Genomic DNA, 72,089 nt, shown 5'->3' on the forward strand with positions numbered 1-72,089 from the left:
TGCTGAACACGAATACGTGATCACATTGTGCCGTAGACACAATGTGATTCGTGGATCGGATCTGATAGTGTATGCATGTTTAGCAACCCCAAAAACCTAGGAGTAATCCATTTGATTCCTCCGAAACTCCAGAAGATAACCTGTCTTAGGCACCAGGTGCTCCTGTGTCTGTGCTGATCACGTATTCGTGTTCAGCAACCCCAAAAGCCTATAACTAATCCGTTTGCATTAATGTAGTACCAAAGACCCTCGAAACTCCAGAAGCCCCTTTCATTGACCTTGGAAATCAGGTGCACCGGGAGTCGTTTCTGGTGGCATATTCGTGTATAGCGACCTCAAAAAACCCTCCAATAATTCATTTGCATCAATTAAATGCCGAAAACCATCGAAACTCTAGAAGATGACGCCCTTGCAGAGGCCCTGGCCACCACGTCATCCGGAGGGCAATTCTGATGGCATATTCGTGTTTAGCGATCTCAAAAACCCACGAGTAATCTGTTTATATCAATTGAATGCCGAAAACGCTCGAAACTCTAGAAGATGACGTCCGTTGAAGGTCAAGGTCAAAGTAAAGGTCGCCATTGGATAGCTAGGAAAAAATCCTAGACTACTAGTACTTTTGCTTGATCCAAACTTCTACATGTTGCCAAATAACCAGTAAGTCACGGAATTGGAATACCCCGTAAAGCTTAGAATTTTCCGAGTTTGGACCTTTATATCTTGAAAATCCTTCATACGATTGAGTTGTGCCCATGAGAACTTTTTATCAGGATGCTTCAAAGAGTGTTTTCATAAAGTATGAACGAAATCCACTGGGACCTATTTTCCATAAGGTTTGTGCGGGGTCCTTTGTGCACCCCATACAAAATTTCTGGGGTTTTGTTCCCTTGAAACCTTCCCTAACATTTGTGTGTTCCAATTAAACTATTATTGTGGTACTATTAGTTAAACACGATGTTTTTAAAACTTTATTGTCTCTTGGTATTTTTTGGATAAGCCAGTTTTTATCGACATGGGGCTTCTTTTTCAATATGTTTACATAAAAATTTTATGGGGATTTTGTTCCCTTAAACCCCCAAATGTTTGTGTACGTTCCAATTAAATGATTATTGTGGTACCATTAGTTAAATACAATGTTTTTAAAACTTTTTGTCTCTTAGTATTTTTTCGATAAGCCAGTTTTTATCGAGATGCAGCTTCTTTTTTAATATGTATCAAAATACATATACCTAAAAATTAAATATTATTAAGTACCAGGTCTCTATAATCTTACTTTACCATTTACAAAATATGTGGTGGATTTACAAATTTTTATAATCTCGATAAAAAATGGCTTACCGAAAAAGTACTAAAAGGCAAAAAAGTTTTCAAAACATTGTACTTAACCTCCATTTTCAACTATTGTTTTATTCAAATCTCATAAAATAGTATTAATTAATTTAGTTTTATGGTTCAGAAAATAGTTGGAGAGACAGGTTTGTTTGCTTCTTTCATTCTTCTTCTTCTTCTTCTTTGTCTTCTTTTTTTCTTCTTAGTTTTCTTCTTCTTTTTCGTCTTCTTTTCCTTCTTCGTGTGCCATGTTCAATTATTGTGCGTTGGCTATCAAATTGGCTATACTAATTATATTGACGGTAGCTCGCTAGAGGAATGCAGAAGATCTGTTAAACCATTCCTTCAGGTTTCTTCTTCGACCTGGTCAATCGAGTTCCGCCTATTTTGACTTGTATTATCAAAACTAAAGTATATTATTTATCTCTGGGTGACGCCTAGCATGAAAAAAATATTACAACTTCACTATAACTCTTCGTTTCCTCTATTATTTGTAACTGTTACTCCAAGGTACTCCAATTCTGTTACCTGTTCAAATTTATACTTTTTCTCATTCGTCCTTAAACATTCCCCAACCCCACCTTTCATTTCCATTTTGTTGGTTTTTTTCTTGATTTATAGTGCGACCATGTTATATCTATGTAGCTTCTTCAAATTCTGTGAATATTTTTTATCTATATCTATAATTAGTATATTATTTATCTCTGGGTGACGCCTAGCATGTAAAAAATATTACAACTTCACTATAACTCTTCGTTTCCTCTATTATTTGTAACTGTTACTCCAATTCTGTTACCTGTTCAAATTTATACTTTTTCTCATTCGTCCTTAAACATTCCCCAACCCCCCCTTTCATTTCCATTTTGTTGGTTTTTTTCTTGATTTATAGTGCGACCATGTTATATCTATGTAGCTTCTTCAAATTCTGTGAATATTTTTTATCTATATCTATAATTAGTATATTATTTATCTCTGGGTGACGCCTAGCATGTAAAAAATATTACAACTTCACTATAACTCTTCGTTTCCTCTATTATTTGTAACTGTTACTCCAATTCTGTTACCTGTTCAAATTTATACTTTTTCTCATTCGTCCTTAAACATTCCCCAACCCCCCCTTTCATTTCCATTTTGTTGGTTTTTTTCTTGATTTATAGTGCGACCATGTTATATCTATGTAGCTTCTTCAAATTCTGTGAATATTTTTTATCTATATCTATAATTAGTATATTATTTATCTCTGGGTGACGCCTAGCATGTAAAAAATATTACAACTTCACTATAACTCTTCGTTTCCTCTATTATTTGTAACTGTTACTCCAAGGTACTCCAATTCTGTTACCTGTTCAAATTTATACTTTTTCTCATTCGTCCTTAAACATTCCCCAACCCCCCCTTTCATTTCCATTTTGTTGGTTTTTTCTTGATTTATAGTGCGACCATGTTATATCTATGTAGCTTCTTCAAATTCTGTGAATATTTTTCAAAGTTATATTCTTGACTCCTCTAATTATCTTTTCTAATTAGTATAGTTTTCTCCTAAGTTTTGCAACCGCGATATTTTTTTCCCTTTTGACTCCATGTTGCAAATGTATGGGTCATGGGTACAAATAATCTCCGCTTAAAAATGATAGTGTTATACATAGTCACACGTACGTCAATAACAAAATTCTGCATTTATTCCTGAACTGGTTTTATACCAATCAATATTTCGTCGTAATTGTTATGGAGCACTCTGTCGTCGGTTTGTCTAGGACAAACACAAATTGGTGATAGCTCTGAACTCGCAACTTTGCCATAAAATGTTTCGTGTCACAACAAAACTATAAAACGGCAATATCCAGTGGAATGGGTTTTATTTAATTTCAGTCTTTAAAAATGCAGAAACACCGTTCCCTAACATGTAGTACAGATATTGATAACTACTGTAAACTTCCATAGGCGACACGTTACAGAGGGAATTTTTAGGAGTCTGTAATATATCGGGACGCTCTATTGCAATCAGCGAGCAATAGTAAGAATTGAAAAGGAAACATCTGAAGAAACGGAAATAAAGAGAGGAGTCAGGCAACGCTACATACTATCACCTCTATTATTTAACGCTTATTCTGAAGAGGTAATTCGAGAAACTCTGGAAGATGAAACAGTCGACATAAGAGTAAATGGAATCTTAGTTCACAACATCAGATATGCAGACAGGAGCGGTTTCTCCATTGGTTCACTTGTGCAGTGAACACCCAATCAAATTTCAATAAACTACATATTTTTAAAAATCTCATAAATATCATTAAAATATTTTTTCTTAAATCTCATAAATATCATAGTATCATTAAAATATAACTGTATTTATTAATCACATAATTTGTTTGCACAACACCGCTACGCTAGATGCACGTGGTAAGTGCAGAATTCAAATTGAACCCAGCCACTATACAGTAACCCTATAGAAGAACGAGAGCTCTTAAATCCGTGAACCAGGGATTCTCCTATCTTAAAACATTAACGATTTGTGCACTGCACACAGAGACCGGGGCGCGTATTTCCGTTTACGTGTCCATTTCAAGACATTGCGGTTTTGAAACGGACACCGAAACGGTGATACATATCTAGTTCCAAAAAGGTGTTGATTTGAAAGCGCCAACCCCCGAAATGTGCACGGGTTTGTACCGAAACATGTGGCGTTGAATTCTACAAATAAGTGCATAGAACTAATAGGTCTATTATCATTTGCCGTCTAATTTGTCGCAACTAAAAACTCCATCGAATATTATATCATTTATTTGTGAAAATAATATTATAAGATCTCGAAAAATCCGTGTATGTACTAGTGATGTAACGAATATTCGTATTCGCATTCGCATTCGCGAATATTCGCATGTTTTTGCATATTCGCATTCGCATCCGCATTCGCGAAATTTGTGCGAATGTTTTGCGAATATGAAAACCAGAAAAAAAAATAATTTTAAGATAATATTAGGTTAATAAAATAAAAATCTATTCACTTCTCATCTTTTTTATTAAGAAAAGGTAACTTAACCTCAAACATGCAGCTACTCTCAATTGGAAATATGCAGGAGACAACAGCAGACAAAGAGACGGAAGATGGAATGAAGCGATAACTCACTGGAGACCTTGGGACTACAAAAGAGGAAGGGTCAGACCACAGACGAGATGGTCGAATAACCGAAAAAGATACGCAGGGACCAGATCGACAGCATTAGCACTGAACCGAGAAGAGTGGAAAAATAAGGGACAATACGTTCCAACGTTCAACTTTAGACAAATGAAGGGCAATAGATAGATAGAACTTAACCTTGTATAATCACATTATCAGCCTTCACTTTTTTTTATTATTTGGTATTATCTAATAAAGCTTCAGATTGATTTATACTAAATATCAATTAACTTTTCATTATAAATTTAGGAAACATTACAAAAATAGAAACAAATTTAAAAAAACTGCATATTCGCATTCGCATCCGCATTCGCGAATGTCGGTAGCAGATATTCGCATTCGCATTCGTATTCGCGAATGTTCAAAAAATGACATTCGTTACAACACTAGTATGTACAGCCTACATCGATCGCTCGACGCAAAGATAGAGGCTTACCTTGTAGTGGAAGAATTCAATCAGGCAGACCTACAAAAGCAGAATCCCAAAAAAGGAAACATAATATTTCATTAAACATTAAAAACAATGAATCTGTTGCAAGAAACATTAATACCATTGTTATAATGTACGTTTGCAAAAAAAATTACTTTCAAATAAATGTACCTATTTGTGTTTCATACTACATACTTCAAACATTTTTACACCATTAGGTATAACAGACCGACTCCTTACTACCAATACCTCCTATATACCAATTTTATGCAAAATGATATATTTACATAAAAAAATTATGATTTTTCCCTCGATATCTAGCCTTCCTATTGTATGTTGCTTAGAATTAATCATGAACTTGGTTTTCTTAACGTTCATTCGTAGTTCATATTTTATACTGACGATGTAATATATTTAGGTACTAATCGTTGCAGTGCTTTTAAACTGTCTGCAAAAATAGCGGTGTCGTCTGCGAATCTTATGTTTTTCAAGATTTCTCCGTTTATTGATATACCCTGTTCTTTCTCTGATATTCCTTCATTAAAAATAGCTAAATATATGTTTGCTGAACAATAATTGTTTAGCTGAAACTAAAATATGTTTTTAATATAACACTTTTAGTACCTACTTATATTGTTGTGCATTACTACAAAATGTATACGTATCGTAATAGTTTATTTTGACAGGATATTTTGGCACTACTTTGAGTTTTTTGAACAATTATAAAGAAAAAAAGAAGGTAACTTTGGTAACAAAAAACAAAATTGTTTTATTTCCACAGATCCAATGAATGATAATTTGTTATTCTGCAGATAGGCGCTATTTGTGATAAACAGTTCAAATAAAATACAATAATGTTACAACTTAACACGTATTTGTGATAATTTTACGCGCGAAGTTCTTTTACAAACCAGTGCGCATTTCAAAATTAAACGTCTTGAAATGGACACGTATTTGAAAGCAGATATGCTCCGCCGTTTACGTGCCGATTTCAAAACTACCCGGTCTTGAAATGAACACGGAAACGTAAATACGCGACCGGGGCGAAGCGTTTCGATTCACAGTTTGGCATTTTCTTTTGTGGGATTTTATTAAATACAATATTGGTAGGTAGATTTTTTAGGATGGTGGAGCCTTATTCAGTGAAGTTTATAAAAGAAAATGCAAATAATTTTGAAAATCGACTTCTTATAAAAAGAATGGACTAACTTGGCCGGAGATAAACTTGGTACAAGAATGTGCAATAAGAAACAAAAAGTTTAAACATTGTTTTAAAGTTGAACAATATAGAAAAACTTAGTGATTATGTGGGTGTGATAAACTACATTCTTTATTTTGTTTTCCATGTTTAGTATTTTCAAAGAATAAAACTATAATTACAATCTCGGTCTTTGGATGCCGTTAAAATAAACGGATTTTTAAACAGTTTTGACAAAGCCATTTCATTATTCGTAACTTCTGCCTCCACCTTCACCACCGAAGAAGCGCCATCATTCAGTAGGTATCATATTCTGCACAAAACAAAAAAAAGTGTGTGACATCCTGACTAATCGGGTCAAAGATAGGTTTCATTTTACAGAACATCTTTTGGCGAGGTCCCAAAAATTTTTCGCCTGCGGCGCTTATTCACCGTTTGTATAATTACATTCTTTAATTGAACACCTTCCTTAAACTACCACGAGCCGCCACTGTATGCAGATGATACAGTAATAATAGCCGATAGTTGACAAGACCTGGAAAGACTCACGAGTAAAATAGTAAGGTGTAGTAGGGAGTACGGACTCTCTCTCATCATCATCATCATCATCATCAGTGGCGTTACAGCTCTTTATGAGCCAAAGCCTTCTTCAGAACAATCCTCCATTCGCCCCTGTCTCTGGCAACTCTTCACCATGCTCTAATTCCAATAGATTTTAAAAAGACTAAGTTTATGAAAATTAGTAAAAACAACCATAATACTAACGAAATCTTGATAGTAGTGGGCCAGCAGATCGAAAGAGTAAAAAGGTACACTTACCTAAAAACACTTATAACAGAAAATAATGACTACACTGCAGAAATCAAAGTCAGAATCGAAAAAGCACGGTATAATTTTATGAAAATGAAAAAGGTCCTATGTATAGTAAAGATTTAACATTAGCTCTTAAAGTACGCCTAACAAAATGTTACGTATACAGTGTACTCTAGTATAGAGTGGAATCATGGATGTTAAATATAGAGACAATGAGACGACTTAACGCCTTTGAAATTTGGACCTATAGAAGAATTGTGGGGGTGTCATGGGTAGATAGAGTTACGAACAATGAAGTATTGAGAAGAATAGGTAAAGAGAAGGAAGCTGAACTTACAATTAAAGAAAGAAAGCTACAGTATCTCGTCTCGGACATGTGATGCGAGGCGAGAAGTACGGCATCCTGCGACTCATAATGCGAGGAAAGATAGATGGCAGAAGTAGCATCGGAAGAAGACGAATTTCATGGCTGAAGAACCTGAGAGAATGGTTTGGATGTAGCTCAAAACAACTATTTAGAGCTACTTCCTCAAAAATTAAAATAATAATAATAACAATGGAGTTTATTTGTAGCAACTAACAGCATAATAAATAAACCCAGTTTCTCACTGAAGTTGTCACATAGACTACAACTTGTGCGTGAGGGTTAAATTTTGATTAAGCATATTAAATAACATTAATTTATCTTATAGGTTAACAAAAAGGAATAAAATATAATAAAATAGCTATGATGATTGCCAAAAAATAATTATGTCTTAATTGTTCCAAATGTTCACCATTCATCTCAATACATTTCAAATTACCTTTTTCGATTGAATTAATAATGCGAGCAAACATCGAGAAACCGCAATTGTTTGAGATTTTGAAGTTTTGGATCTTGGCGAAAAAATTCTGTTCAATAGCATGTCCCAGATGAATAAATCCATAGGAGTAAGGCCTGGCAACCGTGAAGGCCGCGGTTTGTTTCCACGTCTACCGATCCATCCAGGAAGCACTGGTTTAGCATAATCTAGCTTCGTAATCGTGACCGTAAAACTGTTTTAATAAAAACACAAGTTGTTATAGTTATAACATAAACGTAACTTTCCGAAAATCACGAAATAAGAATGCTAGTTTACTTAAATTTTTTTCTTTCTTATGCAGCTAAAGGTTAAATCAGAAGTGAAGTTACAAAATAAATTTGAAGCTAAAATTATTATTATTATTATTATTATTAACATTCAATAAGAATAGAGGATTAGAATCCTATTATACTCTAAAAGCTAAACAAATTTTGGTACTTAGCTGTTTTACACTTATGCTGACTTACATATAATTAAATTAAAAATACAATCAATTATTATCGAGTCTATTCTTAAAACTATTTGTACTAGGCGCCATAGCGACATAAGCCGGTAATGAATTCCAAGCATAAACAACCCTATTTGATAAAAAGTTTAACCTGATGTTGGTTCTGCAGAGTTCTCTTCTTAGCTTTCTGGGATGGCCTCTTAACCGCTCATCTGTATTTATTGTAAAGAAATTTCTGAGTGAAGAAGTTTCGTAATGAAATGAATTGAATGTTGTAATTAAGTCGCCTCTAAGTCTGCGGGCGGATAATGGAACTAAATCCATGATCCTTAAACGATCTTCATATGAGGGACGCACCAATGAATACGGGATCCGTGTTACTCGTCGCTGTACATTTTCCAGCATATTTACGTCACGCTGAAGAACCGGGCACCACACTGAATTAGCAAATTCTAATATAGGTCTCACATAAGTTTTATACAATTTTGCTAAGGTTCGACTGTCACAGGACGAAAAAACTTTACTAATAAGGTATACCATGCGATTGGCTTTATTACACTGTTGCAACGTTTGAGGAGTCCAGGACAATTGTGAGTCTATCAACACGCCGAGATCAGAGTGACAATCGGTCTTTTTTAAAACGGTGCCGTTAATAAAATAATTTAACCGAGGGTTATTCTTGCCGAGATGAAGAACGACACACTTTTCTATATTAAGCGGTAGCAACCAGTCAGTACACCATCGAGAAATGCTGTCCAAGTCTTTTTGCAAACACTGAGAGTTTATTTTAGGATTGTTGTACAGCTTTGTGTCATCCGCATAAACCGAAAACTTTGATGAAATGATGTATTTTAGCTCCGATGTAAATATATTAAACAGTAGTGGCCCTAAAACAGATCCTTGGGGGACTCCACTTATCACGTCATATAGGGGGCTACTTGAAGACTGTATTCTTACTGAAAATTTTCTTTCACTTAAGAAGGCTGAAATCCAGTTTAACAGTTGCCCGCGAATTCCAATTCTGTTTAATTTTTTCAAAAGCCTTTCCCTTGGAACTTTATCGAAAGCCTTGCTAAAATCTAAGTAGATAATATCAATATCCTGTCCCATATCTATTTCGGCAGTCCAGTCATTTAGGCAACACAACAAGTTGGTAACAACCGATCTTCCACTGGTAAAGCCATGTTGTTCGTTCGGGATTATTTGATGCTGGTTCAAAAATATGTGTAAATTATCCACAATAATTGATTCCATAACTTTGGATATAACTGGAGTGAGACTAATAGGCCTATAATTTTTGGGGTCGAGTTTATCTCCTTTCTTAAAGATTGGTTTCACCCGTGCTTCTTTCCAAATAAGTGGCAGAGTAGCAGAGTGGAATGATTGTTCCATAAGCAAATGGAGTGGATATTTCAGAGCATTTGCACATGATTTCAAGAAAGTAGGAGAAAGATCATCTGGTCCTGGAGATTTGTTGGTGTCAAGTTCTTTAAGTTTTCTAAAAATATCATCAGGAGAAAATTCTATTGAGGTAATAGAACTATGATTTACGGGTTCATAATGTAAGTCTGGGAGCGGGCCATCAGGTTCTAAAGTAAAAGATCCGTAAAAGCTCCTAGCAAAAGTTGTAGCCACTTTCAAATCATCATTTGTAATATCACCTGAGTCTGTTTTTAATTGAGGAACAGAAACTTTTGTGTTTATGGAAGTTCTAATATACTTATAAAACTTCTTTGGATTATTGCTGTCTATAATATTTTTTTCATAGTTTCTCCTAGCATTGCAGATTTTTGTTTTCAATAGATTGGCAACATTCCTATGCGTAACAAAATCATTCTCCAAACGCGATCTTTGATACTTTTGCCAAAGAGCTTTCTTTCTCTTAATCAATCTTTGAATATCCCAATTAATCCAGGGTTTAGAAGGAAATGTAGTTATAAGCCTTGAGCTTGTATTCTTTTTTATGATGTTGCTACATTGTTCATGAAAAATATTCCAGTTTTCCTGTACATTTGGTAACGACAGGACGGAAGCCCAGTCAACCAGTGACACATCATGATTAATACCTCTATAATCAATAAAATATCTTGATGAGTATAGTTTTTTTGGATCAGTAACAAGAATTAACTGCATTTGGAACTGAAGAATTGCATGATCGGATTTAGCAAAAGGGGGATAGTATTCTAGATTGTTTATTAAATCATTATCAGAAGTAATAATTAAATCCAAGATGGAGGGTTGCTGCCCAGAACGGAAACGAGTTGGTTCAGTAACAATTTGTTGGAGATGTGAATCTTGTACAAAATCAAGAAGAAGTCTAGATGAAGCATTTTGAGGTACAGGATGTGGCCATTTTAAATCTCTATGATTGAAGTCACCGGCAATAATTAGGTTTTTGTAAGTTGAAGCTAGAACGGATAAAAAATTAATAAGTTGAACATAATTATTATAAGCAGTATCAGGCGGTCTGTAAACACAGCAAATCGTAAAAGATAAGTGTTTATTATGAAAGAGAAGACATATTGCCTCGAAGCCAGGAATATTGGAAGGTAAAACAGTTACTGTAAATTGAGAAAAAACAGAATCTAACACATAAATGCATACTCCACCTCCAGTCGAAAGCCGGTCGTTGCGGAATATAGTATAACCTTGTACATCTATGATAGAATTAGGTATATGTGGTTTAAGCCAGGATTCTGTTATAAGCATAATAGCAGGCTTCTCTAAATCCATATAAGGAACAAATTCATTGAGTTTTGCCATTAAAGAATCAATATTAGTATAAGATATAGAGAAATTAAGAAAATTTGACTGTTTCAGTTTTTTGATGGTACAATAGAGGGGGTTCCTCTGATGAACTTTATAGTAATATCAGTCTCGCCTTTAGCCTTTCGATCATTTAGCTCCTTTCTCAACTGATCCAAATACTCCATTTGCTTAGGTGTTTTATCATCTCTAATAATAAATTTATCAAAACGGGTTCCCGTTAATGAGTTCTTGCGTTTAAGAATATCTTTTGCAATTGATGCATTGTTAAATGAAAGTTTCATTAATTTTGGTCTATTGGGTGAAGGTTTGCCAATTCTGGTTATGCTAACAGGAATATGTGGGGTTGAATTCCCACACACTACCCCCAAAATATCGGATGCTAATTCTTCATCATGCTTTTTACGTTGATCGATAGTGCCTGTACTTTCTGGAGCACCAACAATAATTATATTCTGAGCTCGCACCATCCTCTCAGTTGCCTCCGAAACAACTTCTTCAAAAGTTTGTGGTGACATCTTTTGGTTTGTAATTTGTGTGCTTAGATCATCAAACTTTTTATTTAATTCTGACATTTTAGTTTCAAACTCATTTTTAAAGCCTTCAAAAAAAGATTTTAATTGATCAAGATTACCAATATTTCCTGAACAATTATTACAAAGAATCTTAACGCTTCGTGATTTATTTCTAGTCATTCTAACGTCTTCGGCGGATTGCATTCCAACACACTTCAAATGAACAGTAGATCGACATCCGTCACACATTGTTGTTGGCGTAGACCCTAAAGCTGATCGACAATTCTGGCAATCACTCATATTTAAAGCTGTTTGACCTTGGTAACGATAAACAATTATTGACTAACCTGTTTATACGGCAGAACAGCTTCCAGATATCTTCTAATTACTCGCTTAATTTATGTTGCACAGATTTTAATTTTTCACTAATATTACCACTATAATTAGACGATTAAATTGATGCCAATTAAACAATACAAAAATAACTATTTCCTTGCAAAAATAGCAAATAACTACGAGCGATTTTAAAAACGTTCTACACAGTACCGTGTTTGGTATTTCTAACAAATTATTAAATTATTAAATTATTATTAAAAATTATTAAATAATTATTTGTTTTTAATCTTTATTTAGAAATAGAGGACTTCGTAGTTTTACTAAATAAACCACCTCCTTTGAAAAAGCAGTTTTGAGAAAAACGCGTTTAAAGTTTTGACACCTTCTACTTTTTTGTCTGACAAATCGTTAAGTGATGCACAAGGGAATCTTTTTTTGGATCGCGGAGTAATTTACAAAAGAGAAGGGGAACAGTTGTTTAACGTTTCTCACTACGCTTAAGCGTGCTGGCGCGAAATCGCGGCAAAGCGTGTCGAAGATATTCAACATGCTGTATCTCCGGTAATTTTAATCCAATCAATGTCAAATTTTCAGAAAGTATTCTAGAAGGTATGAACTTTCATTTGAAATATAAAAAAGTTGAAAATCAAACCATACCCCCTTTAAGGGCTCTCAAGAGCCAATATTGATAGACAGAGGGACAGACAGACAAGGATACGGTTTCAAGAAGGAAATGTCCTTAATAAAAAATAGTAATATTTTAAGAATAACCTGAAAAAAATTGTGTCTCCAGCAAACCTCTAAAAACAGTTTTTCTACGTCTGTGCATATAAACAACAATAATTATTGCGAACATCAGTTCCACGAAACTTTAACCGAAGTTAACAACTGTACAACACGAAATCGGAAAATATCCATAATTTTGAAATGTTTACGACTTCTAATCGTCGGTGATGGCGCCACTTGCCAGATGAGAACCGCGTGGCATCGTGGCGTCGTTGCTATGGAGATTTCGTCGGCGTCTATCGATTCGACGTTGTGGACTGAAGGCGCCAGCCGGTCGGCCGCAAGTCACGTGACCTTGCCTTTTGCGTCGCAACAAACACACGATGGAACGTTCGCCGGTTGTGTCGCTACCTTGCCCATAAACGACGCTTCCTCTCTACGCTCTTTTTGGCTTTGATTAGCAGATTGTGTCGTCATATTTTTCGGGTCAAGGCTGCTGGCTACAATTAGACTAAAAAGCTTTCTTATCATGGACGAAATGGATCGATGTTAACAGAAACCGTTTTGGTTTTTCTTATAACTTACGCTTTTGTGATATAAACTACTATACAGTACTATACATACCTATTTTCTGGTGAAGTAAATCTAACAAATTTTTAATACTTTATGTAATTAACTTCTTCCAGAAATGTATTAGGAACCTTCGGTTATTAATATTCTGACGAGATCTACTTAAAACTCAAGATTTACGTTAAAGAGAGTCTTACCAGGATTTTCAGAAAAAAAGTATTCAATTTTAAGAATATTTTATATATTTTAAGTATTCCAAAGTTTATTCATTGCTTACTCAAATACAAAGATTAGCAAATAAATGAACTACAATACGAAAATCATTGGTGAAATAAACTAATCGTCGTTCAAGAAACAAACTTTTTCACATAACTCAGACTCTGCATTAATTATTAAGAATCCAATATCTCGAGCTCAAACAATGAAGATTAGGAAAGATACAAAAATAGCTGCTGAGACGTGAACCAAAGAAAACCACACAAAAAAACCAGAAAACAAAATAAGCAAACTAGATCATATTATAGCAATACCAAAATAGTACTTGGCGGTAATATACAGACACCGTCCGGATACCTAACTAGAGTTAAGGAAAATTAAACGGAAAATTATCGGGACAACAATAATAATTTATACATTAGTGGAGACTAGTGCACCTTGACTAGCGACAACATACCTACAGAAATGTTAAAGCTCATAAATGAGGAAAACATTGGAATACTAGTCAAACTTTTGAATGATGTTTATTCAACTGGTGATATCCCTGAATATTGGTTAAAGTCCGAATTTCATAACCCTACCAAAAAAACAACGTCCGAAAAACTGTAGCGATTATAGAATGATAAGCCTTATGAGCCACACCTTGAAAATCTTTCTACGTATCATCCACAGTAGAATCAGAGATAAATGTGAAGAAGACCAGGATGAAACACAATTTGGCTTCAGAAATGGGAACCCGGGACGCACTCTTTGCACTAAATGTGTTATTGCAGAAATGCCGAGATCAAAGGAAAGACGTCTTTGCTGTATTTATTGACTATGAGAAGGCCGTTGATCGAGTACAACATCACAAATTTATTAAAGGATAAAGGAGTTGATACTCAAGATGTACGAATCCTAGAAAAATTATACTGGCGTCAAACAGCGACAGCTTGCATAAATGGAAAATCAACAGAAATATGCAAAATACAAAGAGGTGTCAAACAGGGTTGTATACTGTCCCCACTGTTATTCAATTTATATTTAGATAGAATATTTAAGGAAGCGCTGCATAATTTGGAATGGGGTGTGAAAGTTGATGGAATTCTGATAAATACAATCAGATATGCAGATGATACAGTTATTTTAAGTGATGATATGAATGGATTACAACACCTTTTAAATGCCATTGACACAGTGGGAAGAGAGTTTGGCCTAAATATAAATTGTTCAAAAACAAAATACATGGTATTTAGCCGTTTGGCCCATCAAGATTCACGGTTATATGTTGATGGTCGTATAATTCAAAGAGTACCCAGTTTTAAATATCTTGGTTGCCATATTACTAAACAACTAGATCCAGATAAAGAGATAAAATGTAGAATCGAGATAGCCCGCACGACATTTTTAAAAATGAGGTCATTCTTCTGTAATGATACCTTGTAACTGTAACTTCTACATTTGGTCAGTCCTCTTGTATGGTGTCGAAGCATGGCCATTAAAAATATCCACCATTAACCGTTTGGAGGTCTTTGAAATGTGGCTGCACAGACTTATTCTGAAAATACCATGGACGGCTATGCTGACAAATGTGGCAGTCCTTACGAGAGCAAATGCTACCCACGAGCTGCTTGATAACATAGAAAGATGGCCTATTTTGGACACGTAGTAAGGGGAGACCGGTATAATATTCTTCAACTTATTATGATGGGTAAAATCGAAGGACGCAGAGGAATTGGTAGAAAGCAGGCCTCTTGGTTGAAGAATATCCGTGAGTGGACAGGAATAAAGAAAGCAGAACACCTATTTAGAATAGCTCGAGACAGAGACAGTTTCGCCATGTTAATCGCCAACGTCAAGGGGACTTGATAGGGCACGTTAAGAAGAAGGAGACTAGTGCAGAGAAGCAGAAGGGGCACCCAAGAAAGGTAACAGAGAGCATTAGACAAGCTATGACCGAAACTCATCTACAGGTTGATGACTGGCGAGATAGAAAGCGTTGGTAAGAGAGAGACCAGTTGCCGATACCAGCATCTAGTTCTAGTCCCGACCAGTTTCCAAGAAGAACTATATCTTAAGGATGGGTAATTTTACGTTAGCTACCTGTCAATGACCCACTAGAGAATTCTATTATTGGGACTCCAATGTTATATAGGGAAATTATATAGTATATAATTGGGAATATTTCCTATTTTAACGAAGCCTTGGAAAAAAAGAAAATGACCAAACAATTGGAAGATTTGGAGAAGACGTTGGAAACGACAATGGAGAAAGACTTACAGAACTATGTGAGATTAACGGCCTCAGAATCACCAACGGCTTTTTTGAACATAAAGACATTCACAAGTACACATGGACTCAAGAAACAAGAAACCTTAAGTCGATAATAGATTACGTCATACTGAAGAAAGAAACCACAATGCGAATAAGAGACGTAAGAGTACAAAGAGGAGCAGAATGCGGCAGCGACCATAGACTACTGATAGCAAGATTAGAACTACCATGGGTACACCAAAGTGCACAGAGTAACCAAGAACCACATAAAGAATTACCAACAGAAAAAAGACTGAAGATACACTTACTTCAGGACGACTCCATAAGAAACTTGTACCAAAGAAGATTAGATCAGAAGCTAGTGGAATTTCGTTTTGAGGAGAATATCAACAGTACATACGAACACATAAGAGAAAGCATAATACAAGCAGGTCTGGAAGCGCTAGGAGAAATAGAAAATACAAGAGATAAAAATTACAAATGGGAATTCCACGAAGACACCTTAGAGAAAATAAAAGAAAAAAAAGAACTATACGGAACAACAGAAGCAGAAATAAAAAGTAGATTGGGACAAACAAGATCTTGCATCAGATAACTCCATAATGTAATCTGGAATAAAAACATCAAGGGAAAAACAAAAAGAATGATATACCAAACAATAGTAAGAAGCATCATGACATATGCCGCAGAAATTTGGGTCATAAACAAAAAAACCCAAAAAAGCATTCTGGCAACCGAAATGGAATACTGGAGAAGATGCTGTGGTCTCACCAGAAGAGACAGAATAACAAATGAGGAGATAAGGAGAAGAATGCAAGTGGAAAAAGATGCCCTGCAATATATAGACGAGAGAAGACTGAAATGGTACGGCCACGTATGCAGAGCAGAAAACACTTGGATAAACAAGGTTGCAGAATGGAGCCCAAGAGGAACGAGAAGAAGAGGACGACCTAGAAGATCTTGGAAAAATGAAGTCGACGAAGCCATGTCTAAGAAAGGATTGGAAGACGGAGACTGGGAAGATCGAAAAAAATGGAAGTCCTGGCTGACGGAAGGGAAACGGCATTAGCTGTAGACAACCCTTTATATATATATATACGAAGCCTTGGAAGGGCAATGTGGAGTTTGAATCGAGGGAGAAACTATTACTATCAGGTATGCAGCTGACACCGCGATAATGGCTGAAAGTAACTCACTTGCCATTAAATCGTTGTAATGTAACCAACTCAATTTACATCAAACGTGTTGGGAAGGTCCATACCTTACCTAAGGGCATTATTCTTTTTTATTTATATCCATCCTATGGAGTTTTAGTCAAGTATGCACCTTTAATGCAACTACATAACATTTAAAGGGTGTTCAACCTAGTATTTCTTTGGTGGCTCAGCTGGCATTCAACCTGTCTAAAAAAACACTGATGATAATTTTTTTGAATAAAATCAAAAACGTGCTGTGATATAGCCCTTAAAAGGATTTTAATAAAATTATATACCTTTTACTAAGGATTCTTTTACAATTTTTGAGAATAATAAATCTTATTGTTTGCGCGCTTTTAAGTTGAGAAATATAAATGTATTGCATAAATTAATTGTATTTATTTCAGCAATTATTTAGTAATTATTAGTATTAATTATTTAGTAAAATTAAGCGATTTTTAATCTGAAGCTGAATTATAATTATAGTGGAACTAATGTAAATTAAAAATCGATTAATAGGGTTTTTTAAACAAAATTACAAAGAAATGAACGAGAGAAAGTTGCGACGAACTAAACTAGGAAAATACTGTAATTGGCTCATTTCCTACTTCATTGGAACTATTCCAAAACGCTAATGGCGCAACTTATGGCCCGACAATTTTTCATCGTAACGATTTTCAAACTTAAAATGTAACTAACTTGAAGACGTTTAAAGTAACGCGTCAAATCAAGTCGGGTGGACTTTTTGTTCTCCTTTTTCTTCCGTGTTTTACTGGAGTCTTTTAAAGCAATAATGAAACGATTTATTCACTAAAAAAGTTTCCAAAGAAAATATACATCCTGCTTGCTTTATAATATTATTAAATCGTATTCTTATTTTTTCCTTCGGTGTCATATTAGGCCCCACTAACGTTAGCAATTACATTGGCGAGATTTTCACCATCTTCAACACTAATCGAAATAGTTGTTGGGCACTGCGTTTTAACACGTAAAATTTCATCCAGTTGGTTAACGAAAACAGGATTGACAAAAGATGTTAATATGTCAGAAAGGGATGAAAATTTGGGCTACATGGAATAAACAAAGTCTCCTTTGCTCAGAATCGGTGGATATGTGGGGGTGGTTCTTTATGCGGTGTTTCTTTACATTTTATTACTAGCTTGGAAATAGATGATATTGAAATGACAATAGAAGTACTGAATAAAATATTGGGCGCCATCATCTTAATACCAAGAAAATGGAAGACAAAACAAAAAAACTTTTGAAAATAACTCAGGTAAAAAATTAATAAAAGACAAATAATTATCGCAAAATACTGTTATGCTCTGTATTTCTCTCTTTTATGAAATTTATGAACAAATTATTAATTTAATTAATTACTCAATTATTTTAATTACTGCTTATGTAAAACAAAACCAAATTAAAATTAAATTTTCTAATAAACTTTATTCTCAGGGCTATTTTATTTTTGATGCTTTACCTTTGGTTTGTGGCTTCTGGTATCTCTAGTTGCTCACTCCATCCAGAAAAAAACAGGGAAATTAAACACACTCAATGTCATATAAATGTTAAAAAATATTTATTTATCCAATATACCATAAACATAGAATTTAAAAAATATGCTAAAATCTAAATTTTTTGCAGCTATTTCTCATCTACTAAATTAAGCTTTAATTCTGATATCTCCTGTTTTAACAAAAAAAAATTATTTAAATAATTCGTTATTTATTCTTACTAAATTTAATAAATTTACTTTTTTCTTTTTGAATTGATTACTTATTTCTTCTTTAAAATTTGGAATGACTAATTATGTTATAGAATTGTTCAGTACAAAAATTAAGCAAATATGGTGTGGATATAAACAAACTCTCTCCGTTTCACAAATGATTTGACTAACCTTTTTCTTTCTTCTCTACTTCTTTTCCCCGGCGTCGTCCTCGATTCTCCCACACATACTCTTAGGATGTTGCGAAAGGTCCCTCTCGTCTAAACTGCTTCACAAACAAACAAATAGGACTCGCTCGATTTCTCGACTCAGTTTTCTCTCTGCTCGATATCTTGTGCAAATAGATACCAATCGGCTACTCGTTCTAGACAGAAACAGAAATCTTCATCGGACACAGGAAAATTATCTTCTCAAACCAGTCAACGATCTCGTTTCAACTTGATTCTGCTCGTAAAGGCCAATTTTCACCTATTTTTTCTCTCTTCAAAATCAGACTCAACACTCTCATTCCTTCTATCCATCGTTTTCTACCAATCACAAAACATCCTTTTTACCCACTACCCATATTAACATTTCTTAAGAATCGATTTAATTTGTATACAACTTTCCAATTTGTTAAATTCTGGGAGACATCAAATTACTTTCCTTGCTAAACAAAAAGTCTTACATTCTAAACTCAATAAATTTGTTTACCGCTTAACCTTCTTCGAATTTTTTTATAAAATGTCTTATTGTCCATTGCAAAGCGAAATAAAACTGTATTGTCTAATCTGACCGCACCATTGTTTTAGTCCGTTCAAAAACCCATTAAGAAAACCACCTTCTTAACGATTTCACTTTTCTGCGAAAACACTGATTACCAACTAAATTATCCTATTACAATTTTTGGTCATATACAGGGTGATGAAAATCTATAATTTCGTGGTCCCTGATATAAATTTATTTACTAAATTTTTCCCAAAAAATTATACAACAATGCATATAAATTTACATGGGTAAAGATAAATAGCTTACCTTATTCTCTCTTAGTTAGTTGTTGATTAAGGAAAGGGAGTTAGATAAATAATAACCAAACATTATAACAAATAAATCAAATAACTCACAAACGGCATTTGCTCTATTTGTCACAACTTCGTTGGTCTGTCTGTATCGCTGTCCAGGGTATTCGGAGAATTATTCTCTGCAACCACATCTCAAAGGCATTCAGGCTCGATAAGAATCTTAACACGCCTGCCTACATTCCAATAAAAAAAAAAAATAAAAAAATAAAAATAAAAATAAAAATAAATATAAAAATAAAATAAAATAAAAATAAAAAAAAAAAAAAAAAAAAAAAATAAAAAATAAAAAAAAAAAACATGGCGCCTCAGAAGAACGGTCGTGTTTACGACTCGGAAGTTAAGTGTTGTAAAAAGTGTTATAAAGTTGCACAAAGTGGTCTATTATGTGCGAATTGTGGAACGTTATCCCATAGTGGCTGCCTGAAGCAACTAAAATCGATCAAATATATCGATGATGAGACAGTTATATGCTGTGAGGAGAGTGTGAGGTTAAGTGATCCACCAAACAAAACCTTGGATAGTGAGGCTGACGATGAGGATCCGAGACAAACTGAAATAAGGTACTTAAAGAAAATTATTAATCAGAATGAAACAATAATATCAAATCAACAAATTACGATAAATTTATTGAAGGAACAACTAGATTTATTTAAATATATGCAAATAGCTGATCAGTCGCCATCTACAAAACAAAATACGAATTCAATCAACCATTCAAACAGAGACCCAAATTTTGAACGACCGAAACAGTCTAGCAGTAAAATATATCCAAAAAACGAAAACACTACACCCGCAAAAAATGTTGCTGTAAATGAAAGTCTAGTTGTTGATAAAGAAAGGAGTTCCCCAACAAAAACTCTATTTAAAAATAGTACCAATAAAAATAAACAAGTTGTTTCCTTAATCGAAAATAATAAACAATTATCAGCTGATATTTTAAGAATACAAACGGAGGCAAAATGTTCAGATATCATTAATTTAACAAACGATGAGAATTTGATAAATACTGAGAGTAAAAATTCGGTTCCAGTTCCAAATAATAATGGGCAAGAATGGAAAACTGTTAGGTATAAAAGAAGGAATGGACCTATTGTTATTGGCAATAATGAAAACTCTGAAATCAGTGGTGTCCCAAAATTTAGTCATCTTCATGTTACTAGGATAAACCAGCATACAACGGCAGATAATCTTAAGAAGATGTTAGAAAAACACTTTCCAGAAGTGATATGTACGTCCTTAACGGCTAAGCATCCCAACATATATTCATCCTTTAAAGTCTCAATTTTTGAACAACATTTTGGTTTAGCGATGGACCCAAAACTATGGCCCGTAGGCTCTTATGTAAGCAGGTTTTTTGTGAAGCGTCCAACACATACTCAAATAAAATGAAGGATGAAGAAACGACCGTTAACCCTCCATCAAATTTTCAAAATAACCTAATTCAACAAGGCACGGTAAGCATGTTTCATGTCAATTTACAGTGTATATCAAATAAAGTCGATATGATCAATGCTTTTCTTGCGGATAAAAAGTTCTATGACGTCATATGTTTTTCAGAGCACTGGCAAACTGAAGAAAATCTAAAATTAATTAACATCTCCGGCTTTTCACTAGCTAACTTTTTCTGTAGGGTTGAAAAGAAGCAAGGTGGCGTTGCAATTTATGTAAAAGAAAATCTTATGTACTCTTCTCTTAATCTAAATGAATATAACGTAGAGCAATCTTCAGAGTTTTGTGCAATTTATATACCTTCAATGAGAACCAATGTTTTAACTGTATACAGATCAGGTAATGGTGACTGTGACTTGTTCTTGGTGAATTTTGAGAATGTTATAGCATTCTTACTTAACAAAGCAGACAAACTGATTATACTTGGGGATTTTAATATAAATTTTAAAATTAAATCTGACTCTTCTTATGATATTCAAAATCTGTTAATGTCTTTTGGTCTAGAAATAACGATAAACGATTATACTAGAATCACATCTCAATCCAGTAGTTGCATCGATAACATTATGACTAACTTTTCTGAAAATATCTACAGGGTGGGCGTATTTGAACCTTGTTTCTCTGACCATCGAGCACAATTTATATCTATTGATTCTGGTCTTAAAGTTGTTGACACTAATCAATCACTTCAACGGTCTATTACTTCTTCTGGTTTGCAGAAGCTTAAATATGCACTAGCTAGTACAAAGATGGACTTTTTCTATGACACCAATAACGATCCCGATGTCTTGATGTTCTTTTTAACTGAAACTTATAACAACTTAATATTAAAGTTTTTTCCATTAAAAAAAGTACGACAAACTGCTAAAATAACACCCGTGCAATGGTTTAATGACGAATTAAGGTCTTACAGATCTAATCTTTCTCTCATTAAACACATTGCAGATGTCACTAAGGATCCCGATATTTTCAAACTATATAAACAACAAAAATATGAATATAATCGGCAGTTACAAAATGCTAAAAAGTCGGCTTACTCTGGTTTTATTGCTAACTCCAATAATAAACCTAGAGACTGCTGGAAAATATTAAACTTCGAAAGAGGCAATACAAGATCCAGTTCGGTACAACCAGATCTATCTCCAGACGAAATAAATCAATTTTTTATTACAATCGCAGAGAATATAATTACATCCCTTCCCACTATTAATAACGATATCCTCTTCAGTTACAGAAACTATCCTTCCCCGAGTAAGTCCTTTTGTTTCCGACCCGTTGTGGAAGATGAGATCTCTCAAATAATTAAATCTCTTAATAATTCCAATTGTAAGGACGTTCACGAAATTAATAGCAAAATTTTAAAAGAAACTTACCAAATAGTTTTAACACCTTTCACTCATCTTATTAACTTAATTTTATCAACTGGAGTATTTCCAGAAGCACTAAAGTACTCAAAGGTACTACCTATCTATAAAAAAGGTGATTCCTCGAAAGCTGACAATTACAGACCCATAAGCATTGTTTCTACATTCGGGAAAGTGATTGAAAAGGTGATCAAACAACAATTATATTCTTATTTTGAGTCTAAAAGTTATTTTAGCAACTCGCAATATGGATTCAGAAGTGCTCGTTCTACTACAAACGCGGTATATAATATTGTGAGCGAGGTGATTGAGGGGCTTGAACGTGGCAATCGCATAGCAATTTCTCTCTGCGATTTGTCGAAGGCTTTTGACTGCGTTTCACATGACATTTTGCTCCACAAATTAAACTATTATGGAATCAGGGGTATCCCTCTTAAGCTTATCTCTTCGTACCTATGTGGTAGACACCAGGCTGTAGTGTCTAAAGGTTATCTCTCCGATTTTCGACCCGTAAAACATGGAGTCCCACAAGGTTCGGTCTTGGGACCTCTTTTATTCATTATATATGTCAACGATTTGCCTCATTTCATATCTCCGTACAAATCAGTACAATTTGCGGATGATACGACATACATAATATCAGGTAATAAAAATGAGGATTTAAAAATGGCTTACGAGGAAGTCTCTGATAAATCTAGCACATGGTTTGCTGCGAACAAACTAAAACTCAATACTGAAAAAACGCAGGACTTGATTATATCTGCAAGTGGTTTACATGGCGATCCAGATGACAAAGACACTGCTAAACTATTAGGAATAACCATAGACAATCGATTGAACTGGTCGGCTCATATTTCACAAGTAAAGGCGAAGCTGTCTAGTTCATTGTTTCTTATTCGTCAACTAGCAAGGGTTGTCAACTTTGAGACATTGAAGGTGACATATTTTTCTTTATTTCACTCACACCTAAGCTATGGATTAATCTTATGGGGCAATTCAACAAATGCTCTTCAAATTTTCAGGATGCAAAAGAAAGCTATCCGGATTTTAGCAGGGGTTAGTTATCTGGAACATTGCCGACCTCTCTTCATCAAATTAAAAATTATGCCGCTACCTACTCTGTTGATATATCAAGTTCTGACTGAAATTCACAGAAAAAGGTCCCATTTAACAAAGCAGTCTGATGTTCACGTTCACAATACGCGATACTCTCACTATTTACGAACAAATCGCTCTAGATTGCGTCTTTCAGATAAAAATTGTCTTAATTATAACTACTACAATATTTTACCAAAAGATATTAAACAGCTAAGCTGTAACAGTTTCAAAAAAGTAATAAAAAGGTATCTGTTGAAACATTGCTTTTATTGCTCGGAAGAATATATGACTCATTGCAGAACATCTACTGAAATGCTTACCGTGACACAAAATATTTTTTGTTAATCTATATTCTTGTTTGTGATACATATTTATAAGTTGTGTTTTATATTTCTGTTTTATATACCTTGTGATTTTATATACCTTGTAATTTTTATATTCCTTATTTTGACTTTGTAATTTTGACTTGCTACAAACAATTTTTTTTTGTAAAGTAGTTAAATAAATCTATCTATCTATCTATCTATCTATCTATCTTCCATATTTTATTTTCTTGCTGAGTGTTTTATACATTCGGCGAGTCAGATTTTGCATGGGTTTTTTTGTAAGGTTCATTGTCCATTATAATTATCGATCCCGGTTCTACAAGAGTACAGTATATAGGAAAAACACTTTTAAAAAACATGCAAGTTCATATCCTAATGATAATCGTCCATTTTTATTGAGTTAAAAATATGTACATAACCTTGCAAAAGACCGGAATCCTTCCTGTATCCGACGGAGCTTTTAAGCCGGTTGAAAGACCCTTATTAAATGCCTGTCGTGAACTTTTAATATTTAAGCATTTCCTTACATTTTTGTTTCGTGTACTCTCATTCTACTACGTTTCGTCCATATATTTTTTGCTAAAACATCTAAAATCATGAATTTTTTTAAAATACTCTCTCGACCATAACAAAATTTGGTCTTTCTTGATCAACAAACTTACAAATTTCTCTGTACATACCGGAAATTCATTTTTTATTGTTTTCGTAATATCCTTAAGAATATTTTATTTATATTGTCATCCGCATCTGTATTAATGGCTTGTTGAGAGACTTTTGACGTAGACATTTCGTTCCAAAAATAGAATCAGTGAATGTTGTACAGTTTGTTGCTCCCTTATGGTACTCGTAAATGGGTTCAAGAAAAAATATTATCACGAGTCAACCTTAAAATCTATTGAGTTATGCTGTGGGGCAGGCCCGGTCCCAGGGGTGGGCGAACTGGGCGGCCGCCCAGGGCGGCGAATTCAGGGGCGGCAAATTTTAGAGGACAGCCAATTTTTGAAATTGCAGAAATAATAACTTATGTTTTTATTATTATAAGAAATCAATATTATGAACAAGAGCGGCAAAAATGCAACTGTAAAAGCGAGAATTAAGTACCTAACTGAAACAATAAAAATTGCAAGATTTATTCGACGGAAAATCGGCAACATCGCCTTCTTCTTCATCGCATAGAAATAGTAGGATCAGAACTAAACTAAATTCACTGAAATTCACTTAAAATTAACTTTACTGAAAATGGATATAATAATTACATAGAAACATATAGCTGAAGCTTTGTCCAGCCACGCCAACTAAGTCTCCAGCTCATCTACAGTCACAGCGACAGTGGATAGAACTAGCAATTAGACTAGAATCGGGCAAAATCATAAATGAAGAAACACAAAAAGTTCTAAATCAGAAACTGGTCATTGGAAAAATGTAATACAATGACTTATATCAATTATACAGTTCTTAGAACAACAGTGTCTTCCATGGAGGGGCGATTCTGATAAACATTTTCATCAAAACAATAGTAATTTTTTTAAGCTTTTTGAGCTCTTTAAATGATTCTGTTTTACAACCTTTTTAGGAGAATAACTAATGGGAGTAACAAGCAGCATCACTACTTGGCAAACGTATTCAAAACGAAATTATTCAGCTCCTCCATGATAAAATCAAAAATAAAATTTTAAACTTTTTGAAATAAGCAAAGTATTATAGCATAATTTTAGATTGTATATCTGATATTGCTGGGATGGAAGAGATGACTATTGTTGTACATTTTGTCGATTTAGGTTCTTGTTCACAAAGTGTTAAAATTGAAGAACATTTTCTTGGATTTGTGCCTGTAGTGGAAACCACTGGCTTGGGAGTTACAGAGTCCCAGAATGAACTGGGAATACCTTTGGAAGATATGAGAGGACAAAGGTATGATAATGGGGCAAACATGGAAGAGAAGAACTTCGGAGTTCAAAACAGAATTTTTAAAATTAATCCTAGAGCATTTTTTGTCCCATGTTCTAGCCATTCACTTAACTTAGTCGTGAACGATGCTGCTAAAGCCTCACAGTTTGCAGTTTCTTTCTTTTCCTTAGTGACAAAAATTTATAACTTTTTCTCAGCATCTATTCATTGTTGGACTATGCTGAAAAATCGTATTTCTAGACTAACATTGAAACCTTTGTCCGAAACTAGATGGGAAAGTAGAATAATTGATGAAATTACTCCCATTAGATACCAAATTGAAGAAATTTACGATGCTCTTGTAGAAATCACTGTGAATAAAAATAACGATAAAATGGTTGCTCATGAGGCAAGCTGTTTGGCAAATCAAATCCGTGATTTTACTTTTCTTTGCTCTTTGGTAATATGGAATGGCATTTTACTTCATATCAACGTAGTAGCGTATTCAGAGTATTGATATGGGAACGTATCAAGCTATAAGTTTATTAGAAAAAACGGAAATCTATTTTAAGTCTCTCAGAAGTGATTTAAAATTCCAGGGCTATTTGACAGCCCCAAAAGAGCTCATCAAAGTTAGAAATTGAGAACCCGAAAAGAAGGCACAGTAATAGCCAGAAACAGGTAAGTGAAAAGACAATTTGGCCATGCGGCTGAAGATGAAAGTATGGATCTAGATCCAGAGACACAATATAAAGTTGACTTCTACTTAAAAATTATAGACACAACCGTTAATGCATTAAGTGATATATTTCAGCAAATTAAGAGCCATGGTGAAATTTTTGAGTTTTTGGGTATACCAACGGGGGAAGGGGTGGAGGGCGGCGCTCGCCAATCTTGCCCAGGGCGGCAAAATCCCTAGGCCGGGCCTGCTGTGGGGGAAGTTAACAAATCGGAAGCGATTCCAGTATGGAAAGCTTTTCCCGAGATTATTCAAAATATTCCAGACATAAAATGTAACTAACGAATTTGTTTACGTATTTTTTTTTTGACAAAGTCACAATTGAAACAAAAGAAAACATTTCAGCATTACCTCTTGCAACACACAAGTTAAATAAGAGGTTAAATCTGATCTTTAACTAAATCATATATATAGAAGTCATCGGTTATTCTAATATGGTGGGTATGTCACCTGGCAAATTTGCAAAAAATAATTCAAAATGTTCACCAGTCTCTTAAACACTTCAAATAACGTTTTTCGATCGAATTAATAATGCGAGCAAGCATCGCGAGATCTTCATTGATGATATCTAACTGGATTGTTATCCAGTGTTTGAGATTTTCGACGTTTTCGATATTCGCGCAAGAACTCAGTTCTTAAGTATACCCCAGATTGAGAAATCCGTAGGAATAATGTCTGGCGACCTCGGAGGCCACTGTTCGTTTCCGCGTCTACCGATCCATCCAGTTAAAACATTATAACTTGTTATAACTTAACACGAACGTTCTCTGCCAATTCACTCAAATGACAACGACCAAACACACGAAGAAAACGGTATTCTTTCGTTTCGAGATCAACTACCGTTCCTAGTGATGCCCAGCTGGCATTGTTGCTGGGAAAGTGTACGTTCATTAATCAATTCCACGGTGGCCAAGGTGAATTTCACCATTTATTCAAAGAGCTACAGGAGGATCTCGGCAAATTCAAAGCATATTTCTGGATGAATGTGGAGACTTTCGACTACCTACACGAAAAAAATCCAAAACAAATTGACCAGGACATGGAAGAATTTCAACACGAAACTCATCTTAGCTGCTGAACGTCTTTACTGTAACTTTAGGGTTGTTATGCCACATATTTAATGAGGTCATTTTCATTACAAGATATTTTATTGATCCTTATTTATTATAGAGCTAATAATAATTATTACGTCACATACTTAATTATAAAGTTATATCATCGTCGTTATCTGAATAGTCACTAAACAAGAACCCAATAGACGATGGATTGATAAGTTTTGGCTTGAAGTAGAAGTTGATGGATTCTGGCCATTTGTATATTGACCAAATACCACATCGTAAACAAGTTACCGTATACTCAAGCGAAGTAAAAGCTTGTCTGCTTGTGAAAGGGGTAGTAGGCTGTTGAAAGATTCCTCATCATCAAATTGTTAAGACTGCATTGCTCTATTTCCCACCATGTCGAGTTTTTTCTCTTCGAGGCGAATCAAAGCGTTTCCTATTTCATCAGAGGATCGTTTACGTTCTCGGGTGGTGGTAACTGATCCTGCACTGTTCCCTAAGATCCAGTTGCTGATCCAGTTTCCTTTGGAACACTTCCGCTATCAAGACATCGAAATTCATTTTTCGAAATAGTACCAGCGCGTGCGAGCGGAGAAATAAAACTGGTTTGATTTCGCAGCTATGCTCTTTGCTAGACGATTGCTCGACCTTCGGATCACGCCCCAGTCTATGTACCTCCGTTTCCCATTAGTAGTTTGATTTCGCCGCTTTGCTCTTGGTTCGCACTCTTTCTACGCTCCACGCGTACACTACACGTACACACGAACGAACACTAAATTTTAATCGGCATTTTAATATTTTCGTGTATTCAAATGGCTCAGTCCCTCCTTTACGGAATCGTAGCACATCGCGCTGAGCCATTTGAATACCCGCAAATATTAAAATGCCGATCGTCGCGGTCCGTTCCGTAGCGGGCTGTTCCGTATAAGTGGGCGCTGGCCTTAATGCACGCTAAACCCTGGAGCGAGCGGTGTAATTCGCTCATGCGTCATTTGCGAGGATGCCAGATGACTTATGCCCAGCCGTGTACGTTGTATATGTATATAACCGTTCTTAGGCGTCAACGCCCTTCGGTAGGGATCTATGGGGGAGTTTCACCGAGCCGCAAGCCCTTATCCCTTGCCGTACTGCTCCCTCATAGGTCGATCAGATGCCCGCATATTCAGGTCTAAGCGCCAGATTCATATTTAGAATTTTATACTGACGCGTTAGCCTTTTTGTTTTCCGATGGCCTGGGCTGGGCTTGAACTCTCGTACCTCACGGCGAAGTGAAGTGCGGGTCAGCCGCTAGGCGCACTGAGCTATCTGATCGACACGTTGTATATACAGTACGTACGTTGTATATACAGTACGTAAATTGTTCTGCTGGACATAGGGAATATACATTGAGATCATTGTGGCAACTGCGCTAACCTGTGTTAGTTGAAACTTCTGTTCGAGTACGAGTTTCTGGTGTAATAGAGCTGTTAGAGTGAATAGAATGAGTGATTTTGAATGCAAGGCAGTCCCTAAATAAATCAAAAACAAAGATTATGACTGATGAATTAATAATTTTACTTTCATTTTTAAAATATCTTTTATTTAAAAATTAATTTCCAAGTTAAACAGACACAGTTTTCCCATTAGGTCAAAAATAGTTCTACTACAATGTTATGTTTTGACGTTTGTTTGTGTCACCCGAAATTAATTGTCAATTTTGAGGTAAATGCCCCTTAACGCTAACAAGTATATTGTCATTCAGAGAGCGAAGTTGCCACAATTATCTTAATATAATACAATGTATGTATTTATGTATCCAAATAAATACAATGTACAGTAGGAAAAACGAAAGAATACCCATGAACGAACATATAAAACACGCTGTATTTTCCTGTCACCGTGTCACACAAAAAATTGGCCAGCGCAAGTAATAATTATTATTACATGTACTTGCGCTGGGCAATTTTCTTTGTGACACGGTTACGGGAAATACAGCGTGTTTTATATGTTCGTTCATGGGTATTCTTTCATTTTTCCGACTGTATGTTCCCTATGTCCAGCTGAACGATTTACGCACTGTACATAAAAATGTAGGTTTGGATAATATTTTTAATTGATTATTAGTAAAATATAGTCTATTCTTGAACAAAAGTATAGGAGTGGCTCTTGACTTCTACTCATTTTCAGAAAAAACGTATTCGTGTCCCACGCCTTAAACGGATATCGAGTATTTCTTAAAAAAGTATTAATTTTTGTTACTTTTATCGTATCGCGTGATAGGTTAACTTTTTTAATTAAAATTGAAGCGAGCGCCAGTCAAGCCATAGAAAAGTATTAACACAGAACAAAAATTGACAAAGAAAGCTTCAAGTTTGCGACAAACAATTTTAATATAACCGCAGTGAGAACTTATTTATGCTCTGGCTTTTTTCTTTTTTACCGTGAAAGTTTAAGAAAAACTTTATTAAGCTTTTCATTAGAATCACTTTGAAAATAACACCACCGGAATGTTGACGTTATTACAAAATTTTAACGGTAAAATGAGGTAATTGTTGAGATGGCTGATAGCAGAATACCGTATACATGATCTAGTATAAAATAAAATTGCCCATTTTTTAAATGAATAGTTGCACAAATGTAATTAATCAACAATAGGATTTACACAAGTCAAATATTTATTTATTTGTAGGTGCTGGTTTTCATATTCTATGAAGAAGTAAAATTAAAATGCAAAGGACATCGCACACATCTTGTGGAAAATATAATGTCACTCAAATTCAATAAAATTTATATGAATATATTCGTTTCAATTTAACGATCAATTCTTATCATTGCGCCAACTCTTAATTTTCAATAATAAGAGCAGAAATTGATATAAATCAATCTTAAATCAAATGGGTAGGTACATAAGTTAGAGAGAGAAAAAATATTTTAAAATACCCAAATTATAGTTAGTTCATAAATCTTCTCGAGCTCTTAAGCATCTTATTATAATAGTTTCACTAAACCGCTTAGGCCCAGCGGGGTTTAAGCTGTTTTGAATAGCACCCAGAGCAATAGTGATTATAACTGACACGTTTGTAGACTCCAAAAATGTGATTTCGATAAACTTTAATTGCAATTTGCGCCGTAATTAATCATAATTAAGAGTTGGCGCAATGATAAGAATTGACAGTTAATTTAAAACGAATCTATTCGTATAAATTTTATTGAATTTGAGTGACATTATATTTTCCATAAGATGTGTGCGATGTCCTTTATCAATATTTGACTTTACTAAAATCACAATCAAGATGCACTAGAAATAAACAAACCAAGGCACGTTGAATGTTACGAGGAGCACTACCGAATCATGATTTACAATGTATAAACTTTGTAAATCATGTCTTGGTTAGTTTATTTTTAGTGCATCTTTATTGTGATTGCAGTATATTGTGTGTATGTTAATTATTATTTTACGCTACCTTTGATTCAGTCTGCTTCTTTTCTCTCTCCAGTGCACTGGGCTGTGGAATCTCGTGGTCTTACTTTCTACGCTTGGGTAGCGGGTTATATAAAATCTGTGTATTACTATTGTGGTGGTTAAACGAATACTGGCCCATGTCAGTGAAGGGCCGAATAGGTTTCTTATTAGTATCTCGTAAGTATATTTAAAGATTATTTATTAAGAATCCAAAACGTTTTGTGATTTTTCAAATCTTGTCTTTGTTTGCATATCTGTGTATCGTTCTACCCGATAACTATTAAAGGAAACGTCATATGCATAGTCTTAAACTAGAAACTACAAACAAGATCCTACTGGTCCAAGGAAGAACCCTTTTGAACTTGGAGCCAAAGGCCTGATTAAGGGTTACCATGTAGAGTCGTCGTACAGATTGGTACTTATATAGTTCATTTGGGGCATAAATACACACTTTTTTAAAGCAGCCAAATAGAACATAACAATGACAATTAAAACAACCAACAGACAGACCTCTTGGTTCCAAAAGCAAACCCAACAATGCACAGGAGAGATCAAATAACTGCATGTATAAAGTAGCCTGCGAATGCAAACTTTTTTGGGCGAACCTCAATACCATTAAGTGATAGAATTTAATGATCATGAATCAGAGATAATGAGCACAGCGTACACCAGTAGGAAAGGTGCATCGATAATCATGAAAGAAATAGATAACAAAAAGAGAAAAATCAATGAGGCGCCTCTCATCTTACTCAATGAAGAAAAATGTGTATTAAATTCACCAATAGAATGTAGCAGTCTATGGTTACCAATACTGAAAGAAGCTAGCAAAAAAAGTTACCAAGATTACTGTACTAATAGGCCAGAGACACACCATATAATTGACTACATAAGCACATAAATATCAGAATTTGATACCAATCCGAGGCTACATTATAGCTCCGAATTTCACTCAAAATATGGCTGTTGGCCTACAAGATCGAGGCCAAGCATGTCAACTGTCAAATTGGTTGCCACCCAGCGCCAATAATTGATAAAAATTCACAAATTAACTCTAATAATTTATCAATTTTTTTGAAAACGATTTCCGAATTTGAAAGCGAAACCTCAAAACAAATGTAAAATGTAATTCCCATAACAATAAATTATTCACTTAATCCAATATAATTGTTCCGTTGGTGGTTAACGGAATCAATTAACTTAAATTAAAATAAATGTAAAAACAACAACTTGTCAATAATATATTTATTTGTGTCGGCAAAATAGCGTGAATATTGCTCGAAAGAGGGTCTGTTATTCTTATTTTGATTTTGTTTTGTTTTGTTTGTTATTCGCCGGGTGGTTACTGGGACTATACTGAACAAAACACATGTCTGTGGTTTTACGTTGAAGACTAATTTATCGACATAAAGAGGCTGGTCCTTTATCTGATGTTTTAAAAGCTGAAACGAAATAAGCGATGGACTACCCCAGCTAATTGAAATAAGATTCGAAAATATTACCTCAATCATCTAAGATAGCCATCGTTGCACCCTTAGCTTAGCTGTCACTTAGGTGTGTGTTCGTCTTGTCCTAATCTTAGAAATGAACTATGAAGATTCGGAATGGAAGCAAACAAAACAGTATTTTTAACTAATCATGTTTATTGTTCATAAAGATATAATAAAAATATGACTTTGTAAATTGCATTAACAAATATATTCAAATTCTTGCCAAAAACTAACAATTCTGGATTATACTTATGGCTTTTGGTAGCTGATTTTAACTTCATGACGTCGAATGGTACTGCTGCTGGTTCTGCAACGCGCTCTAGGGTTGTAGGTGTTGTATTCGACCAGGCCTACGGATGTTGGTCGTTGCAGTCTTGGTAATGTGGTTGCAGCCCTGATGACATGGTCCTCGTTGTTCTATCGCCGGCGATTTGAGGGTTGTTGAAACTCCTGGAGGGAGAACGGTGATCTTATTCCCAAAAACTGTAACAGTAAAACACATATCAACAGTCAAGAAGCTAATAACCAAACTGTACCTTCGCCAAATAGTATCCAAAAATAGTAAATGGCAAGGTAAATTAAATGGAATTTAGATGAGGAGAATAGTTAAAATTTTGATTACTAAACGTGCATATATGTAAATTAAAAAGATAATATATTTAAAACTAAAATATCAGAACACATGGTTTGACATTGTGGTTAGGTTAGATATAAAAAATCATTAGAAAGACTGTTAGATGTTGAACTGTGATTACAAAAAATAATAACGATTTCTTACCCCAAGAGAGTGAAAGTCTGGAAACAGATAGGGCCTTATGGGCTCATCTCTTTAAATAGATTTAAATTTCCCTGTTCCTTCCATTTTCATTTTGTGTCAGCGGGTAGGGATGAAGGATGAAGTGGCACTTTCATGACAGTGCGACATAGGCAGTGGCGAGCATGTTCCGTATTGAAAGCAGTTACTTACAAAGTAAGAATATATGGGGTACGTTCAGTATGCTCAATCGATGATTTAAATGAAAAGAGATATAGTAAATAGAAGATAATAAAAGAGGATAATAAAATGATAATAAAAGAGGGTAATACAAGAGAATAATCAAAGAGGGCGCCAACGAGTTTTTAACGAAGAAAACTGGTAAAACAAATAGAAGAAAATAATTACTAATGAAATATTAAAGAAAATAAAGTAAAATAATTATTTAAAAATAAAATATCAAATATGTGACGTTTGTAACGTTACAAAGCTGAAAACATTTCTGTCAAGAAGTGTACTCGAATGCATTCAAAAAGTGATTCATTGACATAAGATCTGATAAGGTTTACTATTTAATGGGAAATTTTTAAACTGATACTGAACAGGCCATTACCATCTTGTTTCGTATAGAAAGAATTGTGAATTATTTTAAATGACCCATATTATTTTCGTTTAGAAAAGAAAGTTAATATTTAAAATTATCAATTAAAAAAATAATAAATGAAGCGTCTCGCTATATAATAATAACAATAAACTTAAATATGCCACAATGAAAAAATGTCTCAGCACCTCTTTAGAAGATGATAAGTTTCATTGAAATAAACTTGAAGTGAGCTTTCAAATGATACTTTCAAGTAATTCACGAATCTCTATCTATCAGCCCTAAACATCCATCCAAGGACTTCCTTCTTCCATGTCTTGGGCACTTTGCATCCATTTTGACCGTCGGATTTGTGGCCTGCCCCTTTTTTGTTTGGGGTTCTACGGTCTCCAATGTATAATCATCGTAGTCCTTCTTTCATCCTTCTGCCTTATTGGGGGTATTTCTGAATTCACGAATAGGTGCCTTAATTTATAAATGTTCAGAAATTGGGTAACATTAGATCTACTCTTTATACTAATAACGAGCGATCCACAATTATTGGGATCAAAGCTAGCCGTGCAAAACATTACAATCCGACAAGCCAGAGGTGGCGCGTGACCTTGAGCGAAAATACACAGCGACAAATGCAGAATACGAGAAGGTCAGCCGCCAGTTCTCGCTTGTCGCATTGTACGTATGTCGTATGTGTATGTCTTCAAACATCAGTCAAACATAAAAAATCAGTCAAAACCTTTAACACAGAACTATAATCAAAAATTAAAAGAATTAACAAAATTATAACACTCCAACATCTCTACATAACCTAGCTTTTCTTGTTAAGTTGACATACACTGCAAAGTTGACGTAAACTGGAAAGTATATCTGAATTAGGAATAGACATGCACTGTATAGCTATCTCTGTCGTTCAGAGCCACCTATGGTGACAATAATTTTGGATCACACGTTATGTACTTTGTTTTTTTCTATTTCTATTAATAGTAGGGGAGGAAAGTATGCTAAATTTGCAGTTACTCGAGCGTCATGGGGACCTATTGGGTTGTGAAGAGTAGGTCCAAAAACCAAAAAAAGTTAAGTTTTCCATAAAGTGGGGGACTTTCCATTTTTTAATTTAATTTTCCATTTCCAACAATCGTTTTTTCCGATTATAGCGCCATCTATCCACAATTCTAAAAATGGCTCGAATAAAAGTTGCTTATTTTTGCGTAAAGAATCCAAATCTGCAATAAAAATTGGGGGCTCCTATTTAAAATTTTAAATGTTCATTTCGCGAAATATCGCGTGGTTCGTATTTAAAATTTTAAATTTACCACCCGCCCCTTTTCGTGGGGGGTCGTGTTTGGTATCACTCGATAGATTTTTGAAAAATATTGAACGCGTATATTTGCGGTTTTTCCTTAAGCCCCGCTCAAATCGTCAGATTTTTTAAATGTACACTGTTTTGCATACTTAACTTACCTTATCTTAATCTGACGATTTCGAGTTCTTCTAAGGATATATTTTTTTCCTGACCCCTATTAACCTACTCCCCCTGTATTAAGAGCCAATATATGGTATAGGTACGTTTACAGAGTACAAGGTTTCTCCGTTCTCCCCATGTGATAATCTAACGCGCTCGAGTAACTGCAAAAATCCCCGCTTGGGCTCCCCTACCATAATGTAATACTAGAAAATGGACTTTCAGGCTCAAGTATGAGCCATACCTGCTGGTTATTTCGTTGTACCTACCCAATAATATCACCAAATTTCATTATTTATAAATTATGGTAAATTCGTTTTTCATTTTCCTATTATTCCAAGCAAAATATCTCGAATAAACACCGACAATGTTGATGAAATTTCAAGCTGCTGAACCGCACAAAATTTGGCGATAAAATCCTAACAACAGACAGATATATACACCAACAAATGCGAAAAACAAACAAAACAGTTCATGATACATATTTAAAACATTTTCACATCATTTCACATCAAATTCCAGCCTATCAAAATTCCAATAAATCCGAATTTATGTACAATTTAAAGCTGGAAATACACGATATCGATTATTACATTACAACTGGTTTATAGATGATATGCATGTGTTCATCAAAAATTATCTCCGCATTAGCACTGCATTCGTTATGCAGAACAAATTTTATTAGGATACGAGAGAGAATAATTATTTATAAGCTGATTTTAATTGAAGTTTATATTATATAAAAGGATATTATATTATGGTAAACCATAATATTTGTTCGATTTTGGTTCCATCGTTATTACATAATTTCTTTAACATTACACATGTGTGTGTTTGTTATTGTAACTGTTTAAAAAAGTATTTTTCCACCTACCTCTACCGAAAGTATACTTTTCCGGACCTGATTGTAGGGAGCAAAGTTGTACTTTTCCTCCCTAGGGAGGAAAATATTTTTCCTCCCTAGGGAGGAAAAGTAAAAGTGACGTCATAATATTTCATTCATGAAATATAACTTATTGACGCCCTGTATAATATCTATTTTCTATTACGGAGTATCTATACATTTTAACGTTTATTTATAAAACATCCTGTATTTTGCAGAATGGTAAAAAACAGTAAATTGTTATTTTTATTTAACAATGTTTACATTAATAATTTGACTTATATTTGACAGCTGACAGTTATATTGTACCTACTTGTTGTTTTAGTTCTAATAAATTTTGTTGGTTAGTTACATAAATAAATTAAGTAAAAATGACAAAATGACTTGTTATTTGAGGAAGGTGGAAAAACCATATGTATAACATGGGAGTAAAGTGCCTTTTCCTCCCTTGAATGATTACTGCCCTCCGCTACGCGTCGGGCAGTAAACTTCATTCTCGGGAGGAAAAGTTACACTTTCCTCCCTTGTTATACAAATAGCTATAGTATTTGTTTAAATATTTTGTTTTATTATTCTTAATATTTAATATATGACCTTCCTTAAATATTGTATTTTTAATATTCATTTCTAACATAATAATATGATCTTGCTGTATATACTTTAATTATTTAAATTTTTTTCGTTGGAATTTTGCTACGCTGGACAGGCAGGAAGTGAAATGCAGTTTATAGATCTCGCCTGGCCTTCTTTGTTTCCAGCATTCGTTTGGTTTATAAATTGTAGAAACCACGAAGGCGTTACGAGAAAATTGGTCTCAATAAAAGTTTTATTTTTGATATTATTTTTAATTTATGAAGTGAAACTTTCCATTTTTTTTGTAGATATCGCCACGGCGTCCATATAATGTTATTTTTTTGTAATTCGGTACTAGCAGTCGGATTTGTTTCAGTTTGTTCAGAGATAAGGACACACGGTTTCTTACTTAGATAATAGCAAGACACAAGTTTTCAAGGACAAGAAATAAGGTTACAAGCATTAAATTTAAAGCACTTAATCTACAACAGAATTAGTAAAAACATATTTAGGTTGATACCTATTGAGCAAGCAGGATTCAGACCTAACCGCAGCTTAGATCAGATTCTATCCCTAACAACACATATTGAAGCAGGTTTTCAAAGAACGCAAAAAACATCCGTTGCTTTCATTGACCTATCAGATGCATACCACACCGTCTGGAGGCAAGGAATAATCTGAAAACTAATCCGTGCCATCCCGTGCCAAAAGGTAACCAAATTCAATGATAGCATGCTCACCGACAGACCTTTTCAGGTTACAAGGGGCAACTTAAAAAGTGTCCAAATGAAGCTCAGCAATGGACTGCCACAGGGATCTGTTTTGGCACCCTTACTGTTTGATTTATACATTGACCTACCTAGGACAACTTCGCAGAAGTTTGGCTACGTTGACGATTGGGTAATTGCAGCAAGACCTAATAAGATGGATTTTGCAGAAAAATACTGACGGATGACCTTGCCGTTATGGGTGAATACTACGGCCCAATGCAAAGAAAACCGAAGTGTGCTGTTTTCATCTGAATAATTCCCAAGCCAACAAAAAACTCTCCGTTCACTTTGAAAACAGACTACTCACTCATAACTCGACACCAAAATATCTTGGAGTGACTCTTCACAGAACTTTAAGTTTTAAGGAATACCTACAAACAACGGCAGAAAAACTGAAGACGCGAAATAATATAATTCAAAAGCTATGTGGCACCACATGGGGGTCCTTAGCTTCCGTACTCAGATCATCCGCTCTCGGACTCGGCATATACAGTCGGCAGCTGTATATGCTTCCCCAGTATGGATCCATAGCACATGCACTAAGATTATCGACACCCAATTAAACCAGACAATGCGAATAATCTCAGATACAATTCGACCAACACCGAACTATTGGCTTCCCATTCTGAGTCACATTCCACCGCCAAAACTAAGAAGAAGTCATTCTCTTTTCAGGGAATATCGAGAAATCGAGGCTAACCATCTACTACCCATCCACCATGATAAGCTTGATATCGAAATGAACAGACTGCGCTGAAGATATCCTCTGTTGTTAAGGGCCACCCCCTACAGCAAGAACATTCGACCTCACCAACGATTGAAGAAGACAATGGGAGAGCGACTCATTACATTCGAATATATACATTGCTAAAAATTTATGTGTTTATGCTAAAAAAAGCTATAAACACATAGTGTTTCCTGTGCCTAATACATGCGTTTACATGCATTCCACGTAGAAATAGCCTCGCTTGCACTTGTACCTACTCTACCTACTCGTTCGATTTTAAATGAGAAATCATTGAAAACATCACTCCAGCACTAGGTGTTTATACTTTTGTTTAACAATAAAATAATAAATTTTTAGCAATGCAAATAACTAAAACCGATATACTTTGACTTGAACTTTCAAATGCGGTAAGCAGAATTGCTATTTTATTTTTTAATCAAAAGTTATTCGGGTACAAAAATTGCAATTTTTCGATTTTTTGAAAGTTCCACCGCGTTTATCTCGAAAACTATGCATCCTACGAAAAAATTTGTAGGAACACTTTTTGGTTAGAATGGCCCAAAAAATACAAAAACATGTCTTGTTTTGCGAGAAATCGCTGTTATGTAATTCCTCAACTTCTTTGTTTATAACAATCTTTTCGACATCCGGATCAACTGTTACCCAAAAAATTCGTGTTCTACGGGTCAAAATACATAAAAAAAACTTGGGTAAGTCCATCTGAATACAGGAGGCCGTTGTACCCCCCCTGGCGACAGGACTAAATCGTTTTTAATACTTTTTATGTATATTGTGTCTTATAAATAATAAAAACGTGGTAATATAAAAAGTTCTTTTTTTATAAAAGTGTAATTATTTAAATCGTATTCAATTATCCCATTTTTATTTTATCCAACAGTGTATTTTCGCGAATTTTACAAATTGCTTTCATTTAAGAATTAAAGAGAAAACATTTAATCTACATTTCCCCACTGTAATAACTTTTATCTTTGCTTGTTTACTTTTATTTACTCTACTTTTCTTTTTCTAGCTCATCAACATTACCTCATTTTTCTTTTTTGGTCGAAAACTCCTTGCAAATTGAATAGAACCGGGATTAACTTCAAAGAATTTCACTTTGATACGGTTAGTTACAGTTAAAAAGATGAGTTGTTAGATTTCTGAAATGTTACTTGCAAAGTAGCGACGACTATCATCATAAACGAACTTCAGTTTAAAATATATAAGAGGAAAGTTTGTTCAGATTTATATTAAAATAAAGTGTGTAAGAACACATTGGTAGTATAATCGCAACACTGAAGGAACATAGTGAAGTCATGTCATACAATAAATTATTATACACGCGAATAGAAACAAAAAACGTTAAGTTCACTGTATTTTAGTATTTTAAATGTGCATAATAAAATATCAGTCTTTGACATAAATATATTGATATTTCGTGGGCCTTAAGAAGGCATTTGACAGGGTCGAATTAAAGCACGTTATCCATTTGTTGTACGCAAGAGAGATACATCTAGCTAGGAATAATTAAAACGATCAAAAATATCTACAAGAACAACACAATAAAAGTAAAAGTAGTAGAACAGCTAACTGACCCAATTGAAGCTGGCAATGATACAAAACAGGGGGATTTCCTGAGTCTTCTAAGTGATCATTGATGAAATAATAAAAAAGTAAGGACTAAAAAAGGACACCAAATGGAAGAAACACAAAAAAAATTTTCTGTACAGACGATGCAATATCTCTCAAAAGTGAAGATGATTTACAACGTATGCTGCACCAATTTAATATAAGAGTGAGAAAATTTACCATGTTAATTTCCACAAAATAGACAAAATGCATGGTTATAACAGCAAATCTAGTAAGATTTAAATTAGAGCTGAAGGTTCAGATAATATAGAACAAGTGGTGAAGTTTCAAAATCTAGGCATCACACTATCTAGCTACGAAAAGCTCAAAACAGAACTGAAAGATCAAGTGAGTATAGCAAACAAAGCTGCAGATTGCCTGAATGAAACACTATGGAGAAATCAAAATATCAGGAAAAAAAGAAAGGCAGAATTTACAAAAAAAGTCAGCAGACCAATAATGACATACGCGGAAGAAACATGACCTGACACAGAGAGGACAAAAGTAATGCTAGAAACAGCAAATATATAAACCCTTGAATAAATCGATGCTAAGGCACTAGTGCGACATTATAGATTAGTAAAGACGGTACGACATTTTGTGGAAGAAACACAAAAAATTTTTTCTGTACAGACGATGCAATATCTCTCAAAAGTGAAGATGATTTACAACGTATACTGCACCAATTTAATATAAGAGTGAGAAAATTTACCATGTTAATTTCCACAAAATAGACAAAATGCATGGTTATAACAGCAAATCTGGTAAGATTTAAATTAGAGCTGAAGGGTCAGATAATGATAATAGAACAAATGATGGATTTTAAAAATATATGCATCACACTATCTAGCTACGAAAAGCTCGAAACAGAACTGAAAGATCAAGTGAGTATAGCAAACAAAGCTGCAGATTGCCTAAATGAAACAATATGGAGAAATAAAAATATCAGGAAAGAAAGAAAGGTAGAATTTACAAAAAAAGTCAGCAGACCAATAATGACATACGCGGAAGAAACATGACCTGACACAGAGAGGACAAAAGTAATGCTAGAAACAGCAAAGATAAAAACCCTTGAAGAAATCGATGGTAAGACACTAGGGCGACATATAGAGTAGAGACGGTTCTCCAATAGAAAGACGATCAGTGGATGACCACGAAAACGATGAAACAATAACTTTCTGGAGACACATTGAAAAAACAGACAGAGTCATGTCGACACAAAAAGAAGAAGAAGGAGACATATATTGAAACTGATTAAATCACAAGCAGGTGAAATAGCTGAACATGCAATAAGGAATATATTATGATAAAACATAGACGACATGACTTCGTTAACATGGCACAACTGAATTGAAAAAGTTTTGTTAACAAAAAAAGTGGATGTCCACTAACCAACGTTGTACAAGATATAAAAAAGGGAGAGGTTTAGAGATCAAGGATAAAGTAATAATGGAGAATTCTAGTAAAAGATATCATGGCTTTCTTTGGCTCAAAAAAATAAGGAGCAAATATGTATAACGACCATGGATTGTTTTACTATTCTATCATATAATAATGAAAATTATATCTGTTGTCGATATACAATATACATTGCTTAATTTTATTATTCATGTATCCCTCTATTAGCTACTCTCTTCCTTGCGTTCTTGGTGTGAAGGAGTTTTATGGTTCTATAGCTTGTACATTGTTGAACATCTCCTCTGATTTTTATACAGGTACTAAAGAACATCTTTTCCATTCATATGGCATTTTTCCTACTTCCATAAATAATGACGAATATTATAATGCAATACAAACTAACCAAATCTTTTACCTTGGTCTCATTCCTCTAATGCTTTCCACATTTTCCAAGAATAACATCTAACTTCGACGAACTTATAGATAAACTGTGCCCCTCGAGAGTCTGAGAACAATCGTGTTAAATGGTTTTAAAAATAGAAATTCTTCCTTGTTTTCTCACTTACTTCCATTCGAACTTTTTTGCCTCATTTTACTTGTCTTGGTGATGATAATATTTATTTCCATAAGATTTCCACATCATTTATTAAAACAATTTAACTTTAAAGCCTCTTTTTGTTTCTAAAACAGGTTTAGCTTTGATTCACTTACTGGCGTTTGAAGCCGAAGCATATTATCGAAGTTCAAGTCGATATCGCCGCTTTTATACCATTTAAACGACAATAAAGCCTTACGAATGGCTGGTGACAAATGGTTTTGGGGCTGACTAACAACCATGTTCTGTTAAAGCGTTTTGTAATCGTCACAGGAACGGTATACATCGAAAAATGCTAGAGGCGAGAAGTTTTCCACTATAAATTTTTTTGTAGCTGTTACTTCTAAAGACTAATACCACTCGGAACAAATGCAGTTTAGTATTTAGTGACGAATTGTTTGAAACTTCTTTTCCAACGAGAGTCGTGTGGTGTTATAAACGTTATAATTTTGTTTATTATGTTCAAATAATTCTTTTATTTCCAATATCTTTAGATTCGATTCATTCATTAACTTTTCTGTTTTGTTTTACTATTTTCTTTCTAAAAATAGTTAGCCCTCAAATTTTCCTACAATCTAATATCGGCGCCCAACGTGGGGCCCGAAATTTTGTAGCAAAGAAAGATTTAGGTACGTTCTTCTATAAAATATATCAAATAATATTTGTTTAATAGAATATATCAAATAAACATAGCAACATGATCAAGGACGGTTATTGGTACTGGGAATTTCGAGTTTATGAAATGTCAAATTGCCCGTGTTTTTGATTATAACAGATTTTCGTATTATTTAGTATTCATATTATTCATTTTGGTGCCTTAAAATGTTTTTTTTCCAAAGAGTAGTATTATAATGACATGATTATCCTAGTAATCAATGGATATACGTTCTTAAACATGTTCATTTAACTTGTCTAAATTGAATGCTGGGCCAGATACAGGGGCGAATGAATGATTGTTCTGAAGAAGGCTTTGGCTCATAAAAGGCTGTAACGCCACTGATGTTGATGATGAAATTGAATGCTGGTGCATGTGGGAAGAGTCACTGGACCTATTTTAACTACAAAGGTACATTTAAACCTGAAGCCGAAAAATGGTTAATAAAATCAACGAAAGGGAAGTTTTTGGTAAAATAAATTATTTCATTATAGGAAATAAAACAAACTGAAAAAAATCAATGTTATGTACCCAAAGACTATTCAAACAAGTAGGGACGTCAACTTGCAATAATCGGAAAAATGGGCAAAACTTATCACAATTGCTATCTCAGAAATCATAAACTAGGATATACGGTGATGAGCGCGCTAATTACCGGCAAAATAACGCAAAAGATGGAAAACATGTTGTGAGATAAAAAGAAATGAAACTAGTGGAGGTGGGAAATTTATAGTATCTAATCAGTAATCACCCTTCTGTAGGATACATATTTTCGGTCTGTTTTCTAACGGTTACTCCCATCTCTACAAATCTACCCAACTAAAAGACTGATGATTTTAAATAGAAAATCAAGTGAAAGGGTGTTTACAACGTATTGACGCCTTTTTCTGTGTTATTCCCATTTTGCACATTGTGTTGATTTTCGTCGAGGTTTTTGAGTTATTTTTTACTTGTTGAGTTAACTTGAATCGCTTCTCGAAGTCAGTGAAGTCAATTTGGCATAACACGATATTGAGCGTGATTATTAATAGTAATCAGCTTTGGAAAATATATTTTTGAAATAAATATAATGACTTTTGGGTCTATACTTAGCACAAAAATAGGCAAATCTAATTGATACATGGGAAATGACATACAAAAAACTTAACACATGACTAGTCAAAAATGTATTTCAACTATCTTCTTCTTCTTGTAGCACTACAACCCAGAGTGGGTCTTGGCTGACTGCACAATCAGCTTCCATCTTGAACGGTCGTCCATGAGAATCGAGTCAGTGGGTAGCCCCAATTTTTCTTAAGTTTGACCACATGTTATCTCCCATCGTATTCTGGACCTCCTAAAGGCCTTTTCTTCCTGTGGGGACTTCCTTCAACATTAACTTGGTAAGGCAGTTATTAGGGAGCCTATGGACATGGCCAACTCATCTTAGAATTTAATCTCTTGGACTACGTCGCTAGCTCTTTACATCTGTTTGACCTCGGCATTTGGTATCATTCAATATTGGTTAATATTCGGGTCGCGATAACGTACAAAGATCTTTCTGAGAATTTTTCTCTCAAAACATCTGAGCTTTCTTTCCATTGCTTTTGTCCACGTTTCACACCCATACATGGGCACCGGTCTAGTCACTGTTTAATGTATCCTGATTTTTAATGTTTTTATATTAAATTATTACTTATTATTATTTATTACACTATGTATTAATCCGTTAGGTTTAGCGTTGTGGAGGCTATACATATAGAAGCTATTGATTTCAACTATCGATCGTCTATAAATCAGCTACGTCTATATTCAATCGACATAATCTTACAGAAGTCAATACAATTTGGTTAACGTTGAAAAACATAGATTTTTCAGTTAAAAGTCAAGTGTACAATAACAGGGTTCATCATCATCGTCACCGTCATAACAGGACGGTTCTGTTATTTCTGTTATAATACTTTGTTATTTCCTTTCGATGCATTCTACTATTACTTCATCACTTGATCACACAGAACCAAGAAAATACTTTGAAATGTTCCTGCTAAAACTTTTTGAAATGCCCCTGGTATCTGATTCAACACCAATAAAAAAATATAATTGAGGCCTGATGAAGTCATGCTTTCACACGCAATTTTTCAATTTTTCTTTTCCGTAATCTAACAGTAGCTTATTATTATACCATCATGCATATATACATACCTCGGAAAAGTCTAGGGATATTTTTATAACATAATAAAATTAATAACAATAAATTCATATGGTCGTTTAATTTTAATTGAATTTGTACAGTTGCTCATTGTGTATATTTTTGTGAGTAAAACAAAACGTCGAAAGTGATAACGAATATTTGACAACGTTTTTAACACGAGAGGAAAAACTATGGTTTGTATACTGCAGTAAATATTCTAAGTAGTTTCGATTTTGTTCGTGCGATAGAGTTCTTAAAAGGCTGGCCACAATATGTCTGCAACGAATTCTGCAATTCTTTGGTCACGTGGTTCGCAGAGGTGACGACAGTTTGGAGAGATTAATTGTTTCTGGAAACGTTCCGGGGAGAAGATCAAGAGGACGATCACCAACTAGATGGTCTGACCAAATAAAGCATTCAGCTGCAAACTCATTCTGCGAAGCTCTTAGAGCAGCTGAAGATAGAGACCAGTGGAGAAACATTGTTAGGAATATTGGAAGAAATCACGATCCTCAGTAATGGGGAAACGACAAGAGAGAGAGAGAGAGAGAGAGAGAGAGAGATAGAGTTTTTGTTTAGTTAGTGCATTGAAAATATTGTTTTTTTATCATGGAGCGATGTAATATAACTTTGTATGAGATGAATAGGGCTGTAGGCCTTCTTCAAGGGACAAGCGGGAAACTAATGTAGCTGAGCGCATGGGAGTCTCCCAAAGTGTTGTGGCGTTTTTGTGACACTGGAAGTCCAGCCGAACGCCATCCAGGACGTGAGCGCGATATCACTGTAGATTAATATAGATTTTTAGTGTTAACCGCTAGATGGCAACCAACAGTTACAGCACTTGAATTGATTAGCGACTTGCGGCAGGCACACCAGGTAACCATAGGACGTGAATACTGTAAGAAATCATCTCCATGAAGCCAATCTCCGCAATCGAAGACCATTGAGATGTCCACCTATCTCCAGAGGCAAACGCAAGATTATAGTGGTGTCAGGAATATCAAAACTGTGATGCGAATTATTGGGCTGGTTTTATTTATAATAATAAATAAACATTTAATTGCACTTAAAGGCATTCTCGTTATTTTTGACATTTCAACAAATTTTTCTTGTGTATTAAATATACACAATATTATATATTATTCGTTACAAATCGATTATTATTATTTATTCAAAACAACTAAACCTAGTCTTTTCCGATGTGTGTATCTTATAAAAACCACAGAAACAATTAATAAAATAATTATTAAATGTTGAAAATACTTCATCCGGAGATACACGTTAAAACTTATTAGTAATTTAAAACCCTCCAAGATTTCATTCAACCCAACTGTAAGTTTGTGTACAGCGTTTTAAGCCTCTCAGGTGTTGTATATTCTCATTTCGTGAAAATTCGTAGTATAATCGTCGTTGGTTGAAAATTGAGCGACTAATCTTAGCAAAGTCGGTAATCAGTATAACGTTGGATACAGGCTTTTCACGATACCAAATCCCCCCAGATCGTGCTTTTCGCTTCTTTCACGCCTCTTATCGGCACGAAAACACGGATATTATAGGAAGGATAACTGCTCCAAACTCCATATGTTACCCAAAATGTATTTCCTTTATTATTTTTTTTTTCGCTTGAGGATTGCCGGTTAAATTTTAAAACATACCTTACGATAAAGGTATAGAGTACTCATCTGTGATAAATGTAAATAGGTTTACATTTTAAGAAATCGTATTCAAGAAAAATACACTCCTGGTCAAAAAAATCCTCTCCACTTGCATTTTGTATATTGTTATGCTCTACTTTATCTCTTTTATTAGATTGATTAGCAAATTCTTAATTAAATTAATTACTCAATTATTTTAATTTCTGCCTATGTAAAAACCAAACCAAATTCAAATTAAATTTTCTAATAAACTTTATTCTCAGGGCTAATTTTGTATTCGATGCAACACTTTTGATTTGTGGCTTCTAGTATCTGTAGTTGCTTACTCCTTCCAGGGTAAAACAGGGAAATTAAACACATTCAGTAGCATATAAATGTAATCTTTTATTTATTTATCCAATATGCTGTATAAATAAGATTTGAAAAAATACTAAAATCTAAATTTGCTGCAACAATTTAGATTTTAGATCGTAGAAAGACGTCTCCTTGTTTTAACAAAAAAAAAATCATTTAAATAAATTATTATTTATTCATACTAAATTTAATAAAATTTACTTTTCCCCTTTTGAATTGATTAATTAAAGTTGGAATGACTAACTGAGTTATGGAACTGTTCACTACAAAAAAATGAGCATATATGGTGTGGATATAAACAAGCTCTCTCCGTTTCGAAAAATGATTTGACTAACCTTTTTGTTTCTTCACTTCTTCTTTTCACAGATTGCGTTGTCCTTGATTCTCCCACACGTACTCTTTTGATGTTGCGAAAAGGTCCCTCTCGTCCAAACTGCTTCAAAAACAAACAAAACCAGGACTCGCTCGAATTCTCCACTCAGTTTTCTCCTTGCTCGATATCTTTTGCCAATAGATACCAATCAGCTACTCGTTCTAGACAGAACAAAGGAATCTTCCTCGGATACAGGAAAATTTTACTTCTCAACCGGTCAACAATTTCGTTTCAACTTGATTCTGCTCGCAAAGGCCGATTTCACCACTTTACACTGACTTCTCACTTTTCAAAAAACTGGACTGCTCTCTCCCGATATTCATCACACAGTGTCTATCTTTTCTCTCTGAAATTCCGACTCCACATTCTCATCCCTTCCATCGATCTTTTTCTACCAATTAAAAACAAACTCTCTACCCAAAACATCCGTACTTTCCTTCTTTTCCGAAGAAAAACCAACTTAATTTGTAAACAACTTTCCATTTTGTTAAAATTCTAAGAGACATCAAATTACTATCGTTTTTTCAAAAAACTAAACAAAAGGCCTTACATTCTAAACTCAATAAAATTTGTTTATCGTTTTAAACCTTCTATGAATTACTTACAAAAATCCTATTGATGTTCACAAACGAAATCACATGCACTTTCCAATATTTTCGAACCGTTGTCTGTAAATCCTTTCAAAAAACCCATTAACGAAAACCACATTAACGATTTCACATTCCCCGAAAAAGCACTGTTTATTAACTAAATTAGACTCTATACAATTTTTGGTCATATACAGGGTGAGGAAAATCTATGATCTTGTGGTCCAAGATATAAATTTATTTTCTGAATTTTTCCAAATAACCATTCTAGTACAATATAAATTATATATTTTTAATTCTGTAGGTGTTACGTGATTTAAATGGAAAGGAAGTAAACATTATTAATAAATATAAACTATTATTAAATATAAACGAAAGTAATAATAAAGTAATAATAGGAAAAATAAGTAACGCAAAATAGTTATTTATGAAACAGTTCGTGAAGTATGCTTTTTGCAAACGCACGCGATGTTTAGAGCACGAGCGACAGCGGATCGAGTGCTATACATCGCGTGAGTACTAACAAAATGGATCACAACAAACTAGCAAATAAAGAGAAGAGAACATACATATAAACAAAAAATACAAAACTAGGAGATAGAGAGCAACATCTATAAAACAAATAGATGCAACACTAGTTGTTCAAGAAAAATAAACTACTAACTACAGAGTACTTACAAGTAAAAGGAGTCTTTCGAAATGTCGATGCGTATGCACACTAAATTGTCTATGACCAAATTCACTGGCAATAGAGAGGTTGTGTCTTTTTCTTACTTGACACTGTTGGCGTAAGATTCCTTGACTGAATCTTTGAGGATGCGAAACAGATTGTTGCTTCACTTTTTTCTGAAATCTTGACTTTATCCTTGACGGATTCACTTGTTACAATTTTTTAATGGAGATGGCGTCAGCGCGAGGGTGCAACGGAATCTCGCAAGCTAACTGCTGACTATCTGAGCTGAGCTGAGATGGCACTTGAGTGATGTAAACGGTATTTTGTCTAGCTCTAGGTTGGGAATACACTCTTAAGAGCAGAGGACAAGAGCGCGAGGGTGCGCTGGAATCTGGATCATGCAACCTGCATGTTGACCGTCTGAGATGATCCTAAGCACTGAACTCAGCGTTGCCAGGCCCAAAAAATTTACTTCCCCAAATTGTGTTTTAAAAGTTGCCAGATTTTCAACAGAATTCCCCAGATTTATAAGGTTTTTTCCAACTCGATACAAAACCGTTCTTAAATCGTTACGCGCATGCGCAATGACGAAAATTTATGCGCAGTTACACATTTTTCGTTACTGCGCATACTCGTAACTGTAAAAACGGTTTTGTTTGGGGAACCCCAGGGAATATCATTGTTCGCGGTAGTCACAATTCACCAAACTGTATTGAGAGTGGCCTATATGTGGAATCAGTCACCACGATCTTGTCGTTGTAAAACATTTAATATTCACATAATTACTGGACTTTCTAAAATAACTATCTTTTACTAAATTTAATAACATATTTTAGCCAGTTTGATTGGGATTGGGAAAGTAGGATTGCACCAAGGCTCGGTGCTTAGTCCTTATTTATTTTCATTAGTTTTGGACCAGATAACAGCGAAACTACAGGGTAGTATTCCATGGTGCCTAATGTATGCTGATGATGTAGTGTTAATAGGAAATAGTGAAAGAGACTTAGAAATAAACTGGAACAGTGGAGACAAGCTCTGGAGGAAAAAGGTTTAAAACTTAGTAGGACAAAAACAGAGTATTTGGAATGTTCATTTAAAGATGGAGTTACTACAAATAAAATGGTATCTTTGGATGGTGAAATGATTGTGAAAAGCAATAGTTTTAAGTACATAGGATCGGTATTACAGAGTAATGGAGAAATAGATGGAGATGCATGCAGTAGAATTAGGGCTGGATGGATGAAGTGGAAAGAAGCGAGTGGTGTGTTGTGTGACAGAAAAATTCCAATGAAGCTGAAGGGAAAATTCTATAAAACAGCCATAAGACCGGCTATGATGCACGGAACTGAATGTTGGGCAGTGAAAAAGAAAGAGGAACAACGAATGCATGTGGCGGAAATGAGAATGCTTAGATGGATGAGTGGAGTGACAAAGAAGGATAAAATTAGAAATGAGTATATTAGGGGAAGTCTAGGTGTGGCACCAATTGATGCCAAAATGAGAGAGCATAGGTTAAGATGGTTTGGTCATGTTCAACGTCGAGACGTTAATCATCCAATACGAAGAATAGCTGAAGTGCAGATTCCTGGAAGGAGTAGGAGAGGAAGACCAAAGAAGACCTGGGGGGAGACGATAAGGCAGGACATGTTGGTAAAGGGGATTAACATTGATATGACCCAAGATAGAATTGTGTGGAGAAATGCAATTAGGGAAGCCGACCCCGCATAGGGATAAGGCAAAGAGAATGATGATGATGATTTTAGCCAGTTTGATTTCCCCAGATATTAGTCATTTTAAAAAAGTTTTTCCCCAGTCCCCAAAGTTTATCAATTTTCCCCAGTTCTGGGGAAAATTCCCCAGACCTGGCATCCCTGTAGAACTAAAAAGGGCGGGCGTACTCGGAGAGTGAAAGCTAGTGATGTTGTGATTATAGTTACTTTCGAGTATTCGTTACAAATCGTTACTATTGTATAAAGTAATCATTTAAAGTATTCGTTACTTTGATTACTTTTGATACTTTAGTATTTGAGTACCGGTAATCATATCGAGAATCGCATTTCTCAGTATTTCGTATAAGTATAAGATCCGATGTAACGACCTTCACCGATCTATTTAATGGATAGAAATTAACCGATATGTGAGGAGCTTAGTATCAAAGACGGACAACTCCATTTTTATCAAAATTGAGTTAAAGGTACAGTCTTATAGGATTTTTTCCGGGGAATTCAAATCTGAATTGCTTTAGTTTCAAAAGCGGCTAGAAAATGCAAAAAATTGTATTTTAAAACGAGCATCAGTTTCAGAAACGGACAGCTCCAACTTGATTTTGTAGCAGAATCGGACTACTCCGTTACAGCCAATCGAATGGTAGTATTTACGTCACGTTGTCATGCGCACTAGAATAAACCTACTGAGAGTGGCCATTGCGTTTTAAGTTTGCAACAGTTTACAACGTTATTTTAACAGTTTTTCTGTGTTTTTTAAAATATTTTCGCGTTATTTTTCCAAAAAATGCAAGTTAATGTAGTTGAAGCACCTAAAAATTAAGCCAGGAAGAAATTATTTGACAAAATTAGTCAACATTGGGTTCAAAAACGGACAGCTCCAGAGCTTGGTTGCAAAATCGGCCAACTCCATTTTCTTTATTGATTTTAGGGAATAAACCATAAATATATTTACATTTTCGTTATTCAGAAGTGTTCAGAGACCCTAGAGGTATATTCATAAAAAAATCACAATTGTATGTCGAGAATATAAGGCGCTACAGTTTTTCAGCTTTCCTGAAAAAAGTACAAAATGGAGTAGTTCGTCTTTGATACTCAGCTCCTCATGTAATTGTTCTGTAATTGCTGCTCTACAATATCAGTAATCTCGAGTAATCTGTTTGCATCAATTAAGTGCCAAAAACAAACCCTCGAAACTGTAGATGACGTACCTTAGCAGTAACCATGGGCACCCAGGTGCTTCGGAGTTCGGTTTTGATTGCAGATTTGTGTTCAGTGACCCAAATACCCCAAAATATGAAAATCTGGCCCTTAATATACTGATTTTAACATGTTTATGCATTTTTCGATGCGTTTTATACACTTTAAAATGTAATAATGATTTCCACCTATTTTTTTATTGTAGACTTTTTTCCAGACGTCATCCTAATCCTAAATATAATGCAAAAAGTTGCAAGTCTCCATATACCTACTATATTTAAAAATAGATTTAATCCTGTGTTTTTAGTGTTAAATGCCCTGGTCTAATAAAAACAATGCCATACCTACATGTAAAATTAAAGTTGATGATCACAGTCTAGAAATATTATCATTTCTACATATCTTCCGGTCAATCTTAGCTATGGTTTTCTAGGCCTGATAAGAATAGTGTGTATTTATTATTAAAATCTAATGTGTTGCATTTTTATTTTCAAAAGAACTAACACCTGTGAAATTCTGTGAATTATCTACCTCGACAAATCGTATAGACATCTGTTTCTGGGTGCATGCTTTGTTAAACGATATACCTCCCTCTGTTTCAGCTACTTCTCAGCGCCCTGTAATCCTGTAAAACTCTTTATAGCCTTCGCCCTTCATAGATTAAATTTTAGTTAACTGTACTGATACCGAACACTCGTGGAATACCGGTCCGACTCCGATATCAACCGAGTAGATACAATACTCAAAATCAAAATAGGTACTCGCTCTAATACAATTGATGCGAAGTAACGAAGTAATCAGAGTAATCAAAGTAACGATTTACCTCTCTGTATAGTAATCGTTACTTTCGGTATTCGTAAGTAACGAGTACTTTCTAACGAATAGTTACTTTTTCAACATACTAGTGAAAGCGGGTGGTACTTAAAGTCGTGAAGATAAAGATCTTGCGAAAACATATATATGTGTTTTTACGCACACCACATTAAAACTATAGGTCCCGTTATATGGGATGGCACTAATTTGCGTATTATGGCGTATAAAATGGTCTAACAACCGTCTTTAAAGTTGGTGATTGGTTACTGACATTGAATTTGGCTACTAAGTACTGAAATTACTTATTGCTAAGGTGTGGCTTAGGAATAACTTCAAATTTTGACTTCTATACAAGTCCAATAATATTAGTGCCTTCCCAAATGACGGGACCTCTAACACTGTTGTCCTTACATATTTACACCGTTGCCAGTGTTGCATTTCAAAGATGGACTAAACTTGTCTGAATTAAAAATATTCCAATAGTTTTTAAAATGTTCGAATCATTCGAACACGGTTTTTAACACGTTGACGGACAGTGCGTCAAATGTATAAGCAAGTGTATTTATTTTGCAAAGTAGAATAGGGGAAAATGCAACGTCTATAGACGTTGTGTCAAAATTAGACGTCTATAGACGTTCTGTCCGTCAACGTGTTTTCGATTGTTTATTGTGCTTATTTTCGATTTAAAAAGTTTACGAACATGGTTTTTCGAAAGTAGTTAATTTGTATCTATTCAAATTGTGTACATGAAATAAAAGGTATGGTTGGAAATAAATTTCCGATAAAATGTTTCCGACTTTTCGTGTCTCTTGGTAATGTACAGTTGCATAATTTATTAACACGATATTCAATTCGAATAAGTTAAATTTCTTATAAAGGAAGCTCGGAGTTGTAAAAAGTCGTGCTCATAAAATATTTCCGTATCTTCCACAAGAATATTGAATAGTCGCTGGCGGATGGGATAGAGACATTTTTATGTGCGGGTCATATAATCTGTACAAACCTCGAAATTCAGCTACGACTGGTTCCGTTGTAAGCTCGCCCTCTTTTATTATTAATACTCCATAAAACGCATTTAACGTCGAAATTTTATTAACAACATATTTTTTATTTGCAGGTAAGCCCTCCCTGAGTCGAGTGAGCATCAAAACACCGTAAGTTTTATATTTCAATTACGCCATAGCTCATATCCGAGGAATTTGTCCGCCGTTTCTTGGTCGAATGTGTTTGTAGAGCAATTTGAGAAGCTCTACTTGGCGATATTAAGGTTGAGAGAGCGCAAAAAGGGTCGTATAATAAAAAGAGGAGAAAACCCGGCGTAAAACAACGAAGGTCATAAAAACGGTCATATCTTTTCCAACAGGTAACGAAACAACCAGCTTCGCTGTTGCTTATATAACAATATAATTCAAGACCTCATCCCCTACCTGACAACAATCTGCTTCTGAATTAACAGCGCCCTGCTACCACGGTCTACCGAGATGAAATCCCTGACAATTTATCTCGAAAGTTATTGAATTATTTTTAAGAAACGTTAATCAACTCAGCAAGGTTTTGCTGAATTGCCAGCCGTTTCTTAATTTAAACATCAACTCTCGGATTACTCCAACTCAAAATTTATAAATCCTACTGCTGATAATAAAACAGGGATTTAAAAAGTTTTGACTCGATTATATGGTACATAAAAATAACATAATTTTCAAACCACTTATAAGTTTTTGACAATATATTTTAATTTTTACTATTTTAATTCTATTTTCTACACTAATCATATTTTTATCTATGTTTAAGAATCTTAATACACAGGTATATTTTAACTATCTATTATGTACCGTGCGGCTAATGAATTACCTACCCGCATATCTTGAAAAACTTAATGACCTATTCTTTTGTTTAATAAAATATAATGTTCGTGGTTTTGATAAACAGTTCAAAGAACACTTTCTTAAAACCAGCATCCTAATTGCTTACTTAAAATGCATTGTTCATGGCTAGTGTGACCAACTCCTATTTAGTCAAATTCGGGACACGGCTGGAAAAAATACTTGAAATCCGGGACTTTTCAATAAAAATCGGGCCATTTTTTAATATAGGACTTTCATAATGTCATAATTTTATTTATTAAACATTTTTATGTTGACAATGATATTTTTAATGGGGTTAAGCCACAATAATTGATTGTAATGATAATGACGATAATTTAAATACAGAAACGAAAAAAAAGTTCACCGTTTGAGTTTTTGTAGAACTATAATACCAAATACCACGATATGCAGCGTTTTGGATGTGGTATTTATATTCTTCTTTTTCTTCAGCCTTCAGAAATCCAACTTTAAACATAGGCCTCCCCCAATTCAATCCAGTGTTGCCTATTTTGCGCCACATGTTTCCAGTGGTGTCCTCCAAAGTTCTTTATGTCATCAGCCCATCTAATTTGTGGCATTCCTTTGCTTCTTCTTCCTAGCCACGGTCTCCATTGTTGTATTTCATGATTCCATCTTTTATCCTTCAGTCGGGCATTGTGTCCTGTGAAGCTCTATTTTAATTTGGCAGCATGTTTTCCTGCGTCTTTTACTTTGGTTTTGTTTCTAATCCATTTTATTTGTTTTTTTATCTATAAGCCTCACCCGAGCATTAATCTTAATATTACACTCTCCATATTGTCGACTTTTTTGTCCTATCAATTCAATTTGATATGAATTCTTAGAAGAATATTCAAAATTTCAAAATAGAATTTTACCAAAACATTAAAAATTCGGATGGCCCGGAAGCCTGGTCCGTGACGCCGGGACACGACTTCATAATTCGGGCCATGTCCCGGATTTTTCGGGCTAGTTGGTCACACTATTCATGGGGCTAGTAAACACTTCTGCGAAAACACTTTCTTAAAAACTAGGTATAACTATTTTTACAAAATTTGTCTTATACAGGGTGTTCAAAATTTATATGCTCGTGGTTGAGAAATATGAAAATTTTTATTTTAATTTCAATTTTAAATATAAATATAGTCTTTTATTTCTTATGTCAAATAGGAATATAACAATATATACAGACTTTACTTCATTTAATATATACATACTTTGTTACCTTTGCTACCTTCTATATCTCCTTATCTTCCCCTGTTTTAGACCGGTCGTACTTTTTTGTCGCCTATTTCTTATAACCTAACCTTCTATTCTACTTCATCATTCCACCACCAAGATTCTTTGTTCCTAGGAAACCATTTACTAGATGTTTTTCCTAGCATTTCCTCTCCCATTCGAACCACAACTTTGCTGATGGCGTCCCACCAGTCATTTACCGTGTCTTTTTCCTCAAGCTTTTCCAGCACTCTACTCTTAAACACTCCTTTATCATCACCACTAAAAGCAGAACCTTTAAACCATTCAGTTACAGCTGACATCAGCCACTTCTACATATATTTAGAGGGTTCTTCGATCATCCCTGTAAAAACATGACGAACCAATAACAAAAGCCTAATTTTTAATGGTGTTTCAAATTTTCTGGTTAGCGCCCCAATTTACAAATTGCATTTTGTGGTAGCCAATTGAGTTTACTTTGAAAACGAATTTGATTTGTTGATGGAGCCATGTATAATTAAACGAAACAATAATGATAGCGGGTCGCATATACATCGGATAGAATTTTTAATTATTAAATAAAATGTTTATGGCGATAATAATTCTGGTTATTACAATTTTGTTTTATGCAAGGAGCATAAAGGATGCCTACAATTGTTTATTATTCTAACTAATTCGTAATTAGTTTGTTTGAAATTTCATGCAAAAAACCAACAGGGATATTTGCACAAATAGATCTACATACAGGTCAACACAATTACTATTGAAATGAATGTCGACTCGATTCAAGTTCTCTGTTTAACCCAGATATGACAATATCAAAAGGCACCGCTAGGAAAATATTCCAATATGTGGTTCAGAGAACCTGTATGAAACTAGTCTTTGTACTCTAATACAGGGTATCGCATTAGTAAAATTAGAAAATCTACGGTGTCGTTTTGATTTAAATCTGTCTCCTGACATCCCCCGATAGTACTATTTTTAGGTCTACCTGTTGTCAAAGAGGCTCAGCAGAAGATAAATCTACACTAAAACGTCCGTAGTTCTCGGTATAAAAATAAAACTATACCGTAGTATGGTTAGAACGCCCTCTAACGGGGAATAAGTGAAATGAATGTCGACTCGATTCATGTCGACTTGGCAGGAGACAGATTTAAATCAAAACGAAACCGTAGATGCCATACTCTGTATTAGAGTACAAAGACTCGTTTCATACAGGTTCTCTGAACCGCATATTGGAATATTTTCCTAGCGGTGCCTTTTGATATTGTCATATCTGGGTTAAACAGAGAACTTGAATCGAGTCGACATTAATTTCACTTATTCCCCGTTAGCGGGCGTTCTAACCATATTACGGTATAAATAGTATTATTTTTGTACCGAGAACTAATTCCACTTAAACAAATAACTTATACATCTCCGGCACTTCCACAATACATCATAGCCAAAATCCAACAAAAAAGGCGCCTCCTACGCCAATATAAGGCCAACAGAAATCCACTAATCAAAACAGAATACAACCGAATCTGTGCCAGGATAAAGAGAGAGATATCCGACCTAACGGCTCGCCGGTGGGAGGATGCTACCTCAAAACTGGACTACAGGGACGGAAGTAAATTCTGGAACAAACTCAAAGTCCTAACTAAACAAAAACTATCTCAACCATCTCATCTGTTAGTCAACAATCACATTGTCAATTTCCCAGAAGGGAAAGCTGAAGCATTCAGAAATTCGCTTCAAAACAACTTTCAAACACCAGACAACCCAAACTTTGATCGCTTGTTTAAACTCCACACTGAATACATAGTAAATGTTACTCTCAACTACCACGTTCCAGTCTATGATCCTATCATGGACCCCCTCACAAACAGGGAAACGGAGAGCTCTTACCAAATAGGTAAAAACAGCGCTCCCGGACCTGATGGCATCAACCGTAGGTGCCTCAAGAAACTTCCTGAGAGTATCATCCGTCTTCTAACTAAAATATTCAATGCATGTCTCAAAAATAGCCACTTCCCTACTCCTTGGAAAGTGGCCAATACCATCATGCTTTTGAAAAAAGGCAAACCCCCAAACGACGTGGAATCCTACAGACCAATCTCTCTAATAAACACTCTGGGTAAAGTTCTTGAGCTAATCCTAAAAGAAAGGCTCAATAACTTTCTCGAAACCCACAACATCATCCCAAAATTTCAATATGGATTCCAGTCTGGTAAATCTACTAAACATACATTAATAGATTGCACAACTAAAGTTACTCAAACCATCAACGATGGTTCGTTCGCCATAGCCACATTCCTGGATGTGCAGAAAGCTTTCGATCAGGTCTGGCACGACGGACTTGTTCGGAAGCTTCTGGACATCGGGCTACCATTACAATTTACCAAAATTGTACACTCATATTTCCACAACCGAACTGTCAGACTGAAAATAAGCGATCAAAAGTATACCCCTTTCACTCCACAAGCTGGAGTTCTGCAGGGTTCAGTCCTAGCACCACTGTTGTACATCATATACAACAGTGACATCACAAACCAAAATATCCCAGGCACTCGGCTGTTTCTCTATGCAGACGACACGACTCTACTCACGACAACTTCTCGATACAACCCATTACTCATCCACAGAAGAGCCCAGGCTCTGTTGGACGCGGTCGGGGATTGGTGTTGTAAGTGGAGAGTTACGCTGAACGCGAACAAAACAACAACAATTGTGTTTCGCGCCCCTTCTGTGTCATCAAAAATCATTAGAAATGAGGACGACCAATATCCACTGAGATTGATGGGAGAAAGGCTTGTTCTCAGCCCGACTGCGACCTACTTGGGAGTACTGTTTACCAGGACTCTTAACTGGGACGCATACCTAAAGGCAACTTTAGATAGGGTAAGGAACAGAGCCAGACTTCTCAACCCTCTCTCAGGACGAATTGGCAAGACACACAAGAAGACTCTCTTACACACTTACAAGACCTATATTCAACCCGTCATTGAGTACGAAGCATGCCTCTACTCTCTTTGCGCTAGAGCTCAGAAAGAGAAGTTGTTGCGAGTGGAACGGAGAATCTTGCGTAGATGTAACTACGAGCACTGGAGATATCCCTCAAACGAAATCCATAACCTCTCAAACATACCCACAATTATCGAGAGAATAAACTCTCTGAACAGGAACTTCACAACCAAAGTAATCAACGGTCCCCCCTCCGACACACAAGAATCTCTCAAATGTTCCTGTTCATCTTCTGGCCACGTATTCTACTACGCAAAGCCCAAGCAAAAAAAGATTCACCCACCGTCTGCTCTAATGCAAACATGCATTGACGAACTCCCAGTAGAATATGAAAACATCCTCGAGGCTACCCCGTTAGCCTACCGCACCCACCTTTAGCATATCCTATTCCCTACCCCGAACAGGGAGAAGTTGGTTTTTTGCGGTTTCCCAACTTCATTGAACAATTATACCTGTTCGTCCCAAGAAAATAGCCGCAAACTATTTTCATCACTCGAACGCTCACTGTCCACGCTGCGCTTAAAACCACCTCTTGACCGCCGACGAGGGCCGCTGGTTCTACCAGTTGGCGTACAATGGTTTCTAGAGGGGTGGTCGAGGGCAAAGCACGGACAGTACACGTAAATGTCAATGGAACCAACATCAACTCCATCAAACTTTCGTCTCTGTTGTCTTTTAGCCTTCTGGTCATCACCGTCCGGCATAACCCAGGAACACCAGGAACACCACACTTACCCCAGTGCGTTTTTCGGACTGTTTGCTTTTGCGACCACTTTTTCGTCACAATACATTCACCACAAACCTTGAAGAGGACAAAATCCTAAACGGAGACACTCATTGTAAGCATTTCTACAAAGCATTTTAATCTTTACACGCAAATCGATACATTGAGGTGTTACCGAGAACTACGGACGTTTTGGTGTAAATTTATCTTCTGCAGAGCCTCCTTGACAACAGGTAGACCTAGAAATAGTACTATCGGGAGATGGCAGGAGACAAATTTAAATCAAAACGAAACCGTAGATTTTCTAATTTTACAATTATTATTTGCAGTTGTTTTTCTGTTTGTGTCAGTTGCTTTTATCCATTTTTTTACCGTAAGTTTGTGCATTTCCTAGATATACCTTTACGTTAATACAACAACCATAAACACATCCATCTCTTTTACAATCAATCCGTTTTATTCTATAATTATCTAGTATAATTAGCTAACTTAATGCTACGTGTCCATGTGAGAGCAAAACTCTCTAGAGTAGCTCTCGAGTGGATATCTCTCACGTGGATAAAGATTTGAGAGCTACTTGCTGCTAGTTATACGTTACTATCCGACAGTAACTCACAGCGACAGCTAGAGCAGTGGTTCCCAACCTTTTTTTCCATGATCGCCCCCTTAGACATGTTTCACCAGTTGTGAATACTATAATCGCCCCCCCCCCCCAATTAAATTAAAACAAATAATTAATTACTACAATTTTTATTTATTTTTACATTCGTAAAATGATAAATTAATGATTAGTAATAATTGAGGGGGTTAGAAGTAAAAGGGTTTAAGTGCACTTTTTTAAAATTTGACTCTAAGTAGGTACAGATTCGCATACTTAAATGGTATTAGGACTTGGTGGTAAAACGATTTAAGCATATTTCGCCTTAAAGTCGCCATCTTCGCCATTACATTTAGTTAACTCAAAACAATTGCAGGTTGCTTTGGTAGTAAACAGGTTTAACCGTGCGCTTGAACCGTTTTACCACAAAACTATTTTTAGTATTCTATAAAAACAAATAGTAATAAACGGGGTTAAGTGTGCTTGAACCATTTTACCACAAAACTATTTTTATATTCAGTAATGTTAAACACATGTTAATACAGGATTAATTTAAAGTAACTAAATATTAGATTTGTGACCAATTTTGAAGACTAATTAAGTATTATGTAACGTGCCAGTTGTAGTTACCCTGTGGATAACAGCTGAGACAAAAATGATTAGTAATATATGTAGTTAACATCTACAATTGAACCGTTTTACCAGTAACATTTATCAAGACCATGTACCGATTCAAGTACATTTTTCTAATAATTGAAAAAAGGGAAGGATATAGTAAGAATAATAATATACCCTTACATTTTTATCATTTCGTAGTACCTTGGACTTTATCATAACGATAACGAGGACACTACCTCGTTATCGTTATGATAAATTAATGTATTTAGCATGAAAAGGTTATTTACCTATTTCATTAAATTATTTAATATTTTTTTTAGATTAAGTTTATTTTTTTTATCTCAATAATTTAGTTAATTAATTTTAGTATAAGTTAATAGAAAATTTTATTTCTTTTTTATATTTTCAAAATATATACTTATACAAGTTCATTAACTAATTAAAAATAATTAAATCTCATCATTTTCTTATTAATGGGTTTATTAAATAATATAAAAAATATACAATAGTTAAAATTTGTCCAGTTAAAATATATGGGTCTTCAACTGGTCGTGCTCCGATTCATGTTAATAAAATTACAATAGATAATAATCTTCAAAATAATATTTTATTGATTTTTCTAATAATTGAAAAAAGGGAAGGATATAGTAAGAATAATAATATACCCTTACATTTTTATCATTTCGTAGTACCTTGTACACTAGACATATTTTAGTTTAATGACTCCTAGAATTTATAAAACTCAAACAACTTTGAAGCTGATTATCTCAGAACAATCAAAACTGCACTTAATCCCTTTAACGTCTGGCCCCCTCAATTGTTAATTTCTCATTTGGGCTTTCTCAATGTTGGTTAATAGCAACCTCAAAGCCCCTCTTTCTATTATGTCGAGCCTATTTATTTGTTTGTTTTTCAATATACATACAGAACTAAAACCTGTCTCCACTAGATATGTTGTGGGAATGCTAATACTACTAATTTGATTGCATTCCACAAGATTGGATACGCTTCTTTTATCCGCGGCCAAAATCTTTCATGCCCACACTCCCGAGACAGACTTTCAGAAAGACAACTTCCACGCTGAAAGGATCTATAAATCAAGTTGGCATTTTCAGACTAGTCAAATCTTGGAATCGGAACTGGAGATCTTCTTTTAATGTTTGAAGGTGGAGGCAATATGTTTGAAGATCCTCAAAATCACCACAAGGAGATTTCAAATTCGGGAATTTGGTCAGATCTCTTCTCTGTATATTTTCTTCAAAAATAGATAGTTTGTCAATTAATCCTCCGACTATTCCTTTCAATTTGGTCATATTTATGTTCTTCCCTTATAGTTGCAGTTCGTTTAATTTAATTTTCCAAAAATATCTGATAAGTAAGTGATGTCATTTCGCTTCTCTTGTAGGGCTGTGTACTCGGTGTGGAGTCAGGGGTCAGTAAGTATAAGAAATTCAATAACAGTATCCATGAGACTGAAGAGCTGCCGTAAGTAATTACCTTTAGAAAGCTAGCGGACTTCCATATGTAGTAGTAATGTATTAAATATCTCATCATTTTCTTCACAAAGTGTACGAAATATTCGATCATTCTTTGGTTTGATTTAATTTCATTTACTGCATCTATGACAAGACGACCACCACTTCGGCCGTTCGCTATTTGTTCGAGTCAGATCAGCAGAGTCGTTATCTACTTTCATCATTCTTATCCCACTTCTATCTCTTTCTCTTTTGTGCAGATGTTCGCATAATACGAAAGCTCGATCAAAGAAAAATGCAGAATGTATTATAATGTACCTATTACTTACCTATAGAATTAAACTGTATCATGATTAATATCACTCTGTTACTAGACGAGATGTTTGTGTTATTATTACCTGCATTGGTATACATAATATTATATTTACTTTTTATTATCCTATGGATATCCAATCGAAAGTATTGTATTTTTTCTCAATTACCCATTTCTCGTTTCCCGTATCCTAATCGCCCCCTTTTCTCTATTGCCCCCCATATCGCCCCCTTTGCTCTAACGTCCCCCTGAACATTTCAAATCGCCCCCAGGGGGGCGATCGCCCCCCGGTTGGGAATCACTGATATAGTTGACAGTGTCCTCGGGAAAAACATGACGAAAAACTAGAGAAAAGACGAAGTGTTTAAATTGATAGAGCTGCGAAAAAAATAGAATTTTGTGGAATACTCGATCTACAAACTACAGAAATCAAGAGAAAAAACAGCCACTCCTGAAAGAATCCACGCCTGAAAGAGTCGTCTGTTCAATTTAGTTATAGTGTGGAAGAAATTCAGAGAAAATTGCACAATTTAAGAAATCAAGAAGTTTATTCATGCGTCCGATGTCATCTGTTTCATATAATTTACTTCTGAATTTGTTAATAGACGTATCCAAAGATTTGAAGAAAGTTAAAACGAAAAAATGGCGCAGCTACCGATGAAAATTTTAACAGTAATTGGCTTTACATTACTGCCTTGAAGTTTTTGATTCCTACTCTTGATACCAAATCAAACTGAATCAAACAGAAGTGAGACTTCTCATAAAAAGCAACAAACGTGATCCGTTCTCGAAGTGTGTCAAAGAAAATGATCGCAACTTTTGTGTCAAAATCTGGTCATGTGGCAACAATTGCTTTACGAGATCGAAGAACGGTTAATTCTGATTGGTATATAACCGTTTGTTTACCAAGCTATTGCGAGACTCCGACAAAGCAACACACAACGGCGAATCATCCTACATCAGCACAATGCAACTGCTCACACTGCCCAAAAGACAATAGAGTTTTGGGAGCTTCAAAATATCGAATTGTTAAACCATCCACCGTATAGTCCCGACCTAAATCCCAAAGACTTCTTCACGTTCCCAAAGATCAAGAATTTAATGCGTGGGCAGCGATTCCAGACGACAGAAGAAACCATCGATGCCTTTAAAACAGCAAAGGTGAAACTACATAAAAACACGAATGATATCCCAATCGGGCGGTAGAAGAGTCCGACAGAGTGATACCTTATCGCCTAAACTGTTTACCGCAGTACTAGAATATGCTTGGAAAAACTTAACTGGAAAGAGAGAGGCCTGAACATTGACGGTAGAAGATTAACAAATTTGAAATTCGCAGACGACATAGTTTTGTTCTCTGAAAACCTCGAGGAGATATGTACAATGCTACATGAACTTCAGTTAGTGTGTGCCAGTGTAGGTCTTAAAATAAACATCTCCAAAACAAAATAATTGACAAAACTAGTACCTAGCGGAAATATCAATATTGGAGACAACGATGTAGAGCTAGTGGAAAAATACATATATCTTGGAGACGAAATAAAGATCACAAGAGATAACCAAACATGCAAACTACGAGGGAGAATAAACCTAGCATGGGCAGCACATGGAAAACTCAAAGAATCTTTAAAAGCGATATACCAATTTCTTTAAAACGTAAAACATTTGTCCAATGTGTGTTGCCTGTGATGACTTAAAGAACAGGAATTACTGATGTAATTTCCCGAATTGCCATCCTGAAATGGAACTGGGCTGAAAACGTCGATCGAATCAGTGATGGGAGGTGGACGAAGAGATTACTTGAGTGGAGGCCGAGATTAGAGAAAAAAAGTAGAGGAAGCCCCCTACTCGTTGGACTGACGATCTCAAGAAAATGTCAAGAAATTGGATGCAAAGTGCTCAAAATAGAGCACAATGGACAAAAATGAGCGAGGCCTATGGCCAGCAGTGGGCGCAAAGGGCTGGATGATGATGATGATGAACTGAAGACTGTAATAACTGTTTTACCAATTGGTTTGACCGTATGCGAAAGTGTATGGATCTTGGTGGGACATATATTTTATTTTGAAAAGCTATAAAGTACTTTAAGTCTATATATTTTTTGTCTGTATGTCTACATCCAAAACTAAAAGGCAAAACTTCGTATTATATGTACTTAAAATGCTGTAATTTGTTGACTTCTGGTTCAAAACGAGATTAACAAATCAAATTTATTTTGGAAACAAATTAAATCCTCTATCAGGAATGCAATTAATAAACGGTGGGATACTGGCTAAAACCAACCGAGATCGGCATAGTGTCGCTCTTTCGAATATGATCGAGGATTTACAAATGGATCACTTTAATAAAATGCAGTCACATCAACGGATTACAAAGACCGAAATACATGCACATAATCTCTCTATATTTGCAAATGGATCGATTCATTTTTATGAAGTTATGAAGCTATGAAGCTTTCAATTGAAAATTTTTATAATTTTGTAATAACTGTACTGTTCGCGATGGGCTCTGTTTTTTGTATGCTTTTAAAATAACTAGGGACTATTGTTCGGCCGGTTCTTATGACATTTTAATATTAATGTACCTTTAATGGGAGTTAACCACAATTTTAGTTGAACATTCGTTTATTTCGACGTTTTGATTTCTAATTCGGAAATCGTTTTAATATAAATTGAACCTGAATGTACAAGAGCATTAACGTCAGAATTTTCATTTTCTTTTCATTCTTTTCATTCTTTTCAATCGACGACTGACTTAGACAAAACTCATATTCGCAAGCGCAAGCAACTTGGCCTCAAACTGAGAAACATGTATTGGCGGTCGCAGATCAAGACTCTCATTAAACAACAAAATATTATTAAACAAAACAATCTGGAAATCTGTATGGACCTACGGCATCCAGCTGTGGGGAACTTCTAGCAACTTCAACGTATTCATCTTGCAGAGGTTCCAAAATAAAGTACTGCGAGCTAATAATTATTTTTGATGCATCCTATTACGCCAATAACGAAATCATTCAGCATGATATTCCTTTAGGATCCCTCAAAGAAGCCATACTTCGTTTGAGTGTCAACTATAATGAAAGAGCGTCAATGCACCAAAATCGTTTAGCTCCACAACTAAACGTGCGCAATGCTAATGAAGTTCCTGGGCTAAAACGTCTACTTCCATTATCCAAATTATCTACATCACATAGACTTTAGTTTAGATTTTTAGGCATATATTTATAAATTTGCACAAACAATATTTACCTTAGGTTTAGATAACTTTAAAAGAGATTAATCATTGGAATAATACTTTACATGTCATCAGCTTCATTGTCAGAAAAAAACGCTTATTTCAGATTGCAGATCTCTCTAGAGGAGATAAATATCTTGATTGTGAATTGCGGTTAGAAACTTAGAACGATAATAAGTATTTGAGGAATTGTAGCTTTATTATTGCCTTTATCTTGCCTGTTACGTTCCTGGACTATCCAATGTGTGACGACAAATAGAGAGACTATATTCTTCTTCTTCTTAAAGTGCCTTCTCCTTAATGGAGATTGGCTACTACAATTGCAAATTCTTCTCTGTCTTCAGCTGTTCTTATTAGCTGTTCAAGATTTAAGCCTCCAGCCCTAGAGACTATATTTATATATACCAGGGTTTAATTATTTTCATAGCTTTTTAGTTTGTTACTTGTTACTGCATTTTCGAAATTTGTTCTCAAAATAAATATATTACGAAAGACAGTTTTTAAAACCCCGTTTTTGGCTCTGAATTTCGTAATTGGCGAAGTCAGTAGGATTTATTTTGTAAGAAGCTCACCCCAAGGATATGCTTCTTTTTAATGGTGGGGCTGTTACGTACCTGGGGTCTTATTTTCGAATTCATTCGAGCATATTTCGCATACGAAATTAGAAGAATTTCGCTTGAAATCTGGTGTCTTGTATTTTCGAATACTTCGTGTACGAATTTTTTCGTATACGACGACTCGAATGGGTATGAACCATTCGAATCGTGATGTTCGTATACGAATTATTGTTGTCATTTCAGCTGTCATGATAGTTTTAGCTGATAGTGTTAATTGTGTTGTTGTATACAATATTTTTACATTGAAATTTATTTTCAATGGCTGGTTTAAATAATTCTTTAATATAAAGAAAGGACATGTACGATTATGCCTTGAAAATATAACCTAACCTAACTTTATGTACGCATTTTAGCATTGGATCTAAGCTCCAAACTTGACATATGACACCGTTGCCATATCCTCAATTTTTTCATACTATCACATTACATAAAGGTGCATTTAAAAAATAGCTTTGAACTAAAGTTTTGAAAAGTAAATGGTAAAATATCAGTGTAAATACTGGATACAAAAATAATATTAAACAAAATATCACACTTTCTGCGGACTTTGCAAATCGATATTACTAATATACCTATGCAATCTTAAGATTCGATTACACTTAAAATAACTGCTAAACAACTTTTCCCAAAAATGGCCTTTTTTATAACTTGTTCAGACTATAAGTCGTTATCTTTATACATTAAACGTTATTATAAGTACAATATTCTTCTTGTACATTATAACCCCAGTATATATAACAAATATAACATTTTGTTTTTAATACTGCGATTATACCATTGATTGAAATTCTACAAGAAATAGACCAAAAAAGTATGGCAACATTGTGACTCTTCAGATGACAAATAAGTTCAATGTTATTCGAATTTGCAGTGTTGCCGGTGCAAATTCTGCTCGTATACGTATAACATTTCTAAGGACGTTCAAAAATACACATTCACGTTCGTATACGAAATTTTTTATTCGACTTAACTCGTATTCGAAAATATTCGATTGAATTCGAAAATACGACCCCTGGACTATTCAATGTGTGACGACAGATAGAGAGACTATATATCAGTGTTTAATTATTGACCTAGCTTTTTAGTTTGTTACTTGTTACTGTATTTTCGAAATTCGTTCTCAAAATAAATTTATTACGAAAGACATTTTTTTATAAACCCGTTTCGGCTCTGACTTTCGTAATTGGCGCAGTCAGTAGGATTTATTTTGTATGAAGCACACCCCAAGGATATGCTTCTTTCTAAGGGTGGAGGTGGTACGTACCTGTACTATCTAATGTGTGACGACAGATAGAAAGACTATGTATAGTTACCAGTGTTTAATTATTGCCATAGCTTTTTAGTTTGTTACTTGTTTCTGTATTTTCGAAATTCGTTCTCAAAATAAATTTGGTACGAAAGACAATATTTTAAAAACCCCTTTTCGACTCATCACTTTCGTAATTGCCGATGATATACTATGTTTACTGTTAACACTTTACAGTTTCAAATATCATATAATCACTACAAAAATTTTATCAGCTTAGTCATGTTTCCAATACGTCTAGCTCCCTGACTAGGGGGCACTCGAGTTGACCAACTAATACAACATGAACAGACGGCCTGGTCGTCGACGTCCGTTGTACGTATGGACATCGGTGGCTTCCAATCAGTCGGCGGGCAGGTAAACGGGTCCCGGGAGACGATTCCGGGACACACACGTACCTAACTGACTCGTCCCTCGGGACCCTAGACGAAACTATCGTCGACGAACATAACGATAAATTTAGGAGGTCGACGCAGAGGCAGTGACGCCACAGTTTCGGCTGGCTTTGCAGAGGGCCAGCTAACGACTTTACGCACTACTATAACATATACATTCAGAAGCGGGATCAGAAGTGGGATTCGGTCCGTAGGCCAGCCGGATAAAGGTAGACGAACGGAATGGAAGGAAGAAAAATTTGTTTGTTTTTAATTTAAAAAAGTAGAGACCGTAAATTTTTGTTGATCCCGACGTTTTGAGCTTTGATGATGTTTAAATTCAATTAAAATGAATTTCTGGAGGAATAATCGTTGCTTGAAATATCTGGCAGTATAATTGAATCGCTTATTGTATAAAGGGAATAAGTACACTTCCGTACGAAATTAAAGTGAGATATACATTTTGTTAAACCAACGTCAACGGATCGATGAGTCTATAAAGGAAATTTGTATCTCTCACCGTACGCGAAATATCGCACAATAAAATTTGTTGAGCGTATAAAGGGAACTAGTCCGGGACTTATTACCTTTATGCAATAATTCTTGTGGCGCCACCATCGTTTGTGGCACTTTGTCATTTATTTTATTACTTAGCTTACATTAGTCTTACGATGTATTATAGGTCTTGTTAGTAATAATAAACCTTTTTTTTATAAATAAATTAATAATTTAACTCTAGAGAAGCAGCACTATTTCGTCTTTTATTCATTGATTATATAAAGGAATCAAGTCCCAGCCTTTAAAAACGACTTTTTGACCTTAATCGTTTTCAAAGCAAAGTTTGCTGTATCACATGTCACTCTACTAGTCTCCTTCTACATTTCATCTGTAGAACAAAATTTGATAGATCATTAAGTTTATAAACTAAATAGTTTTTTTCGTTTTTCTCAAAACTAAGTATTGTGGACTTATACCCTTTATACAATAAGCGCCTCAATTATTGGAGTAGTACTCTAAGCTATATCAGATATTTTTTTATTTATCTTAAATTTATTCTGATTGTTAATAAATGCTTACAAAAAAAATAGCTTAAATGCCTCGAAAACTAAGGCCATTGGCACGGTACAGTTGATTTATACAATTATTAAGAAATGACAAAATAGGTATTAAATTTTATTAAAAATACTTTGTGTCACTTGGGATAGTTTAGAATATGTTTGTAAGCGATGTCTTCAAGTTATTTTTTCGGGCATAGCTGTGTACTCTTGGCAGTCCGTTAAAATATGGTTTACGGTAAGGGTACAATTATTGAACTGTTGACATGTTGGGAGTTCATCGATGGACGAAGTATTAAATTTTATTAAAAATATTAGTGTTTTTGAGCAACTGTAGAACTTTGGTGTAGTCACTTGGATAGTTTAGATTTTAAACTAATCTTTGGATAGTTTAGATTCTAAACTTTAGAATATCTGGGAGCGATGTCGTCAAGTTAGTTTTCCGGGCATAGCTGGTGTACTGTCGGTAGTCCGTTAATATATGGTTTACGGTAAAGTCACAATTGCACTGTTGACACGTTCGTCGGTGGACATTAGGTATCCATGTGTCAATCTTGTATGACCGATTCGTAGTCTTTTGAGGCGGGGTAATTATAGTTTGAATTCTGAGGAAGGCTGTATCACAGTTATTCAAATGCATTTGTCAATATTCTAGAATTGACTTTTTAAACTTAGCTTTATCTTTGCTTAGTTGGATCGTTGTTTGGGTTGTTTGGCTAATTGATGAAGTAACCGCTTCTTTAGCATGCCGATCAGTAGTTTCGTTACCGATAAAGCCTATGTGCGAATGTGCGATGGGAGCCAGATAAGTGAAACTTTTGTTTCTCGAGCATGAAGAGATTGGTATATTGTATATATCGTGTATACTCTGAACTAGTGGATGATCAGTAAATACAATTAGCATCAAAATTAACGCACCACCTTAAAAATGGGACATTTTTGATATCTCGTATTTTCTAAACCTGTTGTCCGATTTTAGTGATGTTTCTAATATTTTATAGCTTTATTCTTCAAGAATATCGATGTAATAATATCGTTGCTAAACAGATAAGTGTCATTGTATACGGGGTGTAACAATGATATCGTGTTTTTTCCTCAAAGTTTGGAACACCCTGTGGAATATTCTAGCTTAAATAAAATATTGAAATTAAAACTTAACTGTAGCCTTAGGCTTTCTTAACATTCTGCTTTTTGATTGATTCGCCTATGTTGGAGAATAAAAAGGTTAGGTACTTTAACAACTAGAAACGTTCTTCATCAATACAGGGTGTTTCTAAATAAGTGCGACAAACTATTATAAGGAGTAATTCTGCATGAAAAAATAATGACCGTTTGCTTTATAAACATATGTCCGCAAATGCTTCGTTTCCGAGATACGGGATGTTGAATACTTACAAACTGACAATATTATTATTTAGAGCAGTAAATAAATCGTCAGTTTGTAAGAAAAAATTCAACATCCCGTATCTCGGAAAGGAAGCATTTGCGGACATATCCTTATAAAGCAAACTGTCATTATTTTTTCATGCAGAATTACACCTTAAAGTTTGTTGCACTTATTTAGAAATACCCTGTATTGATGAAGAACGTTGCTAGTTGTTAAATTACCGAACTTTTTTATTATCCAACATAAGTGAATGAATCGAAAATCAGAATATTAAGAAAGTCTAAGGCTACAGTTGAGTTTTAATTTTAATATTTTATTTATGCTAGAATATTCCACAGGGTGTTCCAAACTTTGAAGAAAAAACACACTATCATTGTTACACCCGGTATACAATGATACTTATCTGTTTAGCAACAATATTATTACTTCAATATTCTTGAAGAATAAAGGTATAGTCGGTTCGCTAAACTCAGACACAACTGGCTAGTGATTTTAGTAGGTAATCTTTTTGTTTTTGGCCAATTTTACCAAAATTGGCAAAATTGCTGACTATTAAGTAATTATTAACTATTTAGTAATTATTTTTCTGCCAATTTTACCAAATTGGCAAACTTACTTAGTAAAATCACTAGCTAGTCGTGTCTGAGTTTAGCGAACAGACTATAATAATAGCTACCCTGTAGTTTCGCTGTTATCTGGTCCAAAACTAATGAGAATAAATAAGGACTAAGCACCGAGCCTTGGTGCAATCCTAGTTTGTTCAACCTGATCTTGAATGAAATAATAAAAACAGTAAGAACTAAAAAAGAATACCAAATGGGACAAAACAACTTAAAATAATCTGATATGCAGACGACGCAATACTGAGTGAAGATGATTTACAACGTATGCTGCACCAGAAACGGATAACCGCTAAAAAATAGAACATGCTAATTTCCCCAAAAAAGACCAAATGCGTGGTTATAACAACAAATCTACTAAGGTGTAAATTAGAGCTAGAGGGTCAGATAATAGAACAAGTCATGGAGTTTAAATATCTAACATGAATAAAGCAAACAGAGCTGCAGGTTGCCTAAATGAGACAATAATGAGAAATAAAATCGGAAAAGAAATGAAAGGCAGAATTTACAAAACAGTCAACCAATAGTCAGACCAATAATGACATACACTGCAAAAACACGAACTGTTACAGAGAGGACAAAAATAATGCTAGAAAGAGCAGAGATAAAAACCCTTCGAAAAAGCGATAGTAAGACACTATGGAATAGAGCTAGAAGTGCATATATACGAAGGATATGCAAGGTGGGCAAGACGAACAACTGCGTAAAAAACGGAAGAGTAGAATGGAACGACTTCATAAGCCGAATGACAACAAATAGAGTAATAAGGATGGCAAGAGACGGTTCCCAAAAATAGGAAGACGATCAGTGGGAAGACCACGAAAACGATGGTGTTTGAGTTTCCATTGAATTGATTTGGTTGTTTAAGTAGTTCGAAATCATATCCCTTTTTCCGCTACCCCTGTGTTCCTCTTATCGATATCGCGGTTGAGAAATGTGAGAATGTACCACACTTGAACCCGAGTTTCTTCCCCCATGGCATAAGAAAAACAGATAGATGCATTCAGACGAGCAGTGTGCACACATCGTTGTTCGTTGGTTCCCTCGTGTTTCGAATTCGACAAGTTCTCGGTAAGTGGTTTTAATTACCTATATTATTTATCCTTTGTTTCCATTGTTTCGTTTTGAATTATTTAGCAACAAACCAATTTAAATAGGTGTACATTGTATTGCGCCTATTGAGAAGGTCCACTTTCTTTCCATATTTATTAGCTATTCAAAGACATTAGCAGGTGGTAATTAGTATTTTTATTGCTTGTTTTAATTTTATTACTTGTTTCGTTCAATACCTGCTATTAGTAAACTAACAGATGGAATGACAACTTACTGAGGCACATTGAAAACACAGACAGCGTCATGTATACACAAAAAGAAGAAGAAGAAGAATGTTTTTTTAACAGGCTATAAAACTGAGTTTTATTTATTTAAAAACTAAAATCTCTGAGACGCCCTGTACTTCACATGCATTATCATTTTTTAGTTCAGTTGTTATTGATCATTCACTCTTATAAAGCAGTCATGGCATTACATTCAAAATAAAATAATAAAAACTTTACGTCCTCAAGTCTAGTAGCTGTTAACTTAATTAATCATTAACTTTTTCTTTGGCAACCTCACGAAGCTCATAAAATAG

At 34.8% G+C, this 72,089-nt stretch overlaps 1 protein-coding gene across 1 annotated transcript; it reads left to right on the forward strand.

Annotated features, from left to right (window-relative positions):
- Positions 1-19,897: 19,897 nt before the first annotated feature.
- On the forward strand, positions 19,898-53,178 carry LOC114325416 (uncharacterized). Its single transcript, XM_050649221.1, has 3 exons — positions 19,898-20,160; positions 20,907-22,506; positions 53,164-53,178. Exons 1-3 carry the CDS (start codon positions 19,898-19,900, stop codon positions 53,176-53,178), a joined length of 1,878 nt encoding a protein of 625 aa, XP_050505178.1.
- The last annotated feature ends 18,911 nt before the right edge of the window (positions 53,179-72,089 follow it).

This window comes from Diabrotica virgifera, chromosome 4 (genome assembly GCF_917563875.1).
Source record: "Diabrotica virgifera virgifera chromosome 4, PGI_DIABVI_V3a".
NCBI classification, from domain to species: Eukaryota; Metazoa; Arthropoda; class Insecta; order Coleoptera; family Chrysomelidae; genus Diabrotica; species Diabrotica virgifera.

Bases quoted from the DNA above. Each gene is read 5' to 3' on its own strand.
- LOC114325416 (XM_050649221.1), top strand. From the start codon at position 19,898: ATGGCGCCTCAGAAGAACGGTCGTGTTTACGACTCGGAAGTTAAGTGT. The intron at 20,161-20,906 runs GTACTTAAAGAA...ATTTTGGTTTAG, and splicing joins CCGAGACAAACTGAAATAAG to CGATGGACCCAAAACTATGG.